Consider the following 72089-nt stretch of genomic DNA (forward strand, 5'->3'; position numbering starts at 1 on the left):
ACAATGTGATTGGCATTCTGTTTGCTTCACTGACAAATCCCTTTCGTTTCCCTTTCTCCTGGTCCCTCCAAACAGACCTCACCCCTGGTGGTTTGCGCAGCAACACTCTGTTTATGGTCCCCACTGGTTCATCAACTCCTTGGAGCATTCCCAGGCAGATGGGCTGGAGGATCTAATGGGCCTGGCCCTTCTAATTCCCATAAAGAAAAGGAGGACTTGTGGCACCTTAGAGACTAACAAATTTATTAGAGCATAAGCTTTCGTGATCTACAGCTCGCTTCATCGGATTCATTTGGTGGAAAAAACAGAGGGGAGATTTATATACACACACAGAGAACATGAAACAATGGGTTTATCATACACAGTGTAAGGAGAGTGATCACTTAAGATAAGCCATCACCAGCAGCGGGGGGGGGGGAGGGGGGAAAGGAGGAAAACCTTTCATGGTAACAAGCAAGGTAGGCTAATTCCAGCAGTTAACAAGAATATCTGAGGAACAGTGGGGGGTGGGTGGGGTGGGGTGGGGTGGGGGGGAGAAATAACATGGGGAAATAGTTTTACTTTGTGTAATGACTCATCTATTCCCAGTCTCTATTCAAGCCTAAATTAATTGTATCCAGTTTGCAAATTAATTCCAATTCAGCAGTCTCTCGTTGGAGTCTGTTTTTGAAGCTTTTTTGTTGAAGGATAGCCACTCTTAGGTCTGTGATCGAGTGACCGGAGAGATTGAAGTGTTCTCCAACTGGTTTTTGAATGTTATAATTCTTGACGTCTGATTTGTGTCCATTCATTCTTTTACGTAGAGACTGTCCAGTTTGGCCAATGTACATGGCAGAGGGGCATTGCTGGCACATGATGGCATATACCACATTGGTAGATGCTCAGGTGAAGGAGCCTCTGATAGTGTGGCTGATGTGATTAGGCCCTATGATGGTGTCCCCTGAATAGCTATGTGGACAGAGTTGGCAACGGGCTTTGTTGCAAGGATAGGTTCCTGGGTTAGTGGTTCTGTTGTGTAATTCCAATTTCTCTGACTGTGAAAGCTGCCCGGTGTACTCTATGGGCTCTCCCACCCAGATGGGAGCCCATTGTGTACACACCCTCCTGACAGCTGGAAACCCACCACACAAACTGATGACCTATGGATCCTGGTGCGAGCAAACAGATCACACCACAAAGTCAACATGACCCCCAAGTGAAAGACCCAGGTCCTTCACACACACACACACACACACACACACATACACACACACGGGAAGGTCCCAGGTACTTCACACACACACACATGGGAAGGATCACCTAGTGGCAAAGGAATATACTATACATATATGCCCCCCCCCATTGAATCCTGCTGTACAGACATGGGTCTCTCCCCAGGGAACTAAAGGAGATCTCTATTGTACTAATTAGTAGAGAGGGATTGTAAAGAGGTTGCCAAGTCTGACACATTCTATCCAGTAGAGATCTGTGTGGCCCACACTCCGGTGCATCACAGACACCCACCTGAGCGGCTAATTGCGCAAGCACAACCATGGAATTGGCCTTTGGTTTGCTACTGAGTGAAAAACGACTCGGTGCTACTGCTGTTCTCCAGCTTTTAGCTGCCTGCAGGGCTGTCACTTCCTGAGTCTTCAAGGAAGAGCCAGCAGGCTGAAGAGGCTCCAGTCCCATCTGTCTGAAAAACCCACAGCAGCAAAAGAGCAGTGGAGGTGAGGGGGGAGAAAGGAGGAGGAGGAGGAGGAGGAGGAGGAGCGGAGTGTCTTTGAATCTCTTGATAATTAATACAGCTGCATCATTGTTTATGCAAACAGTGGGAACGAGGAGGCTTTCTGCAGCAAGGTGATGCCCAGGAAGCATCAAGGGGTGTTAGGACAGGGAGTAGCGGCTGTCACCCATTCAGAAAAGCTGACCCCTTGATCTTTTAGGGCTCTTTCCTACTAGCAAGAAAGGCATGAGCAGGGGGTTGGTGAAGAAGAGTCTGTGAGGCCTCACTCCCAGGGCAATCCAGGAAGAGTTCGGCCCATGGGGTCTGTGTATGAGTTACCCCTGTCCCCCCACAATCAAAGCAGAGTGACGGAGGAGGGGTTCTGAAACCAGAACCATCACACAAGACTGGTAAGTCCTCCAACTTCCACCCTCAGGGCCCCACATTTACCAGGCTTGGTCACTTCATCCCGTCCTGGAAAACATCAGCATCATACCAAATCCAAGTCCAACTAGCAACTTCCCAGCCGCCACATGCTGCATGCATGCAATGGTGACAGCCAGCTCAGGATTCAGACCTTCCCACACCTCCGGAGCTAATGGAGATTTGCTAGCAGCGGGCCCATGACACACCGCTAAGCAGTTCTGATTTCATCCAGTAGAGGGCAATAGTGCACATCCACACATCCAGAATGTTATTAAAGCTGGGGCAGCCAAATCGCATGTGGCTGAAAAGAGGGTAGGTGTGTTTCACCTACCTGGCTCATCCGTGCTCCAGGGAAGATGATCTTGAGCAGGGTGACAAAGACCTCAACAAGGATGCAGTGCTGCAGAGGAGCTGTTAGCTTTAGAGCTGCATTCAGAGTAGCACAGACTCAAAGAACTGGAAAGTCTTACTAGGCTTAGCTCCATCAGCCAGTGCAGGATTGATCCCTGCAAGACACTTTCTATGCACTGTGAAGTCTAGTTTGAAATGTCCCAAGTAATGGGTCTCTCACCACATCCCTTTGGACACTGTTCCACAGCCCAGTAACAGCAAACTTGTCCTGATGTTCACCCTAAATCTTCCTTTGCTTCTTTTCACACCATTTACTTCTATGTGCCCAGCCCCTTTCAGCCCACACGATAATTTTCATTGCCTAAGCCAGCCCAGCGATGCTGTTGTTGTTATTCTATTCAAGTAGCACCTAGAGACCCCCCAACTGAAATCAGTCCTCATTGCACTAGGTGCTGTACATGCACAATAAGAGAGAGCCTCTGCCCCAGAGAAGACAGACAAATGGGAGAGCTGGGGAAACTGAGGCACAGAGCAATGAAGCGACTTGTCTGAGGTAACACAGGAGGTCGGGGGATGGGAATAGAATCCATAGCCCCTGCGTTCCAGTCCAGGGCCCGACTCGCTAGACCATACTGCCTGCCCTGCTCCTTCTTATTCTGCATAGTGCTTTTCCTCTGACACTTAGGGTTAATGCACCCCCCCACATGCATACATACACACACATGCACACTGTGCGAGCAGAGACCGTTAGCCTTTCAGAGTCAGGACAGAAAACATTTAACTGCAGCAACTTCTTTCTCTCTCTTGTTGAATCCCCGACCCTCCCAAAGCCATGTTTGTGTTTGTTTTCCACTGTGCTCCTGTTACTGGGCAAGGCATCTGTCCGCTGTCCTCAGCGGAAGAGTTCAAAGGAAAGCGGCTCTCAGCCGCCAGCAGTGGCCACCTCTCTCCATTGCATTTGGATGGCCAGGCAAGGCGGCAGATGGCTCTTTTATGTGCAGCGCTGCTTATGAGTTTTAGATGCAGGGATCTCTGCCTCATCTCCACCCACGTGGAATAAGACAGATCTTGAAGCAGCCCATGGCACCGAAGCGGCAGAAGACCTTCCATCATCTCCTATCCTCATTTTGCCTGCCCCCCCGGCTGGTGGGGGCACGGAGCACTTGGAAACCTTAACACAAATGAGTATGCATTGTATGGTGACAGAGGCCTTTGCAGAAAGGCAGCGCTCTGGTTCTGATATTTATTGGGGTCTGGGGGCAGAGGCCTATCCTTTGTGCTGATGCTTGGGTTTGGCTTTAAGCAGTTTTACTAAGGGAATTGATATAGCCCAGGGTACAGGATGGGTCCATCAGTGCTTATTAGTAAGGGATGCAACACCGAGACATCTGTAAACCTCTGACTGTCAGAACCCCAGAGGGGAAGATGGGTCGGTCTCTCCAAATTGCCATGTTCTGTTCATTCCCCCTGAAGCACCTGGCACTGGCCACTGTTAGAGACAGGATCCTGGGCTAGTTGGACCATGAATCTGACAGAGTATGGCTGTTCTTATGTTCTCTCCAGCACCAACATTCAGATAAACTGGCAATGAAAGAAAACTATATGGGCCTGACAGCTCTGCAGGCCGAAGTTCTCTGTTTAGGCAAACCATCAACATGTCTCAACCATGCCCTGGAGAGGCCACCTCTATGGGGTGGTAGTTTGAGGACTATTCAGTGCTTGCCCTCCCTAGGGGGGATGCCATCAATGGTATCCATTAGTGGCAGTTGCAATCATCATTTTTGTGATGTGGACACTTGTCCCCTAGAACCTGGACTTGGAAACACCAGCTCATTCCCCAGGGGCTGCCGGAGATTCTGTTGCTGCTTGGTGGCCCAATGAACCATCTATAGGGATGAGTGGAATGATGCTGGATGCAGCATTCACTGTCCTGCAAAAGTAGGGGACTTACCCTTGCTGTGCGTCTCTCATCTGGGGGGGGGGGTAGGTTCCATGTTGCATCATCGCAGATTAGCTCTTTGGGGCCGGCACTGTCATTGGCTTTAATGTCTGTAGAGAGCCAAGCACAAAAGAACCAGTGCTAGTGAAGGCATCTCACGGCTACTGCATTGTAAATACTAATAATCCCCTTCTCACCCATGCTGGTACTGAGATAAGAGCAAGGGCTATAGCCTCTGATGTCATAAATACCAGGAATCCTCCGGCATATGCAAAAACATGCAGGTAGCAGAACTAAGCTGTCAGCAGCTGCAGCTGGTGAATTGCATGGCAGCTGGGTGCCTTCCACATCTGCCCCACCTCTGGGGCTGAAAGGGAGGCCCATGAGCAGAGCGCCCATTGTGCAGGTTTCTCTAACTCATCCCTGGGCAGGATTATGTAGGGACACTGAACCCATCAACGCAGCAGCTCAGGATCCTGTGAAACGACAACAGCCTGTTGTCCCTCTCCAGAGAGGTCAATGTGAGGTGATATTGCAGACTGCACACTGAAACACCACTCTGAAGGCAGGGAGGGAAACAGAATGTCCATTTTCTGCTTCATCTGTTATTCTTTGCCATTGCTGGCGGGAAGTGGGTCGGGGAACATGCCATCCATGCAACTTGAAAACATGCCTTCTGGTGACAGATTCAAAGAGCTCAATCTGTTTAGCTTAACAAAGGGAAGGTTAAGGGGTGACTTGATCACAGTCTTCAAGTATCTACATGGAGAACAAACATTTTATAACAAAGAACTCTTCAGTCTAGCAGACAAAGGTCTAACCAGACCCAATGGCTGCAAGTTAGACAAACCCAGACTAGCAATAAGGAGCAGATTTTAACAGGGTGAGGTAATTAGCCATTGGAACAATTTACCAAGGGTCATGGTGGATTCTCCATCACTAGCAATTTTTGAATCATGACTGGATTTTTTTAAAGATCTGCTCTAGTTTAGATAGGAATTAATTCCGGAAAGTTTTCTGGCCCATGCTATACAGGATATCAGACCAGATGATCACAATGGGTCCTTCTGGCCTTGGAATCTGTGAATCTTGACACAGGAACCCCCAAATGTATTCTCAGAGAGTCCATCATAGAGAATTCTCAAAAACCTCCCCCATTGGAGACCTGCCAAATGTCAGAAAGCACCCTGGGGGAGGTCTCCTCACCACGGAAGGATGAGAGGCCTCCTGGAGGCATCCACACCCAGCTCTGAAGTCTGTGCTGCTGCCAGCGGCAGTGCAGAAGTAAGGATGGCAATACCAGATCATGCCACCCTTACTTCTACACTGCTGCTGGCAGCGATGCTGCCTTCTGGGCTGGGTGCCTGGCCAGCAGCCACCACGTTCTAGCCACCCAGGTCTGAAGGCAGTGCAGAAGTAAGGGTGGCAATACCATGGTACCCCTACAATAGCCAGATTTCATGAGGAAGACCAGGTTTCATGATCCATGATGCATTTTTCATAGTTCTGAAGTTGGTAGGGCCCTACCTATCGGTCTGCCAAAGAATCACTTTCTAGGGAATCCTGGCGGCTGAAAACCAAATGGTCCCCATATGGAATCCCAGAACCCCAGAAATTAACATCCAGTGGATGAATCTCACATCCTGCCCAGATATACTTTCAAATGGTTGAATCCCTGAAAGTACCCATGGGAAATTATGCTCTGCCATACCCCCATAGGGTTTTCAGCAGGAATTTGTTTCCACGTATTACCTCAGAGGGAACTCCCAGGTGATGGAAACCACCCCTTTTTGCTCATCCACAGGAGCTGGAAATTCTTGGAGGTCTCTTCATTGAAATCCTGGCTCAATGCCAATTGGGCAGCCTAATTAAAAAAACCAACATGCTGGCCCAAGGTGGCTATTTTTTAATACAGGGCAAAGAAATAACCCAATCCACAGAGCAGTCGGTGTTCCAGATTAACTAGTCGGGGCTCTCATCAGAATCCATGTATCTTCAATCATTTCTCTACCTCATCGGAGAGAAGTTATTTATTTCCATCTGCTCCCTGGCACGGCCTGCTGAATCAGGAGTCGCCCACCCAGCCCAAATTGATTAGGTTACACCCAAACACTGCATTTTTTAACCACTCATCCACTGTGTTACATAAAGATGTATATGCATTCCCCCTCCTCTCTCCCCCCCGCCCGTGGCAAAGAAAGATTGGCTCTTCTCTCACTGCCTTGGAAAGTGATATTTGATTTGATTTACGTGAAGACTCACTGAGCTAATTTTGTTATGATGAACTGGTCTCCGATAGACATTTGTATCATTTGTAGCCCTGTGCTAACAATGTGCACCCTTGCGTCAGCTGCTCTGGGATATGTACGCATACACACAGACAGAGTCATTCTTCTGGCTTGATGGAGATTGTGCATGTGTGTTTGTGCTGGAGAAGCAGATGAATGAACTTACCTCCACCCACTGCACCCTACTCCAGGAAGGATATAAACTGGATTCTGAGCTAAGATGCTTTCTAAATAAGGCTGCATGTTTTCTCACTCGATGGAAGGGGCTTGGCCTGGGAGACTTGTTTCCTAAGCAAACGGCCAGGGATTACAGGTTAAGGATCTATTTCTACCGGGTCACATTATACAGATTTAGGGCCTGTGCTCAGGAGAGGCTAAATACTCTCAATTCCCACTGAAGCAAATGAGGAGTTTATTTATTTTCTTATGATTCACAATAAACCTTTAACAATAGTCCTTATTCAGGCAGAGCTCACGCTGGCATCAGGAGCCAGATGCTTCAAAGGCAGTGAACAGAACAGGGCAATATATCCAGTGATCCATCCATCCCCTGTCATCCAGTCCCAGCTTCTACAAGTCAGAGGTTTAGGGACACCCAGAACATGGGGTTGCATCCCTGACAAATAGCCTTTGATGAACCTATCCTCTGTGAACTTATCTAGTTCTTTTTTGAACCCAGTTATACTTTTGGCCTTCACAACATCTCCTGGAAATGAGTTCCACAGGCTGACTGTGTATTGGATGCAAGCAAGAAAGCAGCTCATCTAGCTACTGCCTTTTAATAAAGCAGAAGTTTCCCAGCTCAATTCTTCTCCTTTTGTCTTCTGTGTGGTACACAATAAAGGAACATTAATACTGAATGGCTCTTTCCGACACTGGGAACTCTCACTGCAAATGCAGAGCTCACGGGAGAGCTCAAGGCGTGATGAATGACTCTCCTTGACGCTTGCGCAGCTTTACTCCCACCAGACAAGAAGTGGAAGCAGCGTATGTGTGTTGGGGGGCAAGGGGGACAAGCCCATCAGAGGGCTGTGCCTCCAGTTGAGAGCCGCTTGCGTGGGAAGGAAAGGTTGGTCAGGGCTGAGCCTAGACACCTTGGGAAGGCCCACCATTTGAAACCACCGCAGAAAAGGTGCGTTTATGTAAACATTAAAAAGTGAAGTCTGCCGAGTCCGGAGTGATCTGTCTTTTAAATCTTGCGTTTATCGCATTATTATGGGAGACAGGCTCATAAAAAGCTCTCTGTAGATGTTATTACTTCACATTGTGGCTTTGGAAAGTGAGCCGACGAAGCTGTGAGTTTGTGCAACAGCACATGTTAGCATGAGTTATAATGTGTCAGGGGCCCTGTGTTAACGATTGGAGAACCTATTCTGCTCCTTTAAGGTTAATCAACTCGGCATTTGTGTCAGGTGTAATGTCTAATTAAAATGATGGAAGGGGTGAGAATGCCTCCTGGCAGAAGAGGGAAATGGCACAAAGAGGCAGCATCAGGGCCATATTGGTTTGGAAAATCAATAAGAGGAGCTCATTTTATCCCAGTGTATCTGTGCATTTGCCATTCAGTGGCTCATTTGAAAAGGTGCCAACTGGCTGCCTGGGAGACTGGAAACTGTAGTGTTTCAAAGCACTTCAAAGGAAATGCAGCTGGGGAAAGCATGGGACTGACACAGAGTCACTGGGGGCAGGGAGCTGGCCTCAGAGGAGCCGGAGGTGGCCATATGACATAACTACAGGGGCAGGGAGAGGTACATGGAATAGTTGCTGGATAAATAAGGAAAAGGAGTACTTGTGGCACCTCAGAGACTAACAAATTTATTTGAGCATAAGCTTGCGTGAGCTATCAGTGGAAAATACAGTGGGGAGATGATTTATATACTCAGAGAACATGAAACAATGGGTGTTACCATACACACTGTAAGGAGAGTGATCACTTAAGGTGAGCTATTACCAGCAGGAGAGTTCGGGGGGGATGACCTTTTGTAGTGATAATCAAGGTGGGCCATTTCCAGCAGTTGACAAGAACGTCTGAGGAATAGTGGGGGGGGGGAGGAGGGATAAACATGGGGAAATAGTTTTACTTTGTGTAATGACCCATCCACTCCCAGTCTCTATTCAAGTCTAAGTTAATTGTATCCAGTTTGCAAATTAATAAGGTGGCTGGAATTTTAAAGGGTTAGGAAAGGAAGAGGAAGATGGGTTTTAAAAAGGGAAGGTTTGGACAATGGAGACTTGAAAGAGGAGGGAGGAAAGGTTGGGCAGAGCTCTATTTTATGGTAATGAAGTGGACAGCCCTGAAACATACTAATTACCTTCAGTAAATAAAGTCACTGTCAGTCATTTCGGCATTCCCTATAACTTTTGAAAGAAAAGATAAGGAATATTACACATGAGTAGATAACATGAAAAAACTCTTTGGGGAAACTGATTTTTTTTTTTTTAAAAAAAAAGAGTACTTGTGGCACCTTCGAGACTAACAGATTTATTTGAGCATGCAACCGATGAGCATGCAACCGAGCATGCAACTGTAGCTCACGAAAGCTTATGCTCAAATAAATGTGTTAGTCTCTAAGGTGCCACAAGTACTCCTTTTCTTTTTGCAAATACAGACTAACACAGCTGCTACTCTGAAAACTGTCATTATGCAAGATATATTTTTGAATCAAAACATTTTCATCCAAACATTTTTGGATGAAAAATGACCTTTTGACCAAAATGAATTGTGGGGGGTTTTTGCAGAAATTTTCAATTTTCAAAATCAATGATTTTCAAATCAATGCTTTGAAAGTCAATGCTACTTTCAATTTTCAATTTTCAAAATAAATTATTTTCAAATCAATGCTTTGAAAGTCAATGCTACTTTCAATTTTCAATTTTGGCAAAACTTCCCGGGTTTTGAAAAACCAGAAAATGAAAAATTTTAACCAACAGTTGTTGGGTTTTTTAATTTATGGTTTGTGGTTTTTTGTTTCTCGTTGAACAACTGAAACATTTTCATAGGAAATTAAAACTAACAAGCGAAAAACAAGCCCACTCCAAAAAACAACTATGGTTTTCAAAATTTCCTGTGAAAAATAATTCGCATTTTGAGACGCAGTACAGATTTTTAAGGGGTGGCCACTGTACATGTGTCTTGATTAGCTAGCTAGGTATAGAATGAGAGCTATAGCTATAGATAGATAATTCTTCATGTAGAGCACTTTTTCTGGAAATATAGAGATTTGCTAATTATCGCCCTGAAATTTTCATCTCCATTGAATTTTTAATAGTAGGAATGATAAATTATTCATTGCAATTTTTTGGAGGAAGTTTTTTTTAACTAATTTACTCCCATTGGTTTCTTTAAGTAGCCATCTGCAGCAGCATCTCTCCCCGGCCTTTCCACCTTTTTAAAGTAGGACACAAACGGTGTGATTTTCAGAAGTGTCTAAGTGATTTAGGAGCACAAATACGATTGTGCTTTTGAAAATCCCATCCAGAGGGTTCACCTACCAAAATGCCATGCACATCCACTGGGCTGGAATAAAATCACATTTGCACATGCTAAAAGGGTGATTGTGTGAATAAGAACCTCTTAGTGGGAGCAGTTATATATTTGGCATGCACAAAAGCTGCATTTTATTGTCACACTCCTTGCATTAATATCTGGAAATTTGCCCTGAGTCTGAGGAAGTTATAGAACCTACGGCAGCTTCCCTGAAGTCTCAGAGAGAACAACAGGAGATGGTATTGTGGATGGTAGCAGGCCTCCTGGTTGGTGGCATGACCTGCTTTTGTCCAGTCTAGCATTAAAAGACAGCTGCACTAAAGCCAGGAAGTGTTCCTCTAGCCATGAGACTGAAACAGCCTCCACACACAACTGCACAGGATTGAGGAGAAGGCTACATTTCCTCACATGCCCTGTGCACATTCCCAGAACCCAGTCCAACAGCTCCAGTGGGACCACTAGCTCCTTGAGGTCTTATGTGACAGGAAATTGGATGGGCTCCGATATGTAGCGTAGATTCTGGTGAGAGAAAAGGTTTTCAGTCAGGGGAACAGAAAACTATCCCCCGGTAGCTAAGCTTGAGCTGGACCCAAACCACTGAACGAACATCTCGCTCGACTTTATTCCTGGCACAAACATCAGAGATTGAGAAGAAAACATTCCAGGATCATGCTCTTTTGCAACCTTTAAGTGCCCTAGACAATGACAGAATCTCTCTGAAAGCTCTTTAAGTTGAAATTAATTTATGCCTGACAGTGATTAAAGGAGAAAGTGAGAAGAGATGGAAATTAACAAATCCATCTTTATTGCCGAGATCCCATTATGATTATATGGAGAAGGAGAAATCAGCATTGCGGGTGTCAGCTGCAATCTGGTGCACACTTTGAACAGCCCATCCCACCTGGGAAGCTTCCTTGAATGGTTTGATGTGCCTGTCACATAGGTTTGCCTCCGGATGAGTCAATTTCTTAAGTGGTGGCAGAGAGCGAAAGGGTGGAGAGAAATTGGTTTGGCACTGCGCCGACCTACTGCCAATTTCAGGGTAAGAAGGGTGCTCCATTTGGGCTGAGGGACAGCCAACTTAGTGTGAGGACCTAAGGCAGGATCCACTTTATGAAACCAGATGGGAGATTGGGAGGGGATAATTAGTATTATTCCAGGTGGATGCTCACATGGAGGAAATTCCAGCACTGAGCTCCATGAGGATGAGATGGAGAAGGTACAGGGAGAAGGGTGGGGTTGTAACCTCACTGGATTCTCCACCCATCCTAATCCTCCTGCACTGAGCATGGCATATGAACTCCCTACTCTGGAGACTGTCAAAGTGTGCATTCAGAGGTGGTGCTTGGGGAGCTGGCTGTCCCATAACACTAGCTCCTCCTCTTTGTTTCCAACTCCTAATGCCAGGTAGAAGACTTTCCCTGGTGCTACTTCTGCATCTAAGCCACTGCTGATGGTGGCACTGAGATGTGACATAATCACAAAGGTGGGGCTGTGCAATAGTGAACTCAAAGAGAGATGCCCACAGGACAATCTCTTCACTGAGATGTGGGCCACACCTGGCAAGTTTGCCAGTCCCAGCTTTAAACACGTCAGTGACAAATTACCCTCTATCTGCTCCTGGCGGATTGCTGTAGTAGGGATACGAGTGCATGTCTGATAAATTGACAAACGGTTGTGAAAAATTTCCCTTGAAATTTCAATTTTTTGAAACATTTCAACTGGCTCTAATTATAAGTGAAATGCAGGTACTTCCAGACAGGCCGAGAGTGGAGATGAGATGAGCCCAGACAGCCCCACACTGTGTCTTTAATAACAAGAAAATGATTAAAAAACATCAACACAGGAGATGTTCCAGAGACAACATACATCTGATCTCAGGTCCTTGTTCTCAGGCTGGTAGTTAGCTGGAATATCTCACATTGCTCTCTGGTGACCCTCTATTGCAGACGCAAGGAATTTCATTGAAGGCTTCCGACAGAGCCATATTTATTAATCCATAGATCCATAAGCTAAGGTTTAGAATCCCTGTGAGGTGTGTTAGTAACAGGGAACTTAGTGCCTCTGTGGGACCAGACATTAGACTGCAACGTCACTTGCACATGTACACATCCACACTCACTGCTTATCCATGACACCGTACTTCTCCTCTGCTAGGTGTTGGGTCTCTCCATATCATGGGTTTTCAAGGCTAGATAGGAAGAATAAGGGGACACCAGAAGTAAAGGGAGCCCCATGGCTCTGCATCCTCTACTCCTGTTTCTCAGAGAGCATTTATTTTGTGTGTTATCACCATTCATAGGAACATGAGACTAGAAGGGACCTCCTGAGTCATCAGGTCTACCCCCCTGCTATCACAGGCATAACCCATTGCAGAATCTCATTCATAAATGTATGAGCTCCATCTTAAAACGAGGCTGTTTGCTCCCATACCCCCTTTTCTATAGAGAGACTGTTCCAGAACCTCACTTCTCTGATGATTAGAAACTTTCTTCTGATCTCCAGATTCAATTTATTTGTGGCCAGTTTCTACCCTTTTGTTCTGGTGCCAGCATTGTCCTTTAGCTTAAATAGCTTTTTCCCTCCTTGGTGTTTACACTCCCCTCCCCTGATGTATTTATGGAGATCAATGAGCTCCCCTCCCAGCCTTCATTCTGCTAAGCTAAACAAGCCAAACTTTCATTCTCCTCTCATCAGATGGGCTCTCCATTCTTCTGATCATCCTAGTAGCTCTTCTCCGCATTTAACTACCCACTGATGTCAGCAGGAGTTGAGGAATATCTCAGCACCATACAGTATATGTTCAGGACCTCATAGGCTCACCAACTCGTAATTCCTCAGGTTGATTGGGGCTTGGTTCACTAAGAAACCATTTGGGAGGTGTGATCAGAAGTTCCTTGCATTGTTCAGCAGAGGTCTCCTCACCACTCAGGACCATTGTTGTTGTTATTTATTATTTGTATTGTGGTAGCACCTATGAGCCCCGAAAATGAACCAGAACCCCATTAGAAGCATGGAACCGTAGGGTTAGAAGAGATGGCAAGAGTCATCTAGTCTCACCCCCTGCCGAGATGCAGGATTTATTGTGTCTAAACCATCCAAAGCAGATGCCTACACAGCCTCCTTTTGAAAACCTCCAGTGATGGAGCTTCCATGACCTCCCTCGGCGTCTGTTCCATTGTTTCTGCTGTTTATTGTTCTAGGTGCTGTATAAACGGGCTCTTAAAGACAGCAAACCCCTCATCCGCCAGGATGGAGAAGGAGACGGGGGCTGTAATATCAGAAAGAGGTAGGGTGACACTCAGAAGTTTGATATAGGTGTAAAAGTTGCTCACACCCTGAAAGGAAAGATGATTACTGTAGCTCAACATCCTTTAATCCAGGCTGCCCTCTCTGAATATTGGAAGTTCCGCTCTTCATTCATTCCTGGCTGCTGAAAAGCCTGATTAGGGCAATTTCTATCTTCCCCTCCCAAATCCTGCACATTGAAGAGATGCCTCAATACATCACTGATTGAGATTTATCCTCCTGTCCCATTCAAGGAAGCAAAGCATCTATGGGTCTATGAACTTTCTTGTATCAGAAAAAATCAGCAGCAGACCAGACCTGGCAGGATGAACGACACATATCAGAAAAAAGAGAGGTTCCTTGGCTTGGAGCAAGTAGGTGAAATTGTAAATTAATTCATAGGCAGGGAGAATAATACGAAGGAGAAAGATTAGTTCCAAGGCTGTATTTCAATCAATGGCTTTCCCTGATTTTACAGGCCCCAGGAGTGAAGATGAGCTGCCCTCAGACATACACAGGGGCCTACTTAATTAATCTCTCCTGTATTCTATAATAAACAGGGCCAAGGAAGAGGTGCGGGAAAACAGAGCAAATATGCTGCAAATTGAAGTCCGGGGAGCACATGAGATCTAGAATGCAACGATTATAGCACGCCCTGACTGCAGTGGGGAAAGGCCAGTGCAGGCCTGAAAGGCTGACTTGCCCAGAGGCAGCTGTGGAAGGGTTTGGATGATTATTATGATGATCATGTAGGGTGAAGGTCAGGACACGAGTGATACAGACCATATGTGCTGGAACTAGGGGTGCTGCAGCACCGCCTGAATTGATGTACTTTCCATTATATCCGGGATTTACTGTTTGGTTCAGTGGCTCTCACACCCCCACTATAAAAATTGTCCCAGCACCCCGATACAGATGCATGATTAGCATGAAACTGATGGAGGAAGGGGGCTGATTGCATTAATGATGTATCTGGAGACAGGTTACCAAAATCATAGTAATAAAGGAGGGAATGGATTCGAATGCAGACATGCAAGAGCCTTTATGAGGAGGAGAAGGGTAAGAGACGCAGCGCAGAAATGGGGTGGAGTGGCAGTGCCTAGCCTTAACTAGAAATGGAGACAAAATTTGCTGTTTTCTTAGCCCCCTTGCCCCACCCCTCCTCCCGAGCTCATCATCATTATTATTATTATCAGCATTAGTAGTAGCGGTAACAATAATAAGCAGCACTCAGCTACATTCTCCAGGGGTATTGCTTGCTGCTTTTTGCAGCACTCAGCAACTCCCGATCTTGTTATTCAGAGATTGAAAAAATAAGGGATGCCCCTCATAATAAGGGACTGTTGGCAACCCTAATGAGATTCCGTCTATGAATGCTAATGGGAGATGGATTGAGGTGCCCAACCTGAGTCTGATTTTCAGAGGCACCGAGTATCCACCGGAGGCCAGAGGAGTAGGGGTGTGTGTCAGGGTTCCCTCCCCACTCTGAACTCTAGGGTACAGATGTGGGAACCTGCATGAAAGACCCTCTAAGCTTATTTCTACCAGTTTAGGTTAAAAACTTCCCCAAGGCACAAATCCTTCCTTGCCCTTGGATGAGTACTGCTGCCATCCCCAAGTGAGTTAGACAAAGATTCAGGAAAAGGACCACTTGGAGTTCCTGTTTCCCCAAAATATTCCCCCAAACCCCTTCACCCCCTTTCCTGGGGAGACTTGAGAATAATCTACCAAGCAGATAGGTAAACAAGGTGAGCACAGACCAGACCCTTGGGTTTTTAGGACACTAAAAACCAATTAGATTCTTAAAAAACAGAACTTTATTATAAAGAAAAAAAGTAAAAGAAGGACCTCTGTAAAATCAGGATGGAAGGTAATTTTACTGGGTAATAAGACTTAAAACACAGAGGATTCCCCCCTAGGCAAAACTTTAAAGTTATAAAAACAGGGATAAACCTCCTTCTTAGCACAGGGAAAATTCACAAGCTAAAACAAAAGGTAATCTAACACATTCCTTGCTCTTACTTACTATTTCTGTAATATTAGATGTATCATTTCAGTAGGAGCTGGATTACTTGCTTGGTCTGTCTCTTTGTCTCAGAGAGAACACACACAGAGCAGAAAAACAAAGCGTTTCCCTCCCACCCCCCCCGGATTTGAAAGTATCTTCTTTCCCCATTGTTCCTTCTGGTCAGGTGCCAACTAGGTTAATTGAACTGATTAACCCCTTACAGGTAAGGGGATTCTTTGCCTCTGGCCAAGAGGGATTTTATATTACTGCATACATAAAGGTTGTTACCCTTCCCTTTATATTTATGACAGGGTGCCTGGCATTTTCTGAAATTCAAAAAGTGTCTCAAATTGGGCAGCCAAAAATGGAGGAACTGACACTTGAGTGGCCACTGTGGAAAATGCTGGCCTGAAATCATTAGGGCAAATTCTGCCCTCGTGGCAGGAGTTAGGAGGATCAAGACATCAGGGAAACAGCAAATTCCACCTTTGACTCTGGTCCCTTGGGCTACTCCCAGTATCTATTGGTGACCCCAACTCACAGAGTTCAGCTTCCAACCTGAACCATCCCAAAGTTCAAGGATGTGCAAATCTGGGGATTTGGTTTGGGACCACCGTCAGTCCAGAGTGTGTGAAAGTCTAGCTCGGAGCTGCTCCTCCCAGCCCTGTCCTTACAGAATACTAGAGCTCATTCCAAGCCGTAGAGAAATGGTGTTCAGGTCCTCCTTCTGGGAGTTGTGTATAAGTCCCATGCCAGGTAGGAACAGAAATCCACTCCTGTTAAATCATTCTGTTTGCACAGAATTCTTTAATTCTTCATTTAATTCTTCCTAGGGCCAGATGAAGGCCTAGAAACTATCGCCTCAATCTTGGGCCCCAGTTCCTGGAGTCAGGTGATAAGGGCAGAATCTCAGCTTCCAGTTTAGCCCTTGTGGTTGTAAAGAAAAGCTTATAAATGTTACCGATGCAGCAACATCTACCTGAGTGTACAGAGAGCCTGACACAATCATCCTGAGGCGACGGACTGCCCCATGCATCTCCATGGGAGCAGTAACTCCAAGGCCCATTGCTCTGCGGGGCCCTGCCAGCACCCCCCTAGCAGAAGACTTTGTATGAGTGAAGTGGTCCTACCGAGCAGATACATTTCATCTGCTGCAGGAAGCACTGGGAGGGTCCCTACTGAGGCTGCTGTTGCTCCCTTGAGGACAGGGGTTCCTCCTGCCACTCCTACAGGGTGTCACTGCTCCTGCCTCTCTGGGAAGAGAGGCCCCTGCCAGCCACTGCCCCTCTAAGTGAAGAGAAGGGCCACAACATAGGGACCCCATATTGGGATGTGCCTCTGGCCTCAGGTTGCTTTCCCCTGGCCCTGACTGCTGCAGATAGGTTCATGAATCCTCGTCAGGGTTTCCTGCTCCACCTTCCCTCAAGTGACAGAGCAGCTGGGGAGCAGAGCCCGGCACGGGACTATTCATTAATCCCACTCCTGTTGTTATGGCAGTGGGTCCTGCGGGATGGGTGAGTTCCCAGTCCCGCTGCAGGGCTCTACCAGGGAATCCTCTCCCTGGCCCTTGGATAGCAAAGACGGTTCACTTGGTCTGGCCTTTGACACTGGGCTTGTCTGGAACCCCAGGCCCTCATTCTTCTTCTCCTTTCAGTGCAGGGTACAGGAGGCTGTCTGCACAGAGATCAAATGACCCACCTCCTCACAGTTCACATGATGCCCCGCTGCTGGCATGTGGACAGCCAGAAGAGAGCCAAACAGGAGGACACCGAGTAAAGCAGAACAGCTGAAGGACTGGGGGAGATCTCTCTCCTGAGATGCACCAGAGAAGGGGACTCATGTTGTAACAACATCCAGAGATGGGGGGGGAATCAAACAAGGAGCACCTTAGAGACAAGAACATGTGTCTGCATTTATTAACCTTTCCAGCACAGATTTAATTCTTGGCAAGTGTTCCTACCTACACAGAGCCCGGTGCGTTGCACGAAACCTCTCATTAAGTTCCATACGAGCCATCATTTTAGTACGTCCTCCAGGGGAATCTTCAAACAGATTCCATAATCTCACTGATAAATGGCTCTTTTGCAAGACACTATTTACATTCCATCACCAGAAAGGCTGGCGACTCTCCCCCTCCCACCCCTTTTAACCATCTCCTTCCTGCAGCCCTATGAAATGATTCCTGAACTTTTTCAGGGAGGGAGCAGCTGCTGGTGGGTTCATTAAGGAAGAAATAGAATGATACTCCAAGGATGATGGTGAGCTTTCTAGGCCAAGGACCATCTCTCATACTGTGTGAATACAGTGCAGCTAGAACAGTAATCCTGCTTTGGACCTTTTGGGGTTTGACTGGAATACAGTCTATAGGAAGAAAGGCTGGTTTTGTGGATAAGGCACTGGTCTGGGACTCAGGAGAGCTGAGTGAATTTCCTGGTTCTGCCACAGACTCCCTGTGTGACCTTGGGCCAGTCACTGCATCACTCTGTGCCTCAGTTTTCCATCTGTAAACCAGGAACCATGATGCTGTCTCTTTGTCTGTCCAGTCTGTAGATTGCAAACTGTTTAGGAAATGAATTCTCTCTGACTATGTACAGCGCCTAGCACAATGGTATCCTGCTCTTGATCAGGATCTCTAGGCACTACTGTAGTAGAAATAAATGCTAAGGGCTGAATTAGCACCTTGCAATTAGCCCAGACTAAGGGGTCATGTGTCAGAAAGTCATGGCTTGGTCCCTGCTTCCCCCATGCTTCATGGGAGTCATAAAGGGTATGTCTACCATGCACACTAAACCCGGGCTCTGACTCAGGTTTGAGCCCAAGAAGCCCCCTTCTATCCACACACAAATCAGTCTGACTCAGGTCAGCCAGCTCTCAGGACCTGGGTGCTACAACCCTGTTGGGGTGGGGAGGAGTGGGTCAGAGCCCAAGTTCCTCTGTAACTCGGGTTCAAGCCCTGTCATTTTGTGGTGTGGATGCAGCTCAAGTCGCAGTTCCATGTCAAAGTATGGCCATGTTAGCACAGCTGTGAGACCCGGCTCCAGCAATTGTAAATCCAGCTTCACAATGCAGTGTGAATGCATCCGATGAAGTGAGCTGTAGCTCACGAAAGCTTATGCTCTAATAAATTTGTTAGTCTCTAAGGTGCCACAAGTACTCCTTTTCTTAATGCAGTGTGGACACTCAAGCATGGGCATGGAAACCCGCAGTCCACAAGCCCGGGACCCACAGACCTGGGCTTAGTGCGCATTGTAGGCATACCCTAGCTGTCCAAGCTTGTTCGCTGCTTACTTTCCCCTTTGTTGCGTCCCAGTTGTGCGGGCCAGCGGTTTAGAGGAGCAGAACCCAGAATCCCCCACCTGCCACACACACACACACACACACCCCTGCATAGGAGCAAGAGTCTGAGCCAAGCGGTGGCTGCTTTTCAGCTCCCTGGTGATGTGGCTAGCCAGAATAAAGGGGCACCTTACTTTCTGCATGAGCATATCGGGCACATCACAACTGAGCCTTACCTAAAGATAGCACAATGATGAGTATGGGATAAGTGCCTGGGCAGATGGATAGACAGTGATGTATTTGCAAACATGCTTTGGTGCAAGCGAACATTAATTAAGCCTTTGCAAGGTCCTATGGGCAGTGAAGTATGACGACGTCCGATTTACAGATAGATGAATTATGTAAATTGAGTACATAGGGGAATCAGTCACTACAGGCCACACTGCCTCCTCCTTGCCACTTCCCTGGAACAGGCACATTTTTGGAGTTAACAATAGGCAGCCACTTCCCACAATATTGCAAGTATCCGTCAGAAATGTCTGTTTGCTGCAGTCCCCTGGAACGGGTTCCATTTACCGGCTCAGGTTCTGCCATGAGGCTGAATCGATGCACCGCCAGGAATTCGTTTGCTTCGGAGTGGGAGTGGAAGGGATTGAGTTTTGTTCTCCAAAGGTAGAGAGGACCAGATCCTCAGCGGGTGTAAATCAGCACAGCGCTGTGGATTCCAGTGCTGTTTTACCTCTGCTGAAGGTCTGGCCCAAGAATGCTGAGAAATAATGAACTCTCTTCCTCTCTCATTCTGGCCATGCAGGAGGCCACATGATCCATACACCAGGGGAAAAGCTGCCTTTACAGACACAACCAATGCAGAAGCCCTGGAAGAATAGTGGATTGTTATTTATTGGGTCTATCCTAGTGGCCCCAACTGAGACCAATGCCCCATTGTACCAGATACTGACAGTAAAATATAATCTCTGAGCCAAAGAGCCTGCAATCGAAATGGCAGAACATTTCCAATGCAACATTTTTTTCATCGGAATATGCTGCTGTGTCAAAGCAAAAAGGTTTTGCAGCAATATATCGATTTTTCTGGATGGCGTTTTTGATGGAAAGATTACTGTAGCCCAGGATGGGTTCCCTGGTCACCTCCAGATAAAGAGACCCGCATTGGAAACCTGACCTTCTCGATCTCAAACAGGGACGTTTCAGCACAATTCCATTTAGGGAATACATTCAAAAGGATTTGCCTTTGTGCCAAGGTGAAGCCACATGTCTTATTTTGAAACCCTGGAAGTTGTAGCAAATTGGAATTGCCACTCTCTGGAGGGCTCTGCTTTGAGCAGGGGGTGGGACTCGATGACCCCCTGGGGTCCCTTCCAACCCTGAGATTCTCTGATTCTATGAACAGGCAAAGGCTGGGAAAAAGGAAGTAGGACTCTGGATGGATTGTTTTTTCCTTCCTCTTTTCCTTCAGTCAGAGAAATCCTCTCTCTCAATCTGTTCTCTTCCGTTATCTTAAGCTCAATGTTTCCTTTCACCTTCCCGAGGAAATTGGAAGGAGACAGGTAACCCACAATGCAGCCTGGACAGCTGTGCACTCTCCCCTTCAGGTCAAACAGCCACCTCCTCCCATTCCTTGGCGGGGGCGGGAGGGGTTTGCATTGGCAAGAGAAGGAGCATTATCATTATCCAGTAATGGGGAAGTCAATTAAAAGTCAGCCAATGCTTTCTGATTACTCTAATTACCCAATCATTGTATTATCTCACTCAGTGGTGCCACATGGCGCAAGGGACGGAGGGGGCCCAGGTCCCTTGCTCCTCAGCAGATATTGCCATGTGTTCAGTGCTCTTCGTGGCTCTTAAAGGGGACTGCACCTCGTCTAAGCAGGTTGAGCCAGGATGGAGGAGACCTTGCCAAACGGAGACGGTAAGCAGTGGGGCCCATTCAGTAAGCTGTGGCTATCCCTCTCGGAGTCCCTCTCTGCAGCAACACGGCAAGGTGGATCGAGGGAACGCTGTGTCGCTGGAGATGCTGCCTTTCAGGTGAGCAATGAAATTGAGGTCCGAACCGCTCTTTGACTTGATCGTTCCCGAGCAGTAAGTGGGCTCGTTCCTTTGGACTTGTCTAAGTTTGAGAAAAGCCCCTAGACCAGGTACAAGAGCCAGCAGAAATAGTCTCGTACTAATCCTACTAATAACAACCCTCTGAGTTTCTATGGTGACTTTCAGCAGAGAATCTCAAAGCCTCAGACAAGCATTAATTAACCATCAAACCCCAGCCTGGATAGCCACAAACTATCCTCCTTTTGCATAAGAGGAAGCCATGGCACAGAGAGGTGACATGACTTGCCCCTGGTCTCAGCATCAGGAGTTAGAACCCTGGAGTCCTGACTCCCAGCAGCCTGCCCTAATCATTAGCTAGCACTGCCACTCCTGAGGCATCACAGAGGCAGCTGGCAGGGGATTTATCAGGGCTTGCATTTTAGGGATACATGACTCCCTTGCACCTATTTCAGGATGACAAAGGCATGGGGACACCTGGGGAGCTTTTCCCAGGCAGAGTCGACACCTTCTGGGCTTGCAGATTGGTCAGTGAACCGACAATGAGCAGCTGGGCTGTGTGGGGTTTACCAGAAATACCTCCACTTCAGCATTGCTCTGGTCTGTCCCTTACTACTCCTCTCTTCACCAGTGACCTTGCAGCAAAGGTTCCCATCTAGTGGTTGCATCAACCCTAACTCTGTATCTGTTAAAGCTCAGGCAATTGCTTTTAGATGGGTGTAATTAAGAAGCCATTAGTGTAAAGTTTCATTTCAGTTTACGCCTTGGTCTCCATTTGAGCAGAAAAATATGAAAGTAAGGTATTAGCTCCTTTCAGAAAGATGAGTCATGAGCTAATACGTTTCAAGTGGATGGGTCATTACACAAAGTAAAACTATTTCCCCATATTTATCACCCCCCCCCCCACTGTTCCTCGGACCTTCTTGTCAACTGCTGGAAATGGCCCACCTTGATTATCACTAGAAAAGGTCCCCCCCACCCCCGCTGGTAATAGCTCACCTTAAGTGATCACTCTCCTTACAGTGTGTATGGTAACACCCATTGTTTCATGTTCTCTAGGTATATAAATCTCCCCACTGTATTTTGCACTGAATGCCTCCGATGAAGTGAGCTGTAGCTCACGAAAGCTTATGCTCAAATAAATTTGTTAGTCTCTAAGGTGCCACAAGTCCTCCTTTTCTTTTTATGTTTCAAGAGAGGTTCCTCAGCTGTAATGATTCTGCTTTTCTCTTTTCAAATCACTCCCCCTTCCCTAGATTCTTGCTTTTGGATCATTTCTTTTAATCATAGTAATAATAATAATTAATAATAACAATAATAATAAATGAATGAATCACAGACAGAATTGGAGAGATAAATTACGACGAGGACCCCAGCAGTGCAAGCGTCCTCCCATCAATGCCCTGTTGGGGCAAACTGGATATGTGGCCGTATAAGATTCCTCCCAATCGTAGCTGGGAATCTCGCCGCCTCTGCATCCTCCCAGCCGTGATCTAGGAATGCTAGCTGGGCTGTTAGCTGTGTGTGGCTTCTTCACAATATTGCCTTGATAAATAAATGTTGAGCTGAGCATCAAACGGCATGAACTTATGTGAGCTTACCCACAGCGGCACCCTGTTAGTGCCATCTGGGAACTCCCAGCAGCATGACCTTTCCCGCAGCAGTGCCCTGTCACTCGTCACTGCGGTACCATACCCACACCAGCTGAATAAATGATTCGCTTTCCGCTCACATTCGGGATCCTCCTCTTCATTTGCTGTGTGGCTCGTCCCCTTCTCCCAGGAGCAGCACTGGCCGGGTGCTTCAATCCAGAGACCAACTCCAACTTCACACTGTGCATGCCAAGAAACCGTGCTGGACAGATGTGCCCTGGCAATCACAGCAAGCAGCTGAGTCTTTGGGGGGCAGAGGGAGGGTGAGCTTCCTTACGAACGGCGCCCTGTCTCTGACAGTGAGGAGTGCAGCTGGCAGCCGGAGAGGTTCCAGAACTAAATCAGTGACAGTTAGAATTGTAAATACTGTTAATCAAGGCTTAATTAAACAGTTCAATCTCTGAGCAAGGAGATGGGGAGGAGAAAAAAAAACTCATCCTCGGTTTGAGATGGTGAAATGCTACTGATCATCAATAATGCATCCCAGTAATGTTCTTGTATGAATTGGAAATGCCAGACAATCAAAGGCCATATGTATTTAGCTTAGATCCACACAATGTCCATGTATTTTTAATAGTGTGGCATCTTTGAAGTGTGTTTGCAATGCCAGGCCTTTCATGCTGCAGTTGCAGAGGAGAGAGATCTCCCCCCAGCTGGTGGAGAAGTTCTCATTGCAAATTACGCCCCCCTCTTCCCACCCCCACATATCCGAGCCTCTTATCTCCAAAAAGGATGCATTTGCATCTCTGCCCAAGCAAGAATGTGTGTGGGAGGGGATGGAACTGGTCCCCAGCATGGGTTGTTCCTTCATTACATTTAAAAACTAAGTATCAGGAAGTAAACAGGCACAAAATTCAATAGTGTAATGAAAAAACTGGATGAAATTCCCCTGATATATACATCTAATCTAATCTCTCTCTTCTGTTGGTCTGATCATTTCTAATTCACCTTTCATGCTGGTACTTGTGCACAATTTGCTCTATCTATAGGGGGAGAGGGTGACTCAGGGGATCCGAATTTGCATACAGAATCTTTTGCCTCTAGGTTCAAAATCCAGGGGTTAGTAGTGGAAGTTAGACAATTCAAACTGGAAAAATAAAACATGCATTTTTAACAGTGAAGGTAACTAACTATTGGGAAAGCTACTGAAAGTGGTGGTGGGTGCTTGAAGTCTTTAAATCAAGACTAGAAATCATAGTAGTAGATATACTAAATTTCAACAAAAAAGCTTGATTTGGGAATCTTTAGGTGATATTATCTAGCCTGCACGAAGCAGGAGGTCAGAATAGACCGTTATAATGGTCCCTTCTTTCTTTAAAATCTAGGAATCCATGAACTCACTTAGCTGTTTTTGACTAGCAGTGCAAAATATGCTAAGAGCTGAGAGGTAAACTTAGCACAAACCTTCCTGGTTGGCTATATGGATGTTGATAATTTGCACACCCAGTTCAGCTGTTGCCTATGGCCCATGATGATTCTTGCTGACATTTTGGCTCTGGTTTCCAAGACTGGGCACCCAAAAATCAGTAGCCCCCAAATTCAGTGAAGGCTTTTGAACCATTGGATCAAATGATGTTGCCACAATGAGTCAGTGGCAGAGACCACATATACAAGATCACACTCAATCTCCTTCAATAGGTGGGGTGACCAGATAGCAAGTGTGAAAACTCGGGACACTTTTTTATGGGTTGGGGGAATAGTTGCATATATAAGACTAAACCCCTACTATCAGGACTGTCCCAGTAATATAGGGACATCCGGTCACCCTATCAGTAGGACATCAGTAGCACCATGCTGGATTTCCCCAGCTACACTGCTGAGGTTCTTGTCCTTCCCTTGGCTCTAGTTAATGGACAGAAAGTGCAGTTTCCTTGAAGCTCCCTAAACTGATGCTTCAGAGCCGAGCAAGCAGAAAAAGAAGAAGGGGTGAGAGAACTGGTGGGGGAAGAAGGTGCGTTAATACAAAAACTAATTCTGCTTCTATTTTAGGTTGTGAACCTGCTAAATTGCCTGTTGGGTTATGTAAGAGAAGTCATTGTGTTTGTGTTCAAAGGGCAGCCATGTACGAACAACACGGGACACTGCTTGAATTCTAAGTGGCCATGCTGCACGAGGGAGGTGGAGGGAATGGGCCCTGTTCCAAATTGATTAGTTCTGCTGGCTTCTCATTATTGTTCCGTGTGAAGTTTGGCATATGAGCAAGGTCATTCCACGTATGGGCCTGTGTCAGTGCAGGCAATTTTGCTGCACGCTTCCCTCCCTCCCCCCGCCTCTTTTTCTTTTCCCCTCCTCTCCGTACCACAAACAGCATGCTGCCTGCACTAGAGAAAATTAAAAAACAGCCCATACATTTTACATGAGTTCCTGAGACCGAAGAGAAATTAATTTGATGTGGTCTTTTGATAAAGATGTAGGCCTTTTTAATTTTTTTAAGGTTGCAATTCTGTTCTTGTGATAATATTAATAAATAAAAAAACCCACTTCAAATAAGCCCTGGTTTGTAAATATGAAAGAAAGAAATAACAAAACACGAACCAATGAGGTCAAAATAATAAACCTACCACTTCTGTCTAGATTACGGTGACCAGATGTCCCGATTTTACAGGGACAGTCCCGATTTTTGGGTCTTTTTCTTATATAGGCTCCTATTACCCTCAACCCCCTGTCCCAATTTTTCACATTTGCTGTCTGGTCACCCTAGTCTAGATTAGCTGGGTGTGAAATTCCAAGCACCAACCCTATTCACTCCCCCTGGCCAACCCACACACACATGTTCTGGGCTCTGATTCATGAGCCACAGTTGATGTGGGTGTGGGCAGAACCCACTAGGAACTGCCAGGAGCATGCTGAAGAATGATGCTTGTAGCAGCCTGCATGGAATTTGGTGGGAAGAGCACAGGTTGCATGAGGGATGACTTTGGAGGAGGCCTGGGCAGTCAGTCTGTGTGCCCATGGCTGGAATGCTAAGTGCAGTTGAAGCACTTCTATAACTAGTTCTCTAAATAAAGACTGTGTAGTTTTAGAAACGTGGAGTTCCCTTATGCTATCACCCATCACATGATACATGAAATAGTGCTGGCATTTGGATTTTAGAGCTCGATTTTATGCCAGTCACAATGCTCCTGGCAATGCAAAAGGAAAGGGAGGAGAGGTAATGGTTTTACCTTCATCCTTATCAATCCATTTGAATGTTTTATGAATTTTCATTCATCTGTACCCTTCTAAGGATATTGTACAATAAATGCCTGGCACAGTAGAATGCACTGTGAGGTTACCTGCACTGTGCTGGACCATTGCTAGAGTTCTGTAGCTTTTTAATAAGGGTCCTGACACAGTGGCTCCCCCTTATGGACACAAAGGGAACAGATGGATTAGGAAGACAGTTATCCCCAGCATTCCTGTTCCCTCCCCATGTCAGTGCCCCTGTTCAGAGCCAGCCACAAACCGTCCCCTTATTTAGACAGAGTGCCTGGTTCTGCTAGATTCGTCTATTCTCCTCTCCCCCTTCTTTCCAAACATTGCTGATAAAACTGTCATGAAAACGAGAGGTTGGCTTTAGAAGGGTTTGTGTGTGTCACTTTTTTCTACCCCATCCTCCTCCATGACACTAGGATCAACTGTGCATATAATCAAAATTTGCATACAGAATAATGGTTCTTGCTGACTTCATGGCTCTTGGGTCATGCCCCACCAGCTGAGTTCAACAAAGGGATTTATTATATTTCTTCTTTGCAGCATACGTAGCTATGTAACTGGTATAATTTTGTTTTTTCTGTGCACTGCCTCTTTGTGTCTAGGAGTCTGCCTGTCAGCAAAGTCAAAAGCCATTTTGTGAAGCAGAGTTAATACAGAGGAGAGAGACACACTGTGCTCTCTCCTGGAGACTTTACTTTACTTTGGTTCTTTCTGGATTTGTTTTTTTTAACCTTAATTTTAAATATCAGCCATTGAGAATGAAGGCATGTCGTTGCTTTTCTAGTCTGGAAAATAAAATATTCTTCACTTACTGTCCTAAGCTCTGATGTAATGCTAAGTTGCTGGGATAGTGTTCAATGCAGGATCCACTGCAGTCAATGGAAAAAGAGTAGACTCCACGTTCCACTTCAGAGGTGGCTGCATTTCAGTGGAACGTACAGCAACTCAAGGATGCTGAACTCTTTGCACGTCCAAAATGATGGAACTTTTGGGTGCTAAAAATATACGGGATTGAGTCCAAAGTGCATAAAATACCTTGGGATACTTCAGGATCATATCAGTACATGGAAGGTTTTAATAATATTCAGAGCTGGCCAGAAAAAGTCAACATTCTGATGAAAAATGAGGGGGGAATTCTGCAACTTTAAAAAGAAGTGTAAAATCTCAAATATGTAATTCCCCCCCCACACACACACACACACGTACACTCTTTTCAACCAAGCTCTGATTATTCTGAAATAAAGCCCCAGCAAAGAAAACACATCCTCTTTGGAAATAATTCTGTAGATCTCCAGGAACACGAATGTGACAGGCAGCTGGTGCAATGAAATTATGTATGAACATGCCCTGATCTTTTAGCTGAATACTAAACAAGCACCTGAGATTTCTGATGCTGCTGCTCAGAACCCGCCCTCTTTATTCCTACTGTGTACAATGACTCTTAAAAGATATTATAGGGAAGGTGCTATAGAGCACTTGGCAGGGTTTAACTTGTTTAACGAGCTTCAGGGCACAGCACAAAACATATTCGTTCACATGGGCCTTTAATTAAAGACTATGGACATATCTACTGTTTATTCATTTCAGTTGTTTGCCTCTGATCGGAGGCTCTTTTAAGGTTTATTTTAAAGACTGCCCAAATTGCATTGCAAAGAGAGCCATGTGAAGATATGTATTATGTTGTGTATAACAGCAGCACCTTAGAGTCCTAATCAAGACCAGGGTCCTATGGTGCGAGATGCTGTACATACACAGAACAAGGGTCAGGCAATGCCCTGAAGAGCTTACAATCTAAATAGACAGGATAGACAACATGTGTGAGGGAAAATGCAGTGTAGATGTGCCTTGACTGAAGTCATGCAGTGGAGTCAGGAACAGAACCCAGGACATCCAACTTCTAATCCACTGCCCACTCCAGGCTGCACTAGAGTGAGGGGGAATGTAGGTTGACTTTCTTCCCTGTTTTAATTTCTAGCCTTATCAGCCAGGTTTGCTTTCTGCACCCCTAGCCAGCAGCACCCCGCTCTACCATGCAGCAGGTGGGGAGTCTCCTAGCTCTTGGTGAAAAGCTAATTTAGAGACCCGGAGGGGGTACTTAGCAGTCAATTCTTTTTTTTTCTTCTACTAAGAGACAAACCACATGGACTCTTTCAGAAAAGGCTCCCTGTCACAGGAAAGGGCTCTTTTGTATGCGAGTTGCAGTGTCTGTTTTTCAAGATAACCTTTATTTCATGTACCGAGTGTTAGCTTTGCTGGAAAAGAGAAAAGCCGAGATAACTCCTTCACCTGTGGAACATTATTAGGCTTTCTTGAAAAAAGAAAAATGAGACGTTCTGGTGCATGATAATGGAGGTGGAACAAATCAGACAGAGGCGACTGCTGAATTGCACCTCTCCCTCACAGTCTATCTTTACCATCGCTCTCTGTCTTTCCCTCTCTCTCACACACACCCACACACATTTTTCCCTCTCCCGGCTTCCTACACATTGATTCTCTTCTCCCTCACACACACACAGTCCCAAATTCTGCTCTCAGTCTCCTCCGTGTATATTTAGGGAGCATCCGCTATTTATTCTTTGCTCTGCAGTGTTGTTTAGAGGCCCAGCCCCATTGTGCTTGGTGCTGTTCAAACATACAACAAAGAGATGGTCCCTGTCATGCAGGGCTCACAACCTAAATAGAGGAGGAAGAGGAGGAGGAGGAGGAGGAGGATTGATGGACAAAATATTTTCAGTGGAATAGTTTTCCATCTGAAAATGCCGTTTCATCGACAACTCAATGATTTGCAGGAATATGCTGATTTCAATGGGGAACTGTTCAAAGCAATTTGACATCGAAGGGGATGTTGTGTGTTGACTCTCTTGTTCTGTTTCATTCTGGAATTCACATTTTGTTCCACCTTCTGCATTATAATCTTGATCTTAATACAGACTAAACTATATTTTATATTAGAATGTTTTAATGTTATCAGAAGAAAACATTTCAATAGGATTGCTTTGACGCTTTCAAATGGAAATATTTCTATTCAGTGAAATATTTTGAGCTTTCATCCCAAACAGATAAAAACGTATTTCAGAATGTTGGAATTCCATTTTCCGATCAGCTGTGAAGATGATCTCCAATACTCCCTGAGTTTCACCAGCTTGTACTGGATATGCTCTGGCACAAACAAAAGTTGTGAGTTTGATGCAGAAATTTCTGGATCTTTGGCCAGAGTTGCACAGGGGATCAGACTAGATGATCATAATGATATTTTCTGGCATTAAAATCTATGAATCTCTGCAAGACAACAGCAGGGTACCACAGACAGATGGGGGAGTAGAAGGGAACAATGAGATGGTTTTGATCAGCCTCTCAACCTCAAGCCAGGCCTAAAGGTCCCCCAGAGTCCGATGTGCAAATTTACGCACCCAAGGAGTTTCCTGCTTGTGGCTAGAAAGACAGTGGTTCAATATCATCCATAGCACTATATCCCCCTCCCTTTCTAGCACCCCACGTGGGGCCCCTCAGTGAAGTTTAGAGTGCCTGCCTGCAAGGGTGTGCAGTATCCCTCCCCACAGTGGTAATCTCTGCCCACAGCTGGACTCTGCAACTCTGCTGGAGCCATGTTCCTGAGGGGCTGGAGAGGGTAGCAGGGAACCCCATGAAGTGTGAAAGCACAGAGTTTCCTGGGTCTTGAGGGAGGCACAGCTTGCTTTGTTAGGGACAAATTTTTGCACTGGAATAATTAGGGGAAAGCACCACCAGGGAAGTCGCACTGAGGTTCTCTCCCCTCCTCTGGGTTTTCCTGCAGGAGGGGGCTCTGGGTGCTCAGGCACTTGTTCCAGAGTCACTGAGAAGTGAATTTAATCCATTGTCTTGCTCTCTTTGTCTATCTGCTTCTCGACAAGAAGCTTCAGATGCCTCCTGGACATAAAACACTTATAATTAAGGGAAGGAGATGCCAGAAGGGAGAGACTATGATGTGGGTATGGCATTGAACTGGGAATCAAGAGACTTGGATTCAAGTCCCGACTCTGCCCCGAGCTGCTGTTTGACCTTGGGTGACCCGTTGCCTGTTCCACCTCCACCCTTTGTCTATCTTGCCTATTTAGACTGCAAGCTCTGCAGGGCAGGGATTGTCTCTCACTTATGTAGAGTGCTTAACTAAATGGGACCCTGATCTTGATTAGGGTCTGCTCTAATTTAGTGCTAGATCCCCCCGCCCGTGAAGAAGTAGAGAGCATGGCACTCAATCAACAGTACTACTTGTGGAGTCAGTATGGGTCACCAAACCTGGGCCTTAATTCATGCTCATTGTAGCAATTTCAGCAGGTGGCAAACTACCCCATTTTATCTATCCTTTCCCATCTGCAAACAGACCTCCAGCCTCCAATATGGAGCAATGTTACTCCATCAGAATGAGAGGCAGCATGGGACACTGCAGGCAACATGCATAAATTCCCCTGGCATCCCACCTGGAATTGGGGTTTTAAACAAAAATTGGAAATAAAATTAATGATCTGTTGTAAGTGTATTAGCTGCAGCTTCTCCTGTATGCTGGAGCAGCGCAGCTGTGCATTGTGTAATGTAGGGATGGGTTTATGCTGTAATCATGATGCTGTATATTTACAGAGCTTGAGATTTCACATTGACTGGATCCTACCAGCTGGGGAAAAGTTCTGGGGCTCGTGTATCTCAGCAAGCACTTTGCAGATATACCAGCTCTGAAGTTGCTACACAGGCTCCGTGCTGCACCATAAATTACAGGATCATTATTTCTTAGTTATTTAGCACTTACAGTGTAATTAGTTTCACTTAATGTCAACTCTTGCCAATATGTCTTCCATTAGCCAAAAAATTAGAGCTGGGTTTTAAAATGTTGGTGATGTACTCGCGGCTTCTGGACTCCAGATTGGGTGTGGGAAAAGGAAGGAGGAGATGTCAAAGTGGGAGAAAAAAGGTCTGATGTGTGAATGTCAAGTCAGACTCCTTTACTCTGGTCTCTAACAAGCTAAAAAACCCTCTTTCCCAGGATCAATAATCCATCCCAGGCTGCAACGAGGAAATCCACATAGGGAAACTTGATTTGAATGATAGAAAACAGGAAACAGCTTGTTTAGGATCATGTCACTGGCCTACATTTTCAAAAGTTACTTGTAACTTTGGGTTCCCAACTTGAGACAATGTAAAGAAGCCTGATTTTTGGAGGTTTTCTGAAAATCAGGCCCCTTTCAGGCCTCTCAAATCGGAAATCCAAAAATGGAGGCAACCAAATAACTAGTCACTTTCAAAAGTTAAAATTTTGGCTTCTCCCTGGGTAGAATTCTCTCCCCATAGAAATCCAGAATGGCCAAGGAAAGTGGCGATCGCAGGTTGGGTTTGGAGGTTCACAAGCAAATGTCTCCCTTTCTCCTGGCATTCTGAGTTCGGAGCAGCAGAGGGATTAGGAAAGGTGAGAAAACAAACTGCAGAAAATCTGTGGCCAGAGGTGGGGCAGAGGGAAGGCAGCAAACACATTGCTGCTAATACTCATTCCAAATGTATAAAGAATGTGCATTGTGCCAAAAGTTATCCACCATAAGGCCTAGCATAATCGGGTGTCTTGATTCTACTATGAAATAAACAATTATAACAAGAAAGTTTTTACAATGGAGTTTACCAGCCCAAAGTGAATTTCAAAAGTTGGATACATGGCTATTCATGTCAGCAGTGATTAGGCCTTCATCCTATCAGGAGACAGGAACAATACCATGTGATTCAGCTGGCCAATCGCAACTGAAGCAATCAACCCAGATGGAACATTCAATATTACAGCAAAACTGCTCATGATAAATCCTTGGAGATTATATGTATGTATGTATGTATCTATCTATCTATATATAACGAATTTACCGAATAAATTTAAATAATGAATATAGTCAGAAGAAATCGTGATCTGCAAAACTCCGCAAACAGAAACAGAAGCTAAATTCATCTGATAAATTATTCATCGCAAATTATTTGCTCAGTTTTAGACCATTCCAATGGAAGAGATTTAAATTGGCATCCAAAAACTGCCCCACTTTCTCTGTTCTGTCACTGCCATGGGGCAGTCAATCTGTGTGATGCTCTCCCAAGCAGGAGCTTGCAGAGGCCTTGGGTGTGGTCAGTCAGTAGAAAAGTGGGAGGCCCTTTTTCGAAGAGGAGGTTAACATAGCGCTACTTACCATTGACAGGTTTCAGAGTAGCAGCCGTGTTAGTCTGTATTCGCAAAAAGAAAAGGACGACCCATGACTCTCACAGATCTTGGGAGACAGGCCAGTCCTTGCTTACAGACAGCCCTCCAATCTGAAGCAAATACTTACCAGCAACCACACACCACACAACAGAACCACTAACCCAGGAACCTATCCTTGCAACAAAGCCCGTTGCCAACTCTGTCCACATATCTATTCAGGGGACACCATCATAGGGCCTAATCACATCAGCGACACTATCAGAGGCTCGTTCACCTGCGCATCTACCAATGTGATATATGCCATCAGGTGCCAGCAATGCCCCTCTGCCATGTACATTGGTCAAACTGGACAGTCTCTACGTAAAAGAATAAATGGACACAAATCAGACGTCAAGAATTATAGCATTCAAAAACCAATTGGAGAACACTTCAATCTCTCGGTCACTCGATTACAGACCTGAGGGTGGCTATCCTTCAACAAAAAAACTTCAAAAACAGACTCCAATGAGAGACTGCTGAATTGGAATTAATTTGCAAACTGGATACAATTAACTTAGGCTTGAATAGAGACTGGGAATGGATGAGTCATTACACAAAGTAAAACTATTTCCCCATGTTATTTCTCCCCCCACCCCACCCCACCCCCCAATGTTCCTCAGATGTTCTTGTTAACTGCTGGAAATAGCCTACCTTGCTTGTCATCATGAAAGGTTTTCCTCCTTTCCCTCCCCCTGCTGCTGGTGATGGCTCATCTTAAGTGATCACTCTCCTTACAGTGTGTATGATAAAACCCTTTGTTTCATGTTCTCTGTGTGTGTATATAAATCTCCCCTCTGTATTTTCCACCAAATGCATCCGATGAAGTGAGCTGTAGCTCACAAAAGCTTATGCTCAAATAAATTTGTTAGTCTCTAAGGTGCCACAAGTACTCCTCTACTTACCATTGAGTCTGGGGTCACTTGGGGTTGGGAAGGAGATGGAGTTTCATCCCACAAAGAAGGTAGGGGACTAGATTCACCCAAGCTAGTGATTCAGTTTAGTTGTTACTTATACCTGCCTGGACCACAAGAGCTCGCATCATAAATAGACAGGGCAGACAATGAATGGGAGGGGAAACAACTGGCCCACAGTCAGGCAGCAGGTTAGGGGTGGAGCTGGGAATAGAGCACATGTCCCCAGCCTCCTCCCACTGCAGTGCCCTGCCCACGCCACCACCTGCCCCTTGTGATGGCATCACTTCCCTCTTGTGGGTTCATGTACCATGTTGCTCTTTCTGCTCTCCCTCTGTGCCGTTGTGTGAATGCATGCCTTGATTCTCTCCACGGCACATGCATCTCCCACTTCTGCATGCATCTCTGCTTCCTCCTGGATGCACCTGTCACTGTGCAGGTCTCATGCTTCCCAATGTGGGTGCCTGTATATACACCACCACCTTCGCCATGCTGCTGTCTGCCAGCCTCACTCTTTTCCTCTGTGCCTCTCAACCACATCTCCCAAGTCTGTCTTTATTTACTGGCTAATTATATTTATCACCTGTGTAGGATACGGTATTGTGGGATCGCACCATTTCCAATGCAGAGAAACCTGCTGCCCACACTGACCCTTCACACTCATTTTCTTCTGCTTCATTTTTCTTCCTGGAATGAAATGTGACTTTGTCTAGCAGTTCTGCCCCCAGACACCTGCCATCCTTCCCTGCATTCTCACCCCCATAACTCTGCCAGTCAGAGGGCTGACAGGGGAGGATGATGGAAGTGGGGAAGTTAAGATTAGTGCTTGACAGATTTAAACATAGACTGGATAAACCACTACCAAATCTACTGGGCCCAGATTAATCTCCAGCTCTGGGCAGAGACTGGAAGGTCTGACGAGGCAAAAGTGTCCACCAGAAGAGAGGTTCCAAAAGCCCATAGTGATTGAATCCTACATTCCACAAGGGACATCCAAGCAAGGCAGCCCCAAAATTGGCTGTGCAGAGGGCTTGGCTATGGCAGATTGAGGATACGCTGATTCAGTGCATCCCTGAAGCAGCCGTTTTGGTGGGGTTCGATGGCAGACAGTAAAGCTGGCCACAGCTGATGGAACCCCTGGGGAGGGTGGCAGTGGATACATAGTCTGGCCTCTACGAGGGGGGGGGCGGCATTTCTGAATCTCACCCCAAGTCCCAGAGGCCAGATTGACACTCTTGGCAATTCAGTTCAAGGAGACTTCATTGGCATGACAAGAGAGAGAAGTAGCCAGTACATAACAGAGACAGTCCCTCAGGTCTCTGTCAGAGAGAGGCAAGCTCCACCCAAGATAGGGATGGACTCTGTTCTGGGTTATTCTCAGCATCCATTTGTCATTGGTGTCCATTCCAGAGCCGGTGGCCGATTGGTACTTAGAATGGTGCAGTCTCTCTCCTTCCTCTCAGGGCCAGGAACAGAGTTTCATTGTTGCTTTTTGATGGGAAGTCTTTTAGGATTCCTGACCATTTGAGGAAATCTACCTCTGTCCCACTCCCCCATGTCTGGGATTTGGGAGTAGAAAAGAATCTCTTTCTCCCAACCTCTGCTCGCACGCTGGCTGCACAAACTCTGTGTTTTGATGGTGTCTTATCCCTTCCAGTTTCCACCTGTAGTGCATGGCTGCTGCTTCTGTATTTGGCTGACCCTCCTTAGGCTTGTACTGCAGCGAGGTAGCCTGATGGCATGCCGGCTCCCCGCAGGGATCTGTGGCAGTCCAGCGTGTTTCTGGGTTTGATTTGTTCTTCCCCATGACTTGTGTGTTGGTGTTTTGGGCGCTGAAGTAGCACTTTGTTCAAGGAAGGTGCAATTGGCACCGGGTGGGGTGAAATTGAGCCCAGCAGAGGGAGGAACCTTGCACTGGTGGAGTGGGGAAGAGAAGAGACCAACAAGACCTGTTTTCTCTGTTCACATAAGCGCGAGAAAGTAAGGGGCAAGGGGAGTGAGAAGGCCTAGAAGAGAGAGGCTGAAGGGGGAATGGAGACTGTGTGTTCATTTAAAGAATCAACAAAAAAGTATAAAAAAAGGGAATTACCCAGGGGAGTGGCGTCTATGCGCAGAGCCGAGAGATATTTTATGGAAGAAAGATATTAAGGCGAAGCAGCCGATATTTGAAATGTTATTTGAAGAGAAGGTTTAATCTGATAGGGTGCAGACAGAGAATTAATGGATTTTCAATGAGTTGTGCGGCACTCCAGAATGGCACGGGAACAAAGCGAACGGTCTGCGGCTGCTACTGCGGGAGGTCAGCGCCGCGTCCCCGGCAGTGAGCAGGCAGCTGGAGCAGAAATCAAAAAAGCAATTGAGAAGTAGTCAGCTAAATCCCAGAGACACCTGGGAAGGGGTAAAATAAATGCCTTCTGGGGCTGCTCGTCTCTTAATTATCTGAGTGTTTGGTTTGGATAGAGCCAGGGATGGCTGTACAGAGAAATAGTTCCCTAAAGCAGCACTCATGCCCTGGGAGATCTGGAGGGAAGCCAGATTGGCCGTGGAAGGCAGGGTCTGGTGTGTGTGTGTGTGTGTGTGTGCGGGAGGGAGGGAGGGAGGGAGGGAAGGAGGGACAATGGAGTGAGGAGGTGGGATCAGGATAGGCATACTGGTCTGGGGAAAGCCAGTCACCATCCCCTACCTCAGCTCTTCCCCTGCTTGGCTAAACAGGACTTAGCCAAACAGGACACCTCCCGTCACAAACCCCCTTCTCTGTTGCAAGGCTCAGCAGTCAGAAATTTGGAAGCCGAACAGCACTCTGGTTTACATTTCACTGGGCTTTTTCATGCTTTGGTGTCAGTCAGAGACCCTGTCTACACCCAGCAAGCTGGAGACGTGTATCTATACAGCAGGCTCATTCCGTCATCACATACAGACACCTGACACCGTCGGCTGGGAGCTGATCATTGCCTTTTCCACATGGAACTGGCATGTAATTCTTACCGGTGAGGCAGCCCTGCCCAGGCTCGTATTCGAACGTTTCTCTACCCAAAGAACTATGTCATTGTCTGACTGAGGTCTGGGGTAAAAGGTCAAAGTCCCCTTTGACTTCAGAGGACCTGGATTTGGCCAATGAAAGATTTCTAAAGACTGGGTTAAAGTGATTTTCCTCCTTCCTTAGTTTGGGCCTTTACCAGTCTTTGGATCCATCTAGCCCCCTCTCTCCTCACACCAGAACTGTCTTCGTATTTAGTATCTGAAGCCACTCATGGCTGAAGAAGGACTGTGTTATGATTCAGGCACTGGATTGGGTCTCTAGAGATCTGAGTTCGGGTCCCAGTTTTGCTGCAGTCTGTCTGGGTGACCTAGAACAAGTCACATGGTCTCTCTGTACCTCTGTTCCTTATCTGTAAAATGGAGACAATAACCTTCCTTTTCTCCCCTCTTTGTCTGCCTCATCTAGTTAGTCAGAGACTGTCTTTCGTGACACATATGTACAGTGCCTAGCACAATGGATCCCAGATCTCGGTTGGAGTCATAAGGCACTACCACAATACAAATGATTAATAATAATAAAACTGTGACACAATAAGAAGATATGGGGGAAATGAGAAGATGGAGCAGAGAAGCAGATTTCAGCCCTGCACAAATAAACCCTCTGAATTTAGTGATGCAGAGTGTGGAATGTGTAGTGTGAACATCATTCCACTGACAAATGCTATGGCCCACAGCTCGTAGGTTGCCCATTCTTGTTTCTGTGAAGGCACCAACAAATAAGGCTGGTCTGATCTGCAGCAGGAATATGAAGAGCAGAATGTCAGGTCTCTGATCCCCAGCTCCTTTCACAAATACATTTATAGGCAGCTTCTCAGAGCCATAAAGATTTTTTTTACTAAAGTGAAATCTTTAACAAATAATCATTTTACACAGTACAGTTCATCAATAAAAGCAATAACACAGGGTTATGTAATAAATTAAATATGATGCACAGTTTGAGAGTAATAGCACTTTCAGGCATCAACTTGTCACATTAAGGGCTCTGGTAAGTGGGTTTAATATTTGTGGAATTAACAGAATTATTGAAAAGAACCAAGACAGCAAGAGAATGCCATGTTAATTTTTCAGAGACAGAGATTTTGTTTCTTGCTGAGAATGCAACAAACTTTTGGGGTTTTGGAGAGTTCCCTGGAGCTGGGGGACGGAACAGTTGTATGTTAGGAAGGAAGAGAGAACCTATGATAAATATGTTAATAATTCATAGAATTTAAGGCCAGCTAATCTGACCCTCTATGTTAACGATTAATAAATCTTTGCATATTCAGAATCAGATTGTGTTTTCAATAGAGCTGGTTGGGATTTTTTCAATAAAATGCTTTTTCTTTGGAAAATGTTGGTAAAATCAAGCCCAAAACTGCTTTGTGGGAAAAGGCTGGTTTTGACAACTTTCTCAGCTAAAAAAAAAGGGAAAAATATGTTTTGAAATTATTGAAATGTCTTGTTTTGACATTCTTGAATGGAAAAATGTGCTTTTTCTGGTTCAAAATGACCTTTACTTTAGAAATATAAGCTAATTAGAGCAAAAAGCATTTATAAAAAAGTGTCACAATCAAAACAAAATGTGTTAAAATTAGCTTGACAAAATGCTTTGATTGACCTGAATCCTTCTTTTTTTTTTTTTAATGTTAAAAAAAATGCAGGATGGGAAATCATTTCCTGTCCAGCTCTACACTCATCTATGAATAACCCAAATACGCCTAACCCATACTTACACAGAGTGGCTCTTTGTCCAACTCTAAGACCGTGTACAGAGGTTTATGAATATGCTCTAGTCTTTGAGCTAACAGACCTACGCCTTTGGTTTAAGCACTGGAGGTATTTTAGATCAGAGGTGTAGGGCTCAATTCCTGTAGATAACCCAATCAGGGTCACTGTTAGCAAGTGTGAACCTTCTGGGGAATTTGAATTCATCACTTCTGAAAATCTGGGACCCAACGAAGGAGTCCGCAGAAGAGCGATAAACTGAATCTAGGTCTCCTGAGTTCCAATCCAGTCCTGTTCCGCAGGATTTAAGGCTGAGTGGAATGTGGCCCCACAGTTCACTGTTTTACATGAGGATCTCTAAGTGCTGTACAAAAGTGGATGAGTTCTTCAAGGTCATACAGTTCTTCTGGAGCAGAGATGAAAACAGACTGTCTAGTGGTTAGAACCCATCACGGGAGTCAGAAAGCATAGTCAAACTCCCTCCCTATGCCACAAACAGTTTGTTGCCCAAGAAAGACAATCGGGCAGTAAAACAAAATCATCAGTGTCTCATTCTTTCCATTGATGGGAAAAAAAGACCTCACTAGAGTCCCTCCTCTGTAATGGAGCAAACATATCCATATGTCTCCTGCAGATCGCGTCTTCCACTTTGGGAGGGGTGGTCTTGTGTTTGTCTCCAATCTGAAGTAACGGTCACCCTTCTTCTGTCTCAGCTTCTTGTAGCATGGCCAGCCCATTGGCAGTGCAATTTCTTCACGGGTGTAGAAGGATGGAAAGGGGCAAACCAAGAGGAAGATATCAAAGGACAATGCTGGGATCGTAAAGGCTGATTTCAGTGGTTCTGTTCCACCTTTTCTCTCTACTGTCCCCTCAGAGTCCAAAGCCATGAGTGTGTTCATATTATTGGCAGCCTGGGCAATCCAACAATGAGCTGGGCAAGTTTTTGACCTTGGCAGCGCTCTAATGTGATTGGACAGAAATCAGTTATGTTGGAAGGGAATTGTTTCACAAGCCACAGCCAATAATGCGAGGGCCAGCTTTGTTCCTCATGAGCCGACCTCTGAGTAAGCGGCCAAGCTTTTGGTAATGACCTTCAGGCTCTCTGAGTTAGTATGTCCATTTGGAATATCTACTGCCACTTCTCTTTATGTGTGAAACATCCCAGCCGCCTAATCCCTTGAACAATAATATTTTGGCTATTTAATATGTCTGAATAAATATCAGAGGAAGCTGCAGACAAAGAGGCAAGGGGTGAGATGGGAACTGTTCATGCTAATAAGAGTCGGAACAACAACAACAGAAAAAACCTGTCACCAGAGCAAAGGTGGATATTTGCAATTGAAAGTGATGCAGAGTGGAAGCTGCAGAAACTGGAAGAGACATGAACTTGCCAGATTGATAGATTCTGTCAGCACTGAGGTTCTCCCTGTGATGTTCCTGTCTGCTGTCATAGAGGGTCACCATATCCTGGGTAAAAAGGAAAACTCAACTTCTATCTTCTTAGACCATAAACTGTTTGGGGCAAGGGCAGTCTTTTTGTTCTGGGTTTGTAGAGCCCCTAGCACAACGTGGTCCTGATTGGGGCCACTAGGAATTACTGCAACACAAACACATAATGCATTTATTCCTGGAATAGCCCCATGCTATCCCTCCAGTGCGCTTCATCCTTGATCCAGCCTTCTGAGGCAGGGAGAAACTGATTCTCCACCTGCGATCATTTGATTCTGAGCTTGCCCAATTTGCGTTATCAGCTACTTCTCTAACACCCTGAAGAAGAACATCCGAGGGGGAAATTTATTCTACTTGCCTGTGGGAAGAATGGGATGGCCATACAGAGGTACTGTCTCTAAAAAACCCTAACTCTCTGATTCCTTTTAGTGCTTGACCTTGGAGTGTGCAGTTAAAGGGACGGTTTGCTGGGAATCGTCACCTTTCTTCCACACATGAGCCATATAGTTCTCCCATTGTGTCCATGCCTTCAGTGGCTTCTGTAGACTTAACACAACCACGTGGGGGGAGTGTGTGTGTTGGCGAAGAGGCCAAATATTTGACCTAGTTCTGTTGGAAAGGCTTATTCGCTTTCAGAAAGGGCTGGCAATTTACATGTATCACAAGAATATCCAGAGTTACAGATGGTTTGTAAACACTCCTGCTTCAAGGTTTAAGGCAACCTTTCACTAACTGGAGCTGTGAACAACTTTTTCTTGTGGGTAGATTATTCCAAAATTGTCTATTGCAAGACTGGTACGAACAGGACATGGGACGAGATAGATCTGTTCCACTCCAGCAATCGCCTGAGGCCTATGTAATCAGCTTCCTCCAGTTGAAAGGATGGTTTTGTAGTTCACTGGACTCAGCTCAGGAGATCCCAGCTCTGTCTCTGCCACAGCCTCCCTGGATATCCATTTCTTTGTGCTGTGTTTCTCTGTGTGTGGAACAGGAGTAAGAATCCTTCCCTTCCTTACACGGGGTGTTCAGAGGCAAATGCATTAATATTCGGGAGGAGCTGAAATCCCCACCTGGGAGGCAGAGTGGTGTCCTGATATGCAGGAGACAGTGGGAGCGAGAGACCAGGCTCACACCGACGTAGGGATAGGATCATGCATTTAGTAAAGAGCTGTTTTACAAAGTGTGGAAACTGTTACAATTTAGACAATCAGCTGTGTGTCCTAATGGTGTATTAGCCACCTAATATACCTTGGATCATGTTTTTTATAGGCAAGGAACAGAATAAATATAGGAAAAGTGTGAAAGACATGTTAACTGAGGTAGAAGCTGCCTGAAATAAGAGTGTGTCAGTAAAGTGATCATGCAGGAAACACAACATTCAGGGACAAGGAGAATGTTTGAGATGACTGGGACCTGACGGGGACACCTGTCTGTGGAGGGGCAGGAGGAAAAATTATCTGTTTGTCCAGATCAGGGAACAAGAGAAAACAAAAAAGTGAATTTCCACATTGTTCCTCTGGGCCTATTACAATAGAACTAAGGCCAGTATTTTCAAAAGAGCTCAGCCCATTTGAAAATCTGGCTATAATTGTCACAACAGAACAGCTGAGCCCTTTTTAAAAATCTCATCCCAAATGTTAACGTCAAGGACTTGCAAATCTGCTCATGGGTTCTATTGGAAATTCAGACCTAACAGCCTGCTCTGGCTGGGACATGCCTGCTGACCTTACCTGAAGTAGAGTCACTTTTCTGCACCGGACATTGACTGTCACTGAAGATGAGACAGAACGTGTGTGTGGTGAGACTATCTAGTGAAGGCATTTATCTGGTCTCCATCACTGAGCAACTCACAGTCTTTAATGTATTCATCCTTACTGCTTTGAGGTAGGGCAGTGCTATCATCCCTCCCTTGTACAGAGGCGAGACTGAGGCACAGAGTGACTAAGGGCTAGATTGTAAAGGTATTTAGGCACTTAAGGATACACATTGATGTTGAATGGGATTTTCAAAAGCACGTAGGCCCTAAGTGACTTCCCTAAGGTCACGCAGGAAGTGGGTGGTAGATCAGGGGTTTAAACTCAGGTCCACCCCAGGTTCCAGGCCGATCCCACAACTTCCGGGCCATCCTTCCATCCAGTGCGAAGCAGACAGAGGTTACAGAACCTCTTTCACAGCTGTCCCCACTGGGAGAAACCAGTGAAAACCTTTGTTTGAAATCTTGTACAAAAGTTCATAATTTTTTTTCCCCCTGGCAATTTTTCATTCCTCACATTTAGCCTTTCCGGTGACGTTTGAAATGTTTATTTTTGAGTCAAAACCAAAATGCAAATAACCAATTTCTAGGGTGCCTTTTGCATGGAATCGGATTTATTTTTGTCCCTTGCATAGTTCTAGTCATTGTGCCCAGTTCTGAACTCCACAGCTCCTCCTGTTAGCATATTTTTGGGTTATTGCTCATTGTGATCCATCCTTTGCTGTGTTCACTTTCATATGAGCCAAATTTTGATATTGGGTACTGAGTCATGCATAAAGTGGATCAAATTCTAAGGGCCAGATTGTGTCTGGGCCTAACATGGCAGGAGAACTAAAGAAACCTTCCCCTATTTACTCCCCTGCAGAAGGGTCAGACACTAGCAGTCGCTACACTAGGGGAAGCACAGAGACTGCTCCAGTACCAAAGGACAGAAATCCTCGGAAACTACACATTCTGTAGGGACTACATGTTTTTACAATTTTGGGGGGCGGTGGGTGAATGTTTATTTTGTTTTGTCCAAAAAGCTGAACAATTTCCCCCCCACTCCCTGCCCCAAAAAACAACGGGAACTGTTTTTTTGCAACTGAAAACTGGAAGTATAAAAAGGGGTTTTGAACGGAATTTTTATTTTTTCATCTGCCAAAAACCAAAAATGTTTCAGCTTTTGGGAGGGTTTCAATGGAAAAACTGCCAGCTTTCTTTTTCTTTTTTTTTTTTTTGGTGTGCGGGGGGGAAGCCAAAACTTTTGCAGGAGGAAACAACATTCCCTGAACAGCTCAAGTGAGGAGGGAAGGGATGGAACTGGGGTCATGGCACCCGCTGCACTGGGTGACAAAGTCTGTTGACAGGCCACATATGCACTCGCTATGCATCAGGGTGCTGTGCTCCCTTCCCAAGATCCCCATGGTGAAATGAGACAGTACCACTGTCAGTGCAGGCTGTTATGACAATATTGTAAGGCCATAGCCTGACTCACATGGAATTATGTGTGAGCATCTGAGGTCGGTTCAAAGCCACATCGATGAAATGTTATACCAGATATGTCTCTGTCTTCTTAGGTGATGCTAGGGAGCCTCATCACCTGCTATCTCTCCCCCTTCACCATGGTGTCTGAGCATCTCACAGTCTGTATTGCATTTATCCTTGCAGCATCCCTCTGAGGTAGGCACTACTATCCCCCAAAGGAGGGAATGAGTTACAGAGAGGTTCACTGACTTCCCTCAGGTCTTACAAGAAATGTCTGGTAGAGCAGAGAGCACTGAACCCAGGTTTCCCAACTCCCAAGCTAGCCCCCTAACCACTAGGCCAATCTACCGCTCTATCAATCATCCCCTGTCAATACTTTTTTCTGACTCCTGAATGTTCTGATACAGAATTCAAAGGTCCTTTTTCAATGTCACCACTGGGTGCTAGCTTTCCCCACCATCCTGCTAGGAGTTCTCTGACAGGCATGTTGAGGTGGACAAGTCAGGCAGAGAACCCCAGATTTACCTGGGATTGCCCAGGTGAGCCGGACTCAGCAATCAATTCATGCAGAACAAACTCCTGACTAAATGGATGTTTTGCTTGCTATTTGTGCTGCCCAGCTGCTCACCAGATGAAAATGAGAAGCCTCGCACAGCAGGTCACAAAAATCCAGCACGTCCAGGAGTGTGTGTGTTTATGCGAGTGCGTGTGCACGTGCACTGCAGAGCAGGCTGCCCTAAACAAACAGGAAATGTATGCTCCTGACAATGCACAGTCATCCACGCAATGAACAGCTTTAAACACTGTACTGCCCTAGGCAACTGTCTGCATGCTGGAGACAACTGAGTGTGTGTGTGTGTGTGTGCATTAAAGAAACCACAACAGACAGACAACATCCTCCTGCTCTTCATAACACCTTCCGCTGGAGATATCGCCTCCTTCAGATTTAACCCTGCCGTGACTGTGCTAGAGACAACATTGCCTCTGTTCCAATGAGATGGATGCCAGAGCCTCTCATTACAGACCCGCTGCTTCCTTGACTTGCTGGAAGATAGGCTTTAGTCAAACCCAAGTTCTAGGGCTTAATGCAGATCAACTCAACTAAGTTCTCTGGCCTGTGTTGTACAGGAGATCAGACTAGATGGTCTAGATCTGTAGATAGCGAAGAAGAGTAGCAAACAGGAGCGTTGTGAGGTAGTCCTCCAGGTGAAGGAGGAACGACTGTGACCCTTGGGGTGAGTCTGTTGTCTGTTGTTTTGTTTGTTGTTCTGTGCTTGCTCGCTCGCTGTGTGCCCATTTGATTGAAGTTTGTAGTGTGGACTCTTTGGGGGGCTCTGTGCTGAGCCTAGGCAAGGCTGAGAGTTTTATAACGAGCCTCTAGCCTGCCATCCTTTGCTCCCTAATCCTCTTAGGATACCTGGACAAGGCGGCGGGGCTGACTCAGGAAGAACAGGGGTTTAAAAAGCCAGCTCCTAAGTGACCAGGAGCAGCAAATGGGAGTTTTGCAAGGGCAAATGAGAGCCAAATACATCTTTAAAACACTCTCCAAACCAATAACATCCTCCATCCCTGCAAAAAAAAAAAGAGAGAGAGAGAGAGAGAGAGAGAGAGAGAGATGAACAAACAAACAAACAAACAAAAACCCCTGCATGAGTAAAAATAATGCAGGCAGCAATCTGGCAGCAGAGTGGAGGCTATTTAGTTTATTGCACTGAATGCAGCATGTGTAATTACCTGCCTTATGGGTAGGTGGTGTATGGTGTTCATTTGGTACAAGGAGCTCATGGCCTTCAGAGACTAAGTGCATGTTCTTGAGACCAGAGTAGCTGAACTGTGGAGGAACTAAGAGACACAGAGAGATACATAGACAAGGCTTTCTGGAACACAGTAAATAGGTCCCATCCCCACTATGACAAACTCTGTGCTGTTGCAGAGGATGAAAATCTCAGGGAAGGAGAACATCAAGCTGGAGTGGAGGGAAACTATCCCATAGTTGGATCCTCTTCTTCCAGATGATGTCATGGGGTAATAGTAATAGTAAAGAGAATTTTGATCATTAGAGACATAGATAGCTGGGTTTTGTGATGACCAGGAGAACAGCATGGTGAATTGCCTGCCAGTTGCAAAGGTCGCAGATCTCTCAAGACATCTAGAAAGGCTTATGTGCAGTGCTGGGGAGGAGCCAGTGATCGTGGTACACATAGGTACCAGTGACATAGGGAAACATGGGAGAGACATCCTGGAAGACAAATTTAGGCTGCTAGGTAAGATACTAAAGTCCAGGACCACCATGGTAGCATTCCAGTTCCACACACAGGGCCAGTTAGACAGGCAGAACTTCAGGGTCTCAATGTGTGGAAAAGACGATGGTGTTCCAAGGCGGGATTTAGGTTTATTAGGAACTGGGGAACCTTTTGGAAAGAAGGAGCCTATACAGGAAGAGGGGGGTCGACCTAAACCAAAATAGAACTGACTGCTGGCATGTAAAATTTAAAACGTTGTAGAGAAGTTTCTGAACTAAGGGTTGGAGGAAAGCTGACAGGTGCAGAGGAACACATAGTTCAGATAGAATCATCTCTTAGAGGAGGATTTATTAGAGGGGATATCTCTATTCTAAACAGGAGAGGATAGAAGCTGATAAAGTCCTGGTAAGAACTGAAGAGAAACAATCAAATGAAAAAGTGTCCCATTCAATTACATCACCTGAAGGCAGACAACTCAATATTGACATATTTTATAAGTGCTAGCATAGAAATGCTAGAAGTCTAAATACTAAGATGGGTGAACCTATGTGCCTGGTGTTAAATGAGGATATTGATATACTTGGCATCACAGAAATGTGGTGGAATGATGATAATCAATGGGAAACGGTAATACTAGGGTACAAAATATATAGGAATGACAGAGTAGGTTGTGCTGGTGGGGGAGCGGCTCTTTCATGTGAAAGAAAGCACAGAGTCAAATATAGTAAAAATCTTAAATCAATCAAAGTGTACTACAGAATCTCTGTGGGTAGAAATTCTATGCTTGAATAATAAGAATATAGCAGTAGGAATATATAACTGACCACCTGACCATGATGGTAATTTTGAAATGTTCAGGGAGATTAGAGGGGCTACAAAAACAGAAAACCCAATAATAATGCGGGATTTTATCTCTGCATCCCATCTTGAGATTGTACCCAGTCAATATGGGAATAGTTAAAGTTTCTAGACACCATAAATAACAGCTTCTTGGACCAGCTAGTCCTGGAATCCACAGGGGAGAGGCAATTCTTGATTTCATCCTAAATGGCATATAGGATTTGGCCCAACAGGTGAATATAGCTGAACTGCTCAGCAATAGTGACCATAATATAATTAAATTTAACATCTTTTTTTGGGGGGGATACCAAAGAAACCCTCTACAGTAGTATTTAAGTTCAAAAAGGGGAATCTCACAAAATGAGGAAAGTAGTTAAATGAAAACTAAAAGGAAGAGTCAAAAGAGTGAAATGTTTGCCAATTGCATGGAAACTTTAAAAACATCATAACAGAGGTTCAAATTAAATGTATACCCTCAAATAAAAAAGAAAACAACAACAGTATTAAGACCAAAAAACGACGTCATGGCTAAACAGCAGAGTAAAAGAGGCAGTTAGAGACAAAAAGACATCCTTTAAAAATTAGAAGTCCAATCCTAGAGAAGAAAGGAGCATAAACTCTGGCAATTCAAGTGTCAAAGTATAATTTGACAGGCCAAAACAGAATCTGAAGAGCAACTAGCAAAAGACATAAAAACGAACAGTGATTTTTTTTAAGTACATCAAAGACAGGAAGCCTGTCAAATAATCGGTGGGGCCACTCCATGATCGAGGTGCTAAAAGAATACTCCGGGAAGACAAGGCCATTGCAGAGAAGCTAAATTAATTCCTTGCATCAGTGTTCACTGCAAAGGATGTGAGGAAGATTCCTACACATCTGAGCCATTCTTTCTAGGTGACAAATCTGAGGAACTGTCCAAGATTGAGGTCTCAATACAGCAGATTTTGGAATGTATTTATAAATTAAATAGTAATAAGTCACCAGGACTAAATGGTACTAACCCAAGAGTTCTGAAGGAACTCAAATATGAAATTCCAGAACTCCTTACTGTTAAATGTAACATATAACCTAAATCAGCATCTCTACCAGATGCCTGGAGGATAGCTAATGTGACACCAATTTTTTTAAAAGGAATCCAGAGGTGATCCTCGCAATTACAGGCCAGTAAGCCTAACTGCAGCACCTTGCAAATTGGTTGAATCTATAGTTAAGAACAGAATTATCAAACACAAAGATGAACACAATATGTTGGGGAAGAGTCAACATGGCTTTTGTAAAAGGAAATCATGCCTCACCAGTCTATTAGAATTCTTTGAGGGGGGTCAACAAACATGTGGACAAGGATGATCCAGTGTATATAGTGTACTTGGTCTTTCAAGGAGCTTTTGACAAGGTCCCTCACCAAAGGTTTTTCAGCAAAGTAAGCAGTCATGGGATAAGAGAGAAGGTCCTTTCATGGATCAATAACTGACTAAAAGATAGGAAACAAAGAGTAAGAATAAAGTCAGTTTCCACAGTAGGCAGAGGTAAATAGCGGGGTCCCCCAGGATCTGTACTGGGACCAGTGCAGTTCAACATATTCATAAATGATCTGGAAAAAGGGGTAAACAATGAGGTGGCAGAGTTTCCAGATAATACAAAATCACTCATGATAGTTTAGTCCAAAGCAGACTGCAAAGAGTCACAAAGGGATCTCACAAAACGGGGTGACTGGGCAACAAAATGGCTGATGAAATTCAGTGTTGATAAATGCAAAGTAATACACATTGGAAAACATAAAACAAAATAGTAGGATCTAAATTAGCTGTTACCATTCAAGAAGTAGATTTTGGAGTCATGGATAGTTCTCTGAAAACATCTTCTCAATGTGCAGCGGCCGTCAAAAAAAGTGAACAGAATGTTAGGAACCATTAGGAAACAGCTAGATAATATGACAGAAAATGTAACACCTGTATAAATCCATGGTATAATCACACCTTGAATACAATGTGCACTTCTGGTTGCCCCATCTCAAAAAAGATAAATTAGAATTGGAAAAAAGTACAGAAAAGAGCAACAAAAATGATTTTGCACATGGAACAGCTTCCGTGTGAGGAGACATTTAAAAAACTGGGGCTGATCAGCTTAGAAAGAGACGACTAAGGGGGGTATGATCGAGGTCTATAAATTCATGCCTGGTGTGGAGAAAGTGTGGTTTACTCCTCCACATGGCACATGAACCAGGGGTCACCCAATGAAATTAATCTGCAGCAGGTTTAAAACAAACATAAGGAATTACTTCTTCACACAAAGCACTGTTAACCTGTGGAACTGGTTGACGGGATGTTGTGAAGGCCAAAAATATAACTGGATTGAAAAAAGAACTAGATAATTTCATGGAGGATAGGTCCATCAATGGCTGTTATTCAAGATGGTCAGGGATACAACCTCATATTCTGGGGGTTCTTAAATCTTTGACTGCCAGAAGCTGGAACTGGACAACAGGGAATAGATCACTTGATAAATTGCCCTGTTCTGTTAATTCCCTATGAAGCATCCGGCACCAGCCCCTGTTAGAGACAAGGTACTAGGGTAAATGGGCCATTGGTCTGACCCAGTATGACAATTCTTATGTTCTTATCTGATGGTCCCTTCTGGCCTTAAAATCTTTGAATTTTATGGAGGATATCTAAGAGTTTGGGAGCGGTGGGGGTGGAATTCGGCCAGATACATGATGCTGGAGCTGGAGCATGTGCCAGCCTGTCATGGGTCCCAGAAGGACTCATTTTATTGGTTGGCAAGTGATACTGTACTGCAACCTTTCAGGATTCCTGCTGGGGTGGGAAGCACCTTCTCTTGATGAGATGCAGGAGTATATGACTCATACCAGTGATTCAGATCAGCAGAAACAGTGGGAGTTCTTTTCACCAGCTCCCTCCACTGCAGTGTTTCGTGATGTGCTGGAGAGAAAAGGGGAAATAGCTTGTGGAGAAGCTGGCACCCTAGATCTAGATTAAGGATTGGCAACCTCTGGCACACGGCCCATCAGAGAAATCCGCTGGCGGGCCGGGACAGTTTGTTTACCCGCAGCATCCGCAGGTTCGGCCGATCACAGCTCCCACTGGCCACGGTTCTCCATTCCAGGGCAATGGGAGCTGCAGGAAGTGGCGGCCAGCACATCCCTTGGTCCACGCCATTTCCCACAGCCCCCATTGGCCTGGAACGGTGAACCACAGCCAGTGGGAGCTGCGATTGGTTGAACCTGTGGATGCTAGGTAGATAGGTGGATGGTAAACAAACCATCCCGGCCTGCTTGTGGATTTCCCTGATGGGCCGCGTGCCAAAGGTTGCCGATCTCTGATCTAGAGTGTGATATTAGAATCGGTTCTGATATCACACTGATTCTGATATCACACTGATTCTGATATACACGGATTTTACACCAGTGGAACTCTATTGCCTTCAGTGGAGTTATTCCTGTCTGACCCCGGCGCAGGGCTGAGGATGTTTGGCCATAATCTCAGAGGGTGTAAAACCCCCATAGCTTCACTGATCTGAGGATCTGCCCCATTGACTCCAGAAGAGTTACTTCTGATTTAGGCTGGGGAGGGGGACAAGAGTATGAGGCACTGACTCCAGCTGCCTTACATCAAGTTGAGTCTTAAGACTAGAAAAAGACCACTAGAGAGAGAGAGAGACAGGGTGGAAGGAGGAGAAGTTAAAGTCGCTGCCTCGCAGATTCCAGCCCCTCAAGTCCCTCAGGTATCATAATCATAAACAGCCTCTTCAAAAAGTATGACTGTTCTGTTCCTTTCTGTCAGTTTCCCCCCACCCCCAGTTTCCTTCTGTCTTCACAAGCAGCTGAAAAAAATAAATATTTAATGACCCACTTCAATATTTTAATGTAGGATTCTTGGTTAAAATGCCACAGATCTCTGTGTGAAAGGGAGACAATAACATTACTGCAGTGATGAGTCTTAGAGAGAGGGAATTTGGAGAGGGGGTAAACCAGGGAGCTGGTGAGGGGATGGGGAAGTGGGAGTGCGAGAGGTGAGGAGAGGGGAAAAGCAGTGAGGAGAGGCTACAAAAGGCAGAGCAAGATCCTCAGCTACTGTAATCAACATCTGTCAATTGACTTGGATGCTGATTTACGGTAACTGGGGAACCTGGCTCATACGCTCCCTCCATGATTGTAGGTGAGTGTGAAGACTTGAGTGCTTCTCTATATATATAGAAAACAAAGCAGAGATTTCCTCTCCCTACCCAGTTCATCCACCCTAGGGTTTACAACGAGCCTGGTGCATGCTGGGACATGATTTTGGGAGCGAAGGGAGGGCAGTTGGATATTTGTTCAGTGCAGGCAAGACCATTAAAGCTTGTAATTTATGGACTTTGGAACCTTGATTTCAGGAATTCCCACCTTGCTGGACTCACCCCAATGGGCACATGGCAATGTTCAGTTTCCACCGTGTCATGGCAGGTAGTATTCAGTTTCCAATGTGTCATGCCAATCAATGTTCAGTTTCCAGTATGCTATGACAGTGACATTCAGCTTCAAATGTGTCATGCCCTGCTTTTCTGTAGCTGGGCCAGGAGCAATACAGCAAATAATGTTACTTATGTGAACACTTGCCCCTTTGTTCTTCTTGCAAGGGAGAGAGATGGACACAGGAAAGGGAAACTGGAATAATACAGTCAGAATTGCCTGTGCAGAGAGACAACCTGGGAGTAAAATGTTAGACTGGTATCCAGCATGAATATTCTCTCTCCATCTCTCTCAGTCTCTCTCTCCTCTGTCTGATCTCAGCCGGAGTCTCCAGCTGACATAATTCTTTGTGAGTTACTTTCGTTACTAAAACCTTTCACCCCATGAAGATGTTCTATTTAATTAGTAGAAGTTCAGGGTATTTTTTGTCACTGACAGTGCCCCATACATCATCACATCTGGAGAGTGATTTAGCTATAGAATTAATCAGGGTGGATAATGGCTGAATAGAGCCGGAGCCTGCTGTGCTCTTTCCCACATCTCTGCCCCAGACGTGAGTCCCCTTCTCAAGAAGTGAAAACCCAAAAGGCAACTTGGCACGTTTGTGAGATGTGTTGCTGCACTGGCATATGACATGGGAGCTTTGGCACAATTGTTGCTGAGAAAGAGTGATTGGAAAGGGAAGGGAATCTTTGGATAGAAGACAATAAACTGCAGTCCATTCCTCTTGGACAACTTAGGCTTTCTGTATGGCAGAGGTTCTCAACCTGAGGGGTATGAACAGGTGTCGGGAGGTTTTAATCACCATGCCATTCCCATCTTGTTAAATAGGAGGGATCCTGGCTAGGTAGAAGGGAGTTAGTGGCAAGTCCTTGTGTGGAAAAGGTTAAGAACCCAGTGCTCTGTCTGTCCCTAATGAATTCAAGCTCAGCACTAGAGTCTCAAATCAACAAAAGGCTCAGTCTGCTCACATTAAGGTTAATAATAATCTACACTAGCTTTTCTTATGTGGCACAGAATGTGGTTCATATCCAGACAGAAGAGCATCCTGAATTAACTCTGGGCCTTGTTTTGTGGGGAAGAGAACAAGTTGATTTATGAATTTATTTTCTTCAGAAAAAGTCCGCTCAAATGCATTGACTACAGTTTTCCACAAGGTTCTTTCTCCCCAACCCCCCCTTCGATTTCTAGTTGGGTGGGCTGGCACAAGAAAACCAAATGACTTGCTTGGGTTCACAGAGTTGTTCTGCAAGCTTTAGAAGTCAGGTTCTTCCTGGCTGTGCTTTTATCTGTATACCCATTAGACTTGGAATGGAATCTGTGCCTGTCTCCTGGACAGGTTGAGCCCATCTATGGTTGCATGTAGGTGGAGACGGTTGTATGAAGTTCTGATGAGTTGGCTGGCTGCTTTTCAGGACTCCTTGTGCAGGTGTGGTGGGTTGACTGTCTTTCACTAGGAGAAAGCAATTCTCACAATATTCCTGTTTCCCCACAATAGCATGCTTCAAGTTCAATTCACCAGCTCTTCACATGCTGGTCCTTCTTAAACTCCCTGGCTGTTTGGCGGGGCAGCTTTGGTTGTGGTAGCTAGCTCTGGTGACAGAGCATTCTACGAATACACAGAACTCTTCATCAGGTAGTTTGAAGGGGAAGGGTTATATTTATTTATGGATAGGAACATAAAATAATCACAGACAAAACAGCTGGATACAAGTAGTTTTCGGTCAAACTGGGATCTGTTCATAATACTTAGAAGCAAATAATTTGAAAATGGCTTCCTATTATCAGATCTAACTGTTCCCCTCCCATCCCACTCCAACACGCCCCTCCCCACAAACACCCCTACTTCCCATGGTGCAGATATTATAGAGTTCAGTACCACGCAGATGGAGGATGACCAAAAGAATTGGGTTTGCATGGCTAAAGATATGTCTCCCAGTTTCTTATTTTCCCCCGAGTAGCCCTCTTAAACACAGACACTCCTGGAGTGGCTTTCATACATTCCCTCTGTAACTGCCGTCTTCTTGGGTGTTCCTGCCAATCCTTACAGTGGTGTAGCATTTTGGAGTCCTTGACTAACAAGAGGCTCAAGGCCTCTAGCTCTGCCCCCATGCTCCTATCTTGTCTGATTAAGTAAGTGCATTAACAATTGGAAGATGATTTCTCAGCCACTTCCCCTCAGGGCATGACTCCCACCCAGCAAAAGTCACGGACACTGAGGCCTTGTCCCTAGAATGAAGTTTATAGCCTAGTAAATGTTTCTGTCCCTGGTGACCTCTTGGTCTTCAAGGATTGTTTTGTGTGTATAAACGGAGGTGGGTGTAGAGAACGGGGACTCATTCCTCAAACCTGAGTTTGCTCCCTCATATGTAGAAGTTATCCACCACTGTTTGATGCTGTTCCTAGCCAGCAATCCCCAGCAGCCCTTTATTGGCAAGTGTTGGGAAGGTCCATAGTACACTCCCAAATAATGAGGACTTTCAGGCATGAGAGAGGTATACCTTTACATGGCACTAGGCTCCAATAAATAGGATATGGATGCATCACTGGCATTATGTCACTGACCCACAGATGGATGTTCCATTGGTACTGTGGTAATCATTCCTGGGTAGGTGCTAGGATCTCATATTTAAGATTGCTGGACTATAAGCACATTGACAGGTAGTATTATTGGATGTGCAGTGCTGATTGAGGCAGAAGAATAAGACACTTTCTATCCAGGATTATGGTGGGGTAAAAATGCCATCAGGCTGTTTGTTTTGTGTGTGATGTTCAGCAAATGAACTAATTTATAAATGGGATTAATGTGATCTAAAGAACAGAGGGTTGGGAATGAAAAGCAGCATCCCAAACTGCAGAAACCAGAGACTGGATTTGTGTAAAAAATAAAAAAGCCAAAGGAAAATATAAACCCCCGAAGTGAAAGAAACACAGTAACCTCATCTAAATTCTATCACACTGAAAAAAGAGAAGTGTTGTCATCCAAAGAGCTGTTTTATCTGCACTTGTATGCCTTTGTGCCTATTCTCTTGGGTGTAAATATGCTGCATCATGTTGCCAATTTGGAATCGTGCAAATGGAGGAACAAAGCTGAGCTCTTTTGCACTCTAGCACTGCTTGCATCCTAATGCTCGGGCCATGTCAGTCAGGTCTGGAACTTGCGCCGCGTGAGCTCCCTCACAGCAGTGTACCGTGGATGTCTGGAGCTCCCGACAGCATGAGCTTTCTCATTGCAAATAATCCATAGGCTGAAATTTGACAATCCAGGCAAAATTTATGTATAGAGCTGGTCAGAACACTTCAAAGCTCTCAAAATCCATGAAATGAAAAACGGGTGGATTTTTTTTTACCAGTTCCACTATTAATAAGAAAAAACACAAGTTAAAAAACAAGATAGATTCATAGCAAAAAATGGTAACCCGTGTGGCAACTACAACTTGTAATGAATAAATCAGCCAGCTCTTGTGGTGATCTTCCTAAAAGGGTTGCCCTCTCTCAGAGCAAACCAGGATCTCAGCCCTATGAACTCCCTTGCAGAAGGGCTTCCTGCCTACTACCCATGGCTCCAGTAATGTAAGCCTCCTCAGAGCAGTGTGACTTTCTTCACAAATGCCTGAAGTGTGCCAGCCAAGATCTCAAGTAGGGTGACCATCTCCACAGCAGTGGCCTGCAGTCCATATACCAGACCTAGCCGGTGAGCCCCCACAGAGGAAACTTGCCAGATTTCAAAGAACACAGCGTGGTCTGGTGGATAAAGCATTAGGCTACGTATCAGGAGACTGGCACTCTAGTCCCTGCTCTGACACTAGGTTGCTGTGTAGACAAGCTGCTTTACCTCTCTGTGCTTTTGTTACCCATCCCACCCTTTATCTATTTAGACAGTAAGCTCTTTAGGGCAGGGACTTTCTCTTAGTATGTTTGCACAGTGATTAGCACAACAGGGTCTTGCTCTCAGTGGAGGTCTCTAGACTCCACTCTAACAGACATAATGAAAGTTAACACCTTTTGTCACTCCTACTCATGTTATTTCCAGAAAAGATGAGTCTGTAAGTAAGCTGGTGTTTTTAAGACGTTTGAAAAACAAAATGCACTCCGGTTGTATTTTCCCAAGTGCTGAACTTCACACTATCAGAATAGACAGGCAAACACACTGCAAATTAAGACCCAAAAAGCAAAGCAAAGTGGGAGCTGGTGAAATTTTCCCAGAAAAGAAAGAGAAATCTGGAACAACTCACTGAAAAGTCAGTTAAACCAAAGAAGCACTGGCAGGGGATGGAGCCAGGAGGAAAGGTTTCTTTCCTCCCTATCCAGCAAACATAAGTATTTAACTTGTGCCGCAGAAAATCAGCTTCCCATAATTCTTTCCAGACTCATTGTTGTCTCTAGTCCCTTTCACACAGAACATGGACATTGAGCAAATCCCCTCCATTTGTGGCATTGTCTGTTTGGTGCCATAATTCATACACCATATGGCACCTGAGCTCGCCAATGGAGCATAAATGGGTCAAGGTGCACCAGGGTCAGCGGGAGAGGTTGAGGAAGATGGTTTGGTTGCCCCTTCTAGCCATAAAGTTGGTGACTAACCCTCAGACTGCACAGCGGCAAGTGCGGTACAAAGGGCCAGATGGATGGATAGATGGAAGCCTGAAAGGACCATCGGGGGTGACGAGTGAATAGAGCCTAGGCAGCTATTTGCTGTGAACAAATTATTTGACAAAGTTAACCTTCTTTTTCGGACTTTGATTTTTACAAGTCTGGTCATTATTCTGAATTATTTGGCAGGTGGCTTATACAAACACAGCCCAGCCTGCTGACCACTCACAAAACACTCACTGTGACCCCGAGGAGTGTTAGATTGGCCACCAAAGTCACGTGATGTTATTTCTAGTCCCTGGTTGGGTGACTCCCAAACCTACCCAGAGCGTTCAAGCTGGCTATGCTGGCTGTATGCCAACAGGGGAATCCCATATATCACAGGGATCCCTCATTACCCTGTGAGCCAGCTCTCCGTCCCATTTAGGCCAAGTGGCAGCACAAAGGGATTGGAGCTGGGGCCAGTGTCTTGCCTTCGGTGTGGGGTTTTAAGTCTTGAGCTACCAATGACACACAATAAACCCATAGGGATGTGAGGAAAGCAAAGAAGAACTTTCCTGTCCTCTTGCTCTTTCAGGACGCCTGTCTTTCCCAGGTTTCAGAGTAGCAGCCGTGTTAATCTGTATCCGCAAAAAGAACAGGAGTACTTGTGGCACCTTAGAGACTAACACATTTATTAGAGCATAAGCTTTCATGGGCTACAGCCCACTTCATTGGGTGCATAGAATGGAACATATAGTAAGATATATATATATCTATATATATAGATATATATATGTGTATATATATACAGATAAATTGGAAGTTACCATGGTCTTTCCCAGGCAAATGTCTCCTTGCGCACCATGCTTCCACTCACACCTGCCCTGCTGGGTTTCGCCCCTCCCCATTCCAAATGTTTTCAATTATTGTTTGTCCCCAGTCCAAATACACAATTCTTTATTTTTATTTTTCTTCCCTTCATAATGCTTTGGAAAGCACACACACACACAAAGCCATCTTAATTATACATAAGCAACCAAGCAACACAAAGGAGCTGTTAACATAATCAACAGAAAGCACTAATTCTACCAATCCTTCCCAGGGCCCCATGTGGCGTGTAATGTGCAAACAGCCCATTATATCACGGTGCTCAGGAAAAGGGGGTTGCCTCTCCAAGCTTCTATCTTCCAGCCCTCTGCCCCCCTGTAACTCCCTGGATTTCACCACAGGATCCTAAAACCATGGATAACATCTCCCCTCCTTGCAGCCCCCCTCCCCCCGGCTCTTCTGCTCCCTTTCTCTGTCTCAGGGAATCTGCAGGATAACACGATGCTTCCAGTTGAACAGGCATTGCCTACCAGTTGGCGGGTGGAGACGGTGGACTGGATGGGAGCAGAGAGGGGGTTGAATTGTTGCCATTGGAGATGGCAACAGATGCTTCCTGGCGGAGGCTGAGCTGGCTAATTCAGGGCTTTGTGGTTTGAGACAGAATCCCAATTATTTCCAATTAGGAGATTGTAGCGACAGCTGCTCCAAACGGGGGTCTCCGCTACCTGCTGTGAAACCTGCCTCATTTAGCTGGGTTCAGCTACCTGTATTTCTGGCTTGAGGCTGTCAAATATATCCTCCCTCCCCCCCTCTCCACCCACCACCACAGTCCCACCTGGCGTGTGTCCACCCCTCACAGAGCAAATCTTCTGCCCTCACACACAAAGTCACTCCTCACAAGGGACTTGGCAGGAGCCGCCTTATCTCTCCCCAACCAAACCCTTCATTTTTGCCTTTCTATCTCCAGCATTAAATATTCCTGTTGCACTGCCCAAAACAGCCTCCCCCACAACCTCTGCCTGCCTTGTGATGTATGGGGCTTTGTTTTGGGGGTTTTTTGCCTGGAGCCGGCCCAGCCTGCCAAAAACTCAAAGCAGAGGACAATCTGTTTTCTTTTGCCTTGGCAAAACTTATCCCAGTAGGAATTATGTAAGGAAGCTGGGGCCAGAGGAGGGGCACAAACAAATCCCGGTTTAGTGTTACTGAAGTTGCTTGGGAAGATCCGGAATTCGTTCTTCACCATTCCCCACCTGTCCCTCCTTCTCGTACCACATTATTATACAGCTGTTATCCAGACCAGAAGGATCATGGCAGCATATGGGTCCATTATCAGCCCCTCAGCTTGGGAAGGCTGGAGAAATGACCCAAGGAAAGAAGGGGAAGGGTGGCAGACAAGTACCAGCTGATACTCGGTGGATTTTTTTTTTTTTTACTTGTACACAAATCACTGGAAAATAGAATCCTAGGAATACAAAAATGCATGAAGTGGAAACTATGGTTTCCTATATGTATTACAAATTAGGCACTCTAGTTAAATATACGTATCTTTGTTTTAAGGTTTAGTAAGTAAAAGACAGGATTTTGTATTGTGTCTATAATAAATAAATTAGAGAAATGTTGAGGACCTGAAACCCCAATGTGCATTGTTTTAGGTATAAGATTTAGCAAGACTTAATTCACAATGTATTCTGCATACCTTTGAAGGTTTCTGGAAGAAACTGTTTGTGTGAATGAGGGAATGCATGCATCAGGAAAAGATAAGGTGTGAAAGCCATCACAAATGTCCAGAAAAAGTGAGAGACTTGAAAACACCAGGAGACAATCAGAAAATATCCATTGTATCTGAGGCTAAACATGTTAGCAGCATTTAGGACCTCAGAGGTGAGGCAGGCACCCCCAAAGGCAAGACAACAAATAGGAGATAATGATGGGAAGCTAGACAATAATCATCAAATGATAACAGCAGAAAACCCTAAGATTAACACCACTTAAGGACTAATGATTACAGGATGACATTGCAAAATGCATGGACTCAAATGGCAATTTACAACTACAAAGATTGGGTGTTTTGCCATGGAACTCTGGGTTAGGTCCTGCAAAGCCTCGGTGCATCGGATCGCGACTGATAGAGCTTAGCTCCTCACTCATGCTCAATCTAACTGGCCATTAGATTGACTTGAGCTACAACAGACTGGTAACTATAAAGACCATCTGCAGGGCTTGTGTGTGTGTATGTTGTGTGACTGAAAAACATATGCTAACTGTTGTATTTTCAATAAATATGGCGTATTTGCCTTCTTTTTTATAAAAGATCCCGGGTGCTTTGTATAGCATAACACTCTGATGATGCAAATCGGCACAGGGCATCATTCCAATAGACATCAGTTGAAGAAGGTCTGTCCCTAGATCCTAATTTAGCTACACAAAAGGGAAGACTGAAAGGTGTAGACATAAATATATAAATCAGCTGGGGGATTCCAAAACTAAACCCAACAAAAATGCTGTTTCTGAAACAAGTGAAAGTTGTTAAGTAACAATGGTGCACATTCCCGACCACATCATGTACAAAAGCCAAATGCTTGAAAAGGCAGGAAATGAACAAGTAAGGATGGCATAAACCTTTGATTGCCTACATAATAATCATAAAGGGCGAAATCCTCCCCACACCCCGAAATCAGTGGCCAAGCTCTCATTGACTTCAGGTGAGTCAGAACTTCACCCAAGTGCAAAGAAATGCCTATTTTATCACAAATCAGCCACCTTAACTCTGACCCAGAATAAATACTATTCTTTTGTCAGTAATCTCAAAATACGAACTCAACACAAAACCCTGAGAAATGCACACACACATACAGATCAATGGCACATAATGATGCAAGTATGCTTATATAAACACATGTTTTACCACAGATAATTTGCACACTTTTCCTATTAAATATACAGCATTATTTTAAAGTATCATCAGTTAACAGTACTTGAACTAACTGATATTTCTTACTTTTCCTTGGAAGAAAATATTACACACCAAAACACAATAAAAATGATACATAAGAGGGGGGAAAAGCCCCAAACACAATAATCCCTGAGTTAAACTGAAGGTTGTTTTGCTGAAATAAAATGTGCCTCTATTTGTAACTGGTTTACAAATATATATTTATTACTTGGACAATGTACAGTTTCTGAAGTCCGTAATCATTCATTTGCTCGCTTTAAAGTGTGAGGTGTTTGCAAATGATGTGATAGGTAAGTACATTGTTGTCACTTAGCAACCTTAACAGGTTTCCGAAGGGAAGTTGTTTGTTTCTGTAATAAATGAGACTCTCAGATACCATGGTGATGAGCTTAGTAGACAGTGCATGCCAAGGCAAAGCCCTATCTTGATAAATATTCTATTGTTCAGATGTACAGCACTTCCACAAGCGTGCGGTCACTCTTCTCCCCTAGGTCTACCAGATCTAAATCCTTGTGAAATTAAAGGAAAGACTCTTGCTGACTTCAGTGGGCTTTGGATCCAGTTCCTTAGTGCTTTCCTCTCTGTAACCATCCTCCGGCCATACAAACACCTGATTGCTCTGAGCCCAGACATGCCCTCTGGCTCTGATCCAGCCCCATTCATGATACTTAATCCCTTGATCCCCAGTCAATTACCATGGAACTGCCCTTTATGGGTGCGATCGTGTCCCCCCACTTTAGCTCCTTTGAGCCATTCAGTGATGTAAAGCTGGCTATCCCTGATGGTGGCAGATGTCCTGCCGAGGGGAATAGTCGTGCGGTTTAGAGCTTCCTTAACATTTCCCGTGACAGTGTCCCCCTTCCTCCACCAATCTGGACCCCAGCACAGGGAGATGTGATTGAGGCAACTCTAAACCCAGCAATTTGTGGCTTCCAGAATGGTCCTTTGGGGACCCTACATGGCTGGGAGTAAGTTAGAATAGCCCGCAGGCTGGTGTAATGCTCATGGTAACCAGACTGCTTCAGGATCAGGTGTTAAACTGGCTTAAAATTGCCTCTCCCTCCATTCTCAAAACTTCTGCACTCGGCTGGGCAGAGTTCTATAGAAACTCAGGGAACAGGCTACTGGCTACAATCTCACCCATTTTTTCTTGCATTTCCCCCCGCTCCCTCCCGAAACACACCTGACGCCCCCAATCTCTCTGCCCCCACATTGCTCATTCTCTCGCTCTCAGTGACTCTTGACTTCACACTTCAGCTTTAGCAGCAGCTGCTGCTTCTCCTTGGGTTTAAATTATGTTTTAAATAAGGGTGAGCCATGTAAATATCCTTTTGTTTTTTAGAAATCACATCCATATTCATAACCCACTAATCACGTTTGATAAATCGGAATTCATTGTGAAACATATTAACCCCTTGTGTTGTCCCACTTTTTAATCTCCGAGGAAAAGCAATGCCATATGGCAATGTAAAGGGGCCGAACTCAGGTGTCTCTTGGTGGCTAATGGAGTCAGTACTTTTGTTTGGCAGGATATTTATTGGCTGTGCTTCAGATGTAATAATTTTATTAAGATAATGTTGAAGTAAAAAGAAAATGGTACAGAGTTTAGGCATAGAAGTTTCTGGTTATCAGGGAATAAGGTACCGATTATCAAGGGGTGTGAAATTCAGTTTAGGAGAGGGTGGCGTAAGGAATACCTAATCTGCAATCTCCCCGATTGGGGGTAAAAGTTTAATGGGTCAAAGTACAGACATTGAGCTATGGGGGTATGTTGTCCATATAATGGCTATGTTCAGGTGTAGAGTATAATGAGCGGATGCCATGATGAGGATGGATCTACCCTCCTTTGGTGGGATTTAATGTTCAGTGAGTTTATGGTTCCAGTTCATATGGTCCAATGAAAAAAGTCTCTCAGTCCCTTTCCCATGGTATATGCACAATGTTGTACCGGCTCACACCTCCCGGTATTGTCGGTGGCCGGTGATGTGTTCGATGTAGATGGCCCTGGACCATTGGATTGTGTCCGAGACCATGAGGCGCCGCATGAGACGTGCGTACCATCGACCGATCCCGCAGGTCCGCAGCACACGCTCGTTGCAGGGGTCCCAAGCGCCCAGGGCTCCGACAATCAGGGCATCCATCTGCACCTCGTAGCCCTTTGCTCTCAGGGTGTCAGCCAGGGGGGCGTATTTTTCCAGCTTACGAGCTCGGGATTCGCAGAAGGCTGGGGTCCTGCTCTCGAAGGAGACCATGATGTCGATGAGGATGATCTTTTTCTGGTCCTCGTCGGTGACTACCAGGTCAGGTCGCAACTGGCTGTCTCTCCCGGGGATGGTGGAGTTCACGGCAACCTCCCCCAGGCACGGTGCTAAACTCTAATTTAAAAGTATAATTAAGTCCAGGAATTTAGGGAGGTGAAAGTGACCTTCAGAATGTCAACGGAATGCAAGCGTTGATGTCTGTCTGAGTCTGCAGACATCCTGGAATAATAGCTCTGAGAGGTGTGAACTCCTACGCATCTTAGTGGGGGAATAGCTTTGAAACCTTATGATGATCTTTGTCAACATTGTTAACTCTTTCACTGCTCGTCAAAGTATGAAAGAAAAAAGAAGGATGATTGTGAGTAACAGTTATTTAACCTCTTTTACAGATGAATGAAAGGAAGCATGAAGAGTTTTATTGACTGACTCGCCCAAAATCAGGGGCAGAAGCAGGAATGTAACACAGGAGTATGGATGGCAGGTCTGCCTGTCTGTTTAATCCACAGACACTTCACCCACCATTGAAATGCAGCCACCTCTGGAGGCTTGGATGATTCAAAATAAAAGAGATGGGAGGGGAGACAGATAAGGGAAGGGGTAAAGATCACCAGACAGTGGGAAAGATCCTTTTGGGTGATGTACATTGACACGGCTCGATTCAACTCAATGTATCTACTCTGACTTATACCTGCTGAGAATCTGGATGCACATGCTCTTCCAAAGAAATACAGCAGCTGTGCCCTGCAACAGCTTCTGAGCTTCCTGCACTTAATAATTCAGTGGTGAACTTTAGAGCTGAGCACAGATTGAGAAATATCTTGCCGACTTGGTAGGTATAAAATCTCCATCTCTGGCGCTGTCTCCCACCCACCCTCCTTACAATCTAAACATTCGCTCTTATTATTCACTGGAGCAAAGGGGGGGTTGGGAAGTAATTTCCTCTCCTTAGGATGCTTATTGGTTTTTTTTCTGCTCCCATTGGTCTGAGGTCTCTGTCGTTTTACGTGGTATTTTATAATAGGAACTGTTCTCCCAGGCACCAGTGAGTTTATCTGCAGAGATATACGGAGCCTGAAGATTTAAATTTAGACCTCCTAGATGCAGCTGTAATTGGGATTCCCGGGAGAGGAAAGCCCTGACAAGTGACACAAATAAACTCTGCCAGGCCCCCGCCAAGACCTGCAGCATTTGAAACCTCTGGAGGAACCCCGTGACCAAATTACTCTTAAACAAATGCTTCTGCCATAACTAAGTGTAAGCGGGGGAATAGTCCCGCTATTGTGGGGAACTTTCCTGGCTTCTGCACGACCCCGGTGAAGTGGGCTAGCGAAAAGATCCGAGTCCTCGCTCCCACTTCCTTTACCCAGTGGCCTCCCTGCCCTTGAGGACTCCGCTTCCACTCCTGTCTGGCAGAGTCCTCGTAACCCCAACAAGGCTGGGCCCAGGATTCCTGGGGGGCTCGACCCCCAACCTTGCTGTGGTCACCTAGGACAGGGGCTAGGGTGTCCCCACTCCGGGGTACTCTCTCTGCACTGGGCACTTCTCTGACCCACTGACCATTACATACAAGTTAAAGCAAATGCAAGTTATTTAATCAACAATTAATTTTAAAAAGACTAAGGAAAAATGGGAAAGGTAAAAGGAAGCACATCAGCCCGCTCTGTGTCAGGAAACATCACAAACAGTCTCTGCAGTGTCAGGGCAGTTCACAGTCTGTTCCTTGTAAGTCCCAGGCCTTCTTCTCAGGCCCTGGCTGTGCTGCAGGGACGCTGTGGGTCGGACGCTTGCTCTGGTGGTGGCCACACGCTCTCAGGCTCTAAGTGGTAGGACCCTTCTTCCCAGTGTCGCCCCCGCCCTGTCGGGGTTATGATCCAAGCCTGGCCTGCAGAGCCCCTTGGCTGAGGCGTCTCCCTGTGTTGGGTCTGCTGCCCAGGGTCCCCCTTGGTCTCCCCAGCTGCTCACTGCACCCAGCTCCAGACTGCTCCAGCCCCAGCTCCACCGCTCTGTCTCTGCCCTGCTGCTGCTGCTGCTCTGCCTCCAGCTCCCTGGCTGCTTCTTTGCGCCCTCTGGCTCTGGTTGCTGCAGCTCTGCTCCCAGGGCAGGTCTGCTCTGCAGGCTGCTTCTGTGACTCTGCTCCCAGCACTGACCTGGCCCCTCTGGTTTTCTTTCTTCTTCCCCTTTTCTGGCCCCTCTGGTTGCTGCAGCTCTGCTCCCAGGACAGGTCTGCTCTCTCTGGGCTGTGCCTCTGGCTTTGGGGCTGCAGCTCTGCTCCCAGGACGGGGTCTGCTCTCTCTGGGCTGCTTTTCTGGTACCTCTGGATCCGGCACAGCTCTGCTTCCCAGCTTAGCTTGGGCCCCTGCTTTCTCCTTAGCTCAGCCCCACTCTGTCTGACCCAGGCAAATCTAGCTCATACGGAGGACGGGACCTCTCTGGCCTCCTGACTCCCTGATTAGCCTCCCCGCCCTGTCATTCAGGCTGATTCCCCATCGACCCTTCCCCCTTTTTAGTACTGAGAGCTAGCAAGTAAAACACCCCGACTGAATGTTAGTAAGGGGGCAACAGTCCCCTTACATAAGGATGTAGCTACCAGACGTCTGCAGCACATTTATCGGGTTTATTTCCAACCGTTCTCTGCCAGTGAGCTGCAGCGCTGGAGAAATGGAGCTGGGAGAAGCTTGGGATCTAATCAAATCCTGTTACTGGAATATTTAATTAATTAATTTATTGAGGCCTTATCTGCACACACAAGTTATACCGCTTTTGAGATACTGGTATAGTTAAAGGATTACAACTCCCCTACTGCGGATGCACTTATACCAGTCTATGATAATGATTGATTATTTTAGCAGTATTATATTTAATTTATTTGTCTTATTATAGCACATATGAGCCCTAGTCATGGCCCTGGATTTCACAATACTAAGTGCTGAAAAAACACAAAATAAAAAGCCCCTGATCCAAAGAGCTTGCAATAGATGTGTGTGTACCCGTATAGATTATTTCCAGACAAAAATAACCGATATTGCTATAAGGCACATTTATACTAGTATAACTGAGTCCACATTAGGAGTTGTACTGGCTAAATTTACACTCATAACTGATGTACCAGTCCAGCAGCTGTGTGGAGACCATGCCTTATAAAAACAGTGAATGTTTCTTTCTCACTGAGCTGCATTAGTGCAGCCATAAGTTACCAGGCTCCATGCAGGAATCACTGGGTGAACTTGTCTGGCTTGGGTTTTGTAGGATAGTAGACTAGATGATCACAGTGGTTCCTCCTGGCTTTCAAATCCAGGAGTTGATACATAAAATATACTTTCAGTAGCAACTATAAAGCTGCTGTTTTAGACAGCATCATTACATAGACGAGAACAGAGCTGGTAGACTAAATTCAGCTCTGTGGTAAGCCCTGTATCCTGATAGCTTGGTGATATCTTGATATTTTAAAGAAGATTCTTAGAGAAAATCAGCCACAGCGTTGACGGATCAAAATTCAGCTCTGAATTGATGGATTAGTTTCAGTCCTTTAGCTGTGGTGGTAGAGGTCTATGCTTTAGAGCTAAAGGTCCTGGATCTAGTCCCCAGTGCTGATCCATCTGTGGGGTCATTATATTGATACGCTGTACTTCCACTGCGTTACCCACACATAGGACCATTCATTTGAGCTGCTGAGCACTCTCAGATCCTATTAAAGTGCAATTACTCAGCACCCCCCATTAGTCATCTCTGTGCAGGTGGCAAGAATTCCAGGCTCAGAACTGGACTTGTGTATGTTTCCTCTTGCTTACGAAGACAAGAAGTTGATTTGATTGTGTGAGAAAATGTTCCTTCTAATCTCAATGAATTAGTCATCTCTCGCACACTCATCTCTCCCTGTATTTTTGTTTAGAGAGACTGAAAATCTTAATATGTCAATGACATTTATAACACACATTAATATTATAAAACGTTCAGCGCTCTATTTGCAAAAATGAATAGTGATGTGATGGGAACATTTTATTATGCCAATGACTTTTATTATAAATATGATCATACTGTGTCATCTTTTTTTTCCCCAAATAAAAAAAAATAAAGCCACCCAAGCATTTATTTCAAGGTTACTGTATAGCTACCTGGTTAATTTATTCCACAGGGCTATCTTTTACAAAGTTTTGTGATGGATTTTCGTGCTTTTATTAAATGTCTCTAGTCTCAGATACTGATTGCTGTTATTAATTACTTATTTGTTTATGTGGGGCTAGATTCAGATTCCTTTCTGTGCAGTGCTCAGGGGAGTAGAGATGCATTATGTCTCCTGGAGTGGCATTAAGTTGAAATCATAGAGCTCTCAGTCTTTCAGTTCCCAAAGTAAGGTATAAAAAGTGCTAATGGATCTGATTTTTATCTTGATAATTGTTTATTGGATATATCCTTAATGGAGGAAAAAAATATAATTCCAAAGACAGTGAGATGTGGAGTCAAGTTAAAATCATAGAGTTTTTGATCCTCCCATTCCTGGAGAGGACCAGGGTGCATTTTGCTGGGCACTTCTGAGTTACCGTCATTAAAGCTTTTCCTCCAGTGTGGATGCCTGGGCCTCCGTGTGCTCCTTATTTTGGTGTGCAGACCTAACTGGACCCAGAGCCTGGGTGAAAGGCGGAAGGAAGGTTCTGCCACAGCGCTTCCCCTCACCGCTCTTGGAAATAGGTGGAGAATATCAGACCCATGGCTCTGGCCCAGTCTTTTCATATTAATTCTCCTATCCTTGTCATTTTTACTACTGTGAGTAAATGGGACTACTCATGGTAGTAAGGAGCATTGCCGACTCCAAAATCATGAGGCAAGCTCCCAACATCATGAGATTACCTTAAAAATCATTGATTAAAATATAATACTTTGGAGGTGATTATTTTTCCCTTCTGGTTTTTGATTGTTTAGGGTACACTGGGCTCAGGTTTTCAAGTTTTTTTCCACAGCCAGCAGGGTAGAAACTAACTTTAGAAACACAAACAAAACAAAAAAAGAGAGAGAGAAAGAGATCTGAGAGTCTCATGAAATAACATGTCTCCTGGAGCTGAGGCTTGAAGAAAAACTACAAATATTGTGAGACTTTCAATAAAATCATGAGAGTTGGCAACACTGAGTAATTACTAAGCTTGGTAGTGACTGCATGATTGGGCCTTTAGTTAACACAGAACTCAATGAGGGATATAACCCTAGGGAGTTATAAGATCATGCAGTTGCTTTGTCTAGTAATATGCACATCTGGAAGTTTTCTTAGTTTTTCCTCTCTCGTAAGATACTGTTCCTGTGAGGGGAAGCCTAGAAGTCTGTTTTAGCAAGAGGCTCAGAGGAGGAGAAGGATGGATCATAGCAGATGCCAGTCATGAATCATCATGCTGTAGGCAACAAACACAGGACAAATCTAAAAAGTAGGAGCTTAAAAGTGGGCCTCTAAAATGCACACCACCACATCGAGGCCCACATCCGCAAAGGTACTTAGGTGCCTTACTCTCACTGATTTCAATGGGAGTGATTTGCCTAAATGTCTTTGATCTAGACCCTAGTCTGAGTCTGAGAAATGCTGAGTACTCACAGCTGTTGTGGGCCTGAGACTTGTAATGCTCAGGATCTTGGGAAATCAGATCACACTGACTGGGATGAGAGCTGGGGTGGGGTAGGACTGTGTGCAGCCACAGAGACTGCGGTTGGGGGGGGATTGTGTGCATTCACACAAGGATGGATTGGGGGCTGTATGAAGTCAGAGAAATTGAGGATTGTGGGGCCGTGTGGAATCACAGGAGGGGTGGATGGTTGGGGGGGGCTCTGTGAAGTCACAGAAGGAGGATTGGGGGCTGTGCAGAGGGAAGATTATGGAGCTCTTTGATCTCACAGAGAAAGTTGGGAGGCGGGAGGCCAGTGGGAAGTCAGAGAGCCAGGTGACTGGGGTCCTTTTAGGTGCCAGAGAACTGAGGTGCAGCAAGGGACAGGCACATTCCATTAGCTGCCCTGAAGGGAAAAACACGGGGCAGTCGGCAGTGGGGGATGAGTGCCCTCACATGCTCCGCACAACATCCGATTCTTTTGGGGAATGGCTGTATTTTGTTCCCTCCTCCTCACAGCCTGCAAACTGCCCCCGAGGTAAGACAAAAGCTAACAAGTCCATAAAGGGCACTGCCACTTGGGGAGGGCGACAGCAGAGGGCTGCAGGCAAGCTATGCCAGGCCCATCCCCTCCTGTGCCATAGTGGGAAAGCTGCTGTAACATTGCCGAGGTATTATTATGCTGGAGGATACTTCCCTAAGGACTGCCAATTGAAGTAGTAACAGTCACCTAGCCCACTTCTCTTCCCCAAAGTGAACTACAGCAGCACTTTAGCTGGAGACAGCTCTTATAAAAGGAGAAGTGGTAGCATTTTTTTTTTAAATGTCCACTGGGTTCTGGAGAGGCTTGGCAGCCAACCTGCTTGGCTGGGATTCTAAAGGACAGAGGCGCATGGGAGTTGGGCACAGTGGATCAGAGCAGTGTTCCTCCTCATTCACTGCCAGGTGCATGAAAGTGCAAGAAATCCTGCAGTTGCGACCTAGGACACGTTCACTCAAGTGTTCAACTGCATTTGTGTGTTTACCTCCTCCAGGATCTCCCCTCCGCAACCTCAAACCTGGGGCTAGTTTCCCTCCAGCTCCTGCAGCCATGGGAAAACTTGTAGCAGGCATGTCTAGTGGGGAGGAAATCTCATGACAGTTTCCCCTATGAAGGAATCCCCCACCAGAGGATTTAATACTGAGGGCTATGTGTGGGGAGATGGCAGTGGGGAGGGGTGTTCAATACACATTATGGACAAGTCCTGCCGGATCTGATAGGATCCTGGACTTAAATAGGGTTCTATCAAAATTCCTGTCGAGACCAATAGGAAAGTCTGGTTCTCCTCCCATTTACAGTGGCTTTACCCCACTGATTCTAATGGAGTTACTCCTGATTTCCACCTGTATAAGTGCAAGGAGAATCAGTCCCACTGAGTTTAGCAGGGGATTCTATCCCTGCTATTGCTATCTCGTGCTGATTGAAAAGGCCTTCAGAAAGGTTATCATTGTCTTTTACAATTTAAGCGATGTTTCCATAAATATCTCCCCATCTCTTGCCCCATCTCCATTCACATCCTTGAAGGGAAAATCCCTTCCTGTAGTGGAATGCCTGACTATGGTGTTTCTTTAAGAGATTTTCCATCTCCGATGGTGCTTAAGTGCTGATTCTCTTTGGTGTCTGCCTGGGTAATGGCTCACTTTTACATGATGGCCATGGGAGGACCAGCCACGTCCTGACCTAATTTTCATACAAGTCTTTAGTGTATCCACTGGCCACTGAGAAAGGTCAGAGCGAGGTGGGACCAGTTCAGTACAGTTGCAGATGGTGTGCACAATGCACCGCAAGCCTGATGGACCCCTGAAATTAAATAGTCCTTCGCGCAGTTCAGGCTCTGCTGGAAGGTAGAGGATGGAAGGAGATCTCACATGAACCACAGCGAATAAGAAAGTAGGCCAAGAGGGAGCTGCTAGTGGAAGAAGCGTGTGCTTAGGTTGAAGGGGTGACTATGATGGTGCGACTGGAATGGAGGAAAGCAAGAGAGATAGAGGGAAGCATACAAAGTCCTGAGAGATGGGCTAGTCAGGGGATTACATCAGGAAAGAGGGAAAATGGGTGAGCTGTGGGACAAAGTCTGAGCCTGTACTGCTGACAAATGAGGCTCAAGAGAAGGAAGCTTAAAGGGATGGGAAGCATGGGAAGGGGGCAGAGTGTAATGAGGGTCACTGGCAATGACAGAAGAGGTGGGGACTGGAGATCGGAAGAGAAAAGAAGCTTTCTAGACGACACGAAGAGCCTCACGGCTTGTATGAGGCAGAGCGGAAGGCTGGGATTGAAACACTGGGGATTGGGATTGATTTATGGGGAGGAAACGGAAACGTGGGAGCTGAGGCATGAGGCTAGACAGAGGGACTGGCACTGAGGCGCTGGCAGGAAGAATTTCCATTAGGGATGGGTAAATGTCTTGGAGATGGAGGGTTTGCAAATGGCTTGTATTCTTTTTAATTCAAGTTTGTGACGCTTATTTCCTGTAATTCCTCATTCATCTTTTAAGGGGGTGACACAATTTTGAAACAAGAGCAACTTATTTGTTCTAAAACAAGGGGCAACCTATGTTCCCTGTTGGGGCTAGCAGAATCCTCCCAATGCTCCATTGGCTTTAGAGTGATCATTCTTTCACTAGCATATTTCTCCCTCCCTCTCTCTGTTCCTGATTCACAGTTCTCCTTCTAAGACGAAGGCAAAGCCCAATAATGGTGGAGTTTGAATTTGAACTGCCAACCCCATGAATTTAGAGTGGGTTCAGAATGCAGCCAAAAGAGTTCCCTCAGCCCTGATTTAGAACTGGCTGGAGGCAGACGGACATTTGGGTGGACAGAAGCAGCTGAAGGAAGAATAAGAAAACCGTGTATTTTGGGAGGGCAGGAAGGAATATTTCTGGTCCACGTAACTAGGCAGGCACAGCACCTGGAGTTCTGAGGATGCTGCACCTGGGGAAATGAATCAGAGTTAAGGCTACTCTGGCAATGGGCCAGACCCCCAAATGAAATTCACATCCCTCTTCCCTGAAGCACGACCCCGAAACTATGGTGGCTGTGGGTGACGATTAATGGTGACAGCTTTATGAGCAAATCTGTGTGCAATGATGAGGAGAGAGAGAGCTCCTGAGCAGCTCCGAATGGAACTTTTAAAGGCCATTAAACCTGTAGTGCAATATTTTACGTTTCATGCGAACAGCACCAGCTTGGCATCTGTGTGTGTGTATTGCAGGGATGGGGGGTTCCTGTAACTTTAAAAAATATCACTTAGTACATGTAATCCATTCTCTAAAGCTCAGCATTCTTTACAAAGGAAGATAAGTACCACTAGCCTCTTTTTATGGATGGGGAAACCTGAGGCACAAAGTGGCCACCTTATCCATTGTACCACCCTGCCTGCCTTTGGGAACTTCCAGGAAAGGCAAAGCAATGAGAAACCACTACTGGGCAGAATATGCCCATTTCCCTCTCCCCTTCTTCCTTTCCTTTGACCTTCCTGGGTCCCCTATTTCCATCTGACTGTCCAATAGGCCCATACACCTTCCCTCTGAAGTCCTGACCTGCCAAAAACCTTCCCATGCCCCGAGGGATCCTTGCTGCTGAATTCCAATTTTCAGCATTCTTGCTGAGTACCTGCCCCAGAGTGAGTAAGCTTTTAATTCAATGGCTGAGGGGATCCAAACAAGAGGCCAACCAAGCTGCTGTGCTTTATAACGGGGCCTCCGGAGGGGGAGTACAGTGTTAGCTGGAGGGTTGTGAGAAAGTGTCTGCTAAGGATTATTGGCACAGAGGGACCTGTGGTCTTAGGAGGGATGTGGGTAGGAGCTGAGGGTCTAGTGGAGGTTAAGAACACAGGCCCTGATTCTCGCTACACTGGTACCATCTTCATGGTTCATCGGAATTACCTGCTGGCTACCAATGTGAGGAATGACCTATGTGGAGTTTGTTGGGAAGACCGAGCCAGATTCATTGCTAGGATCTGGAAATCGGGGCAAGGTGGGAGTTGGTTATCTTGGTCATGAAAGGCAGTGGGAGCTTTGAACGGTGGTGAGAAGTCGGATTGCTGCACCACCTCTGAAGAGACTCTCACATCCTGTCAGCTCAAAGCATGATGATTTCACACTGCTGGTGTGATATCTGGAGCAATTCATATGCACCTGTCTGCATTGACCCCGGAGGACACTGACCTGAAATACAGCTCTGTCTGCTTCTCCTAAGTAATTTTGATCCATTTTTTTTTATTTTAGAAAAACTGGGGGTGAATCCAAAGCTCCTGATACTGAAGAGCTGATGGCTCTGCAGTGGTTCTCAAACTTATTTGATCATGCCCCCCTCTTCTTAGTGTCTATACTAGTTGACACGCCTTCCCCCTCCCATCACACAAGTACATATGCTGATAAAAAACATGCAACTCTTGCTAAAGATTAAATCAATAAGGCATTGATTGAAACAGATCCATTATATAGTAATATACATTTTAAATGAGATACTGGTTACTAGCATGACACTGTAGTGACTAGTGTGATGGGTGCGCCTGTTTTTTGGAGCCAAGCAACTCCACGAATGAGCCGACGAGCCATCGTAATAAGAGCAAAAGCCAAACTGTGATTGTGCGTGATGCTTACAATTAAATGTGCACACCACGTCGTAGCAAACGGATTAATGTACAGACGGTGATGAGTTTGTATCATGCTATACAAGATGAACAGAAATTTGTCAGAATGCCCAGTGTCGGCTAGTGTCAAATGCACAGCATCGTCTGAGGACCCCATATGTCTGGTGGAATCAACGTTGCTAGCTATTCATTGCTGTAGATAAAATGTGTGCAGTACTTTTTTTTCCTAAAGCTTCTCACTCCCCCCACCCCAGAATACATTCCATCTCTCCCCAGTTTGGGAACCTCTGGGCTAGAGTCTAGCAGAGTGTGGGGACATGATACTTAAACCCTCCTCCACCTCCTATTCCCTTATTTGCAAATAAGCCTCATTCCTGACAAGCAGCCCCCGTTATTCCAACCCTAGAACCTCCCTACTCAGCTCTGCATCTTCTGATCCTGCTCAATCCTCTTCTGCAGCACCTCCCCCTCATCTAGTCCTTGGGCCCCCCACAGTTCTGCCATCGCAACTTGCAGCTGTTCTCCAGCAGCCTCTTCTGTTCCAGAACTGGTGTATTTCACCCCTGTCCTGCAACTTCTCTGCTATCCCAGCCTTCTCCCACCCAGCACACACAGTGCTCGGCCATTACATCTTACTCCTCATGTGACCTGCCACTTTGTTCATCCAGTCTGGGACCCATACGCACCCATAGCTCAGTCCTGACCCGCAATACTTTCTACTTTCTCATCCTGGCTTAGCACACAATTCTGCTGCACAACCCTAACCTTCATTACTCCCTGCTATTCCAGTCTGGGATTCATGCACAACTCTTGGACAGAATCTCATCCCTGACTTGCAGCATCCCCCTGTTACATCAGTCCCATTCCTCTACACTTTTGAGATACCTAGCTACTCTCGATTTTGCCTACTTCCAAATAATATTGTACATCTGGAATCAGGACAAGTATAAAGCCAGCAAATATACTTTTGATTGTGACTCTGCTCTGTTCAGCTTTCCTGAACAGGCCAGTGTTCCGAAAGATGTGTGCATCATGCACCTTTCCAGCCAGCCTGCGTTAATGTTCATGAAACACCCATGGTGATCCACAAGCACCTGGAGAACCACGCAGAAATACCCCTTCTGATTAATGTACTCGGTGGCTAGGTGGTCTGGTGCCGGAATTGAAATATGTGTGCCATCTATCACCCCTCTGCAGTGGGAAGCCATTTCTGCAAAGCCATCCACAATGTCATGCACGTTGACCAGAGTCACGGTCTTTTGGAGAGGGGTGCGATTAATGGCCCTGCACACTTCCATCAACACGAGTCCAACAGTCGACTGTCCCACTCTGAACTGTGTTTAGCGACCGATTGGAGCAGTCTGGAGTATCAGCCTCCACAGTGCAATCGCCACGCGCTTCTCCAGCGAAAGGGCAGCTCTCATTCTTGGTGTACTTGCGCCGCAGGGCTGGAGCGAGGCTCACCGCAGTCC

The sequence above is a fragment of the Dermochelys coriacea genome, chromosome 16 (assembly GCF_009764565.3).
Source record: "Dermochelys coriacea isolate rDerCor1 chromosome 16, rDerCor1.pri.v4, whole genome shotgun sequence".
Taxonomy (NCBI): domain Eukaryota; kingdom Metazoa; phylum Chordata; order Testudines; family Dermochelyidae; genus Dermochelys; species Dermochelys coriacea.